The sequence below is a fragment of the Nerophis ophidion genome, linkage group LG10, assembly GCF_033978795.1.
Source record: "Nerophis ophidion isolate RoL-2023_Sa linkage group LG10, RoL_Noph_v1.0, whole genome shotgun sequence".
NCBI classification, from domain to species: domain Eukaryota; kingdom Metazoa; phylum Chordata; class Actinopteri; order Syngnathiformes; family Syngnathidae; genus Nerophis; species Nerophis ophidion.
Genome location: NC_084620.1, coordinates 34943177 through 35015265, shown reverse-complemented (window position 1 = coordinate 35015265; position 72089 = coordinate 34943177).

Below are 72089 nucleotides of genomic sequence, written 5' to 3'. Positions count from 1 at the left end.
AATACTACACGGTCTAGCTCCATCCTATCTTGCCGATTGTATTGCACCATATGTCCCGGCAAGAAATCTGCGTTCAAAGGACTCCGGCTTGTTAGTGATTCCCAAAGCCCAAAAAAAGTCTGCGGGCTATAGAGCGTTTTCCGTTCGGGCTCCAGTACTCTGGAATGCCCTCCCGGTAACAGTTCGAGATGCCACCTCAGTAGAAGCATTTAAGTCTCACCTTAAAACTCATTTGTATACTCTAGCCTTTAAATAGACTCCCTTTTTAGACCAGTTGATCTGCCGTTTCTTTTCTTTTTCTTCTATGTCCCACTCTCCCTTGTGGAGGGGGTCCGGTCCGATCCGGTGGCCATGTACTGCTTGCCTGTGTATCGGCTGGGGACATCTCTGCGATGCTGATCCGCCTCCGCTTGGGATGGTTTCCTGCTGGCTCCGCTGTGAACGGGACTCTCGCTGCTGTGTTGGATCCGCTTTGGACTGGACTCTCGCGACTGTGTTGGATCCATTATGGATTGAACTTTCACAGTATCATGTTAGACCCGCTCGACATCCATTGCTTTCCTCCTCTCTAAGGTTCTCATAGTCATCATTGTCACCGACGTCCCACTGGGTCATTATTGTCACCGATGTCCCACTGGGTGTGAGATTTCCTTGCCCTTATGTGGGCCTACCGAGGATGTCGTGGTGGTTTGTGCAGCCCTTTGAGACACTAGTGATTTAGGGCTATATAAGTAAACATTGATTGATTGATTGATTGATGTAGACCACACGGAAGTTTTTTTACGTTTAGAAAAAAAAAAAAAATGACTCCTTTAATGCACCCTATAATCCGGTGCGTCTAGTATATGAAAAAAAGATCAAATTTAGACCATTGATTAGCAGTGCACCTTTATAATCAGGTATGATCCGGAAAATATGGTATGTCCTCTTTTAAGAGGTTTTAGATCCTCGGTCATTATGGTACATAACAATTTGATATACCGTATTTTTCGGACTATAAGTGGCAGTTTTTTTCATAGTTTGGCCAGGGGTGAGACTTATACTCAGGAGCGACTTATGTGTGGAATTATTAACACATTACCGTAAAATATCAAATAATATTACTTAGCTCATTCACAAAGGAGACTAGATGTATAAGATTTAATGGGATTTAGTGATTAGGAGTGACATATTGTTTGGTAAACGTATAGCATGTTCTATATGTTATAGTTATTTGAATGACTCTTACCATAATATGTTACGTTAACATACCAGGCACCTTCTTTATGCGTCATATAACGTACACTTATTCAGCCTGTTCACTATTCTTTATCTATTTTAAATTGCCTTTCAAATGTCTATTCTTGGTGTTGGGTTTTATCAAATAAATTTCCCCAAAAAATGCGAAAAAAATGAAAATACTCCAGTGCGACTTATATATGTTTTTTTCCTTCTTTATTATGCATTTTCGGCAGGTGCGACTTATACTCCAGAGCGACTTATACTCCGAAAAATACGGTACCTAATTACACCACTCACCTGTTTCTCCCATCACGTGTCCTTCTTTCCAACAAATTACAAACATAATGCTGTGAGCAGATAAAGTTTCCGCGGTCCGGACTTTAGGGACCTGATATCTGGCTGGAAAGAAAAAGTGCTTGTGCTGACATGAGGAGAAGGCACGATAGAAGTTGTCTGCTAAAGAGGCCTCTGGGACGTGAAGGGAGAGAATAATAATTGTGACATGCCGCTGGGTCTAAATAGGGTTTCCCACTGAGACGGTGGGAAAAGAAAGAGCTACTCCCACTTCTTCACACCTCTTGACATCCAGGAGTGGAGTGAGTCTGACTGAGGAGGGCAACAGAAAGAACAGGAGCATTGAGGGCTTGTGAAGGAGGGGAATCATGCGCCCTCTGCGCCCTCATCAACACTTATCCCTTTGCGCTGAGGTCCAATGGCTCTGCTGGTACAATGAATTATTCTCAATGTCCTCTAGCCCTGGTGGTGACCTGGCAGAGAGAGCCTAATTAATGCATGAAGCCAGTCTGCTCCCGTTGCAGATTGGGGCGATTAGATATTATTGTACGACGGGCGCAAAAATATCCTTGTATGCCGCCAGCTGTCTTTGCCCATTGTTTGGCATGCACATCTGTAATTGGCTGCGTTTGCAGGCCACACTGTTTTACAATGGTCAATGTCGTCCAGATATCCAGCAATGTCAAGGTTTGTTCTTCGGCGTGTTTCCAATTTCTTGAGACAGTGATGCGTGACAGCGGAGACAAGAACTCCAAGGTAGTGTCGCGCTTGCCCAGGTAGTCGCACATTCAAAGAACAGTGCTGACAATGCTGCTGAATTTGTCTTATTGTCCCCCAAGTCAGACTCCACCTGTCATCCCGAGTAGCCAGCTTAACACTTTACACAAGGAAGGCCTTTAAGTACGAAGGAGAAAAGTCACTTTTGGGCAAAATACATTGACGACAAAAAGCTAATTCGCCCACTCGCTGTCGTCTCGCAACACTCCGTTCAGCAGGTGAAAACAATCCCCTCTCGCTCCATTTCATTCCTTATGTTAATTATATTCCCCTCACCAAAACCCATCTTGCAGTTGGGAATGTCTGCTTGTGATTAGCTTCATTCTCTGCTGTGAGATGACAAATGAATACAGTGGCGGGCTGCAGACGGCTGATATTAGACACGTGGCAAGTTTTGCACGTTAAATGCGAAAAAAGAATCAACTCCAAGCACAAATCAACCAATAAAAAAGGTATTTTTGTTGAGTGATGCGAGGGCTAAAGCGGAACCTGTTTGGTGCAGGGTTTGTTTTCCACCAGCCTGCTTGCATTAAAGGGGAACATTATCACAATTTCAGAAGGGTTAAAACCAATAAAAATCAGTTCCCAGTGGCTTATTTTATTTTTCAAAGTTCTTTAAAAAAGTTTACCCATCATGGAATATCCCGAAAAAAGGCTTTAAAGTGCCGGATTTTCGCTATCTTTAAATCCATCGTCCTTTAAATCCTGTGACGTCATTTAGTGATGCCACCATGGCGGATAGCACAGCAAGATATAGCGACATTGGCTCGGATTCAGACTCGGATTTCAGCGGTTTAAGCGATTCAACAGATTACGCATGTATTGAAACGGATGGTTGGAGTGTGGAGGCAGATAGCGGAAACAAAATTGAAGATGGAACTGAAGCTATTGAGCGAATAGCTATCAAAGCTATTCGGCGATCGCCTTATAACCAACGATTGAGTCTCGCAGGTTATCGCCAGTAAAATGTGCAGGAGCAATTTAAATCAGTCGATTGGTAAGTGTTTGTTTGGCATTAAATGTGGGTGGAGTGAAAGGCTGGATGCAAATATGGCTACAAATGTACATACAGCTAGCCTAAATAGCATGTTAGCATCGATTAGCTGGCAGTCATGCCGCGACCAAATATGTCTGATTAGCACATAAGTCAATAACATCAACAAAACTCGCCTTTGTGATTTTGTTGACTTTATCGTTGGAAATGCATCTGCTTTGAGTGTCGCAGGGTATCCATACATCTCTGTGCCATGTCTGTCGTAGCATCGCCGGTAAAATGTGCAGATGAGGGAATTTCGGATCTTTTGACACTGGTGCAACTTGAATCCGTTGATTGGTAAGTGTTTGTTTTGCATTAAATGTGGGTGGAGGGAAAGGCTGGATGCAAATATAGCTACAAATTAGGCATAACGATGCAATATGTATATACAGCTAGCCTAAATTGCATGTTAGCATCGATTAGCATGCCGTGCTAATCGATGCACACTCCACGTAAGTCAACTTGAATCCGTCCCTGATCGTGTTGTTACACCCTCCGACAACACACCGACGAGGCATGATGTCTCCAAGGTATGGAAAACAGTCGAAAAAAACGGAAAATAACAGAGCTGATTTGACTCGTGTTTGAGAAAATGGCGGATTGACTACCTAGGTGACGTCACATTATGACCTCATCGCCCCGAGAGCGAATAATAGAAAGGCGTTTAATTCGCCAAAATTCACCCATTTAGAGTTCGGAAATCGGTTAAAAAAATATATGGGTTTTTTTCTGCAACATCAAGGTATATATTGACGCTTACATAGGTCTGGTGATAATGTTCCCCTTTAAAGTAATCTTGTGGACTAGGTAGATAAAGTCAAAGTACCAATGATTGTCACACACACACTAGGTGTGATGAAATGTGTCCTCTGCATTTGACCCATCCCCTTGATCACCCCCTGGGAGGTGAGGGCAGCAGTGGGCAGCAGCGGTGCCGCGCTCGGATTAGGTAGGTTGGTCTTTATTGTCATTGCACAAGTACGACGGTTTACAGAAGAAACTAGGGCTCATAAATTATTATGTAGAAAGCTGGAACGCAAATGGTGGGCGACTAAACTGGAGGTTTTCCATCAAGCATGGAGTGATAGTTTAATAACTTATAAACATATGCTTACCTTAGCTAAAGCTAAATATTACTCAAATCTCATCCGTCCTAATAAAAACGATCCTAAATTTTTTTTTAGTACAGTAGCATCGCTAACCCAACAAGGGACTCCTTCCAGTAGCTCCACCCATTCGGCAGATGACTTTATGAATTTCTGTAATAAGAAAATTGAAATCATTAGAAAGGACATTAAAGAAAATACATCCCAGCTATAACTGGGTTTTATTTACACAGATACAACTGTATATACGGCAAATACTGCCCTCCAAAATAGTTTCTCTCTTTTTGAGGAAATAACATTACAAGAATTGTTACAACGTGTAAATGGAATAAAACAAACAACATGTTTACTTGACCCACTTCCTGGGAAACTTATCGAGGAGCTCTTTGTATTATTAGGTCCATCAGTGCTAAATATTATAAACTTATCACTTTCCTCTGGCACTGTTCCCCTAGCATTCAAAAAAGCGGTTATTCATTCTCTCCTTAAAAGACCTAACCTCGATCCTGACCTCATGGTAAACTACCAACCGGTGTCTCACCTTCCTTTTATTTAGAAAATTCTCGAAAAAATCGTTGCAGAGCAACTAAATGAACACTTAGCGTCTAACAATCTATGTGAAACCTTTCAATCCGGTTTCAGGGCAAATCACTCCACGGAGACAGCCCTCGCAAAAATGACTAATGATCTATTGCTAACGATGGATTCTGATGCGTCATCTATATTGCTGCTCCTCCATTTTAGCGCTGCTTTCGATACCGTCAATCATAAAATTATATTAGAGCGTATCAAAACACGAATTGGTATGTCAGACTTAGCCCTGTCTTGGTTTAACTCTTATCTTACTGACAGGATACAGTGCGTCTCCAATAACAATGTGACCTCGGACTACGTTAAGGTAACGTGTGGAGTTCCCCAGGGTTCCCTGCACTCTTCAGCATCTAGATGCTGCCGCTAGGTGACATCATACGCAAATATGGTGTTAACTTCACCGTTATGCTGATGACACCCAACTCTACATGCCCCTAAAGCTGACCAACATGCCGGATTGTAGTCAGCTGGAAGTGTGTCTTAATGAAATTAAATAATGGATGTCCGCTAACTTTCTGCAACTCAACGCCAATAAAACAGAAATGCTGATTATCGGTCCTGCTAGACACCGACCTCTATTTAATAATACAACCTTAAAATTTGACAACCAAACAATTAAACAGGGCGACTTGGTAAATAATCTGGGTATTATCTTCGACCCAACTCTCTCGTTTGAGTCACACATTAAGAGCGTTACTAAAATAGCCTTCTTTCATCTCCGTAATATCGCTAAAATTCGCTCCATTTTGTCCACTAGCGACGCTGAGATTATTATTCATGCATTTGTTACGTCTCGTCTCGATTACTGTAACGTATTATTTTCGGGTCTTCCCATGTCTAGCATTAAACGATTATAGTTGGTACAAAATGCGGCTGCTAGACTTTTGACAAGAACAAGAAAGTTTGATCATATTACGTCTGTACTGGCTCACCTGCACTGGCCTCCTGTGCACTTAAGATGTGACTTTAAGGTTTTACTACTTACAAAGAAAATACTACACGGTCTAGCTCCAGCTTATATTGCCAATTGTATTGTACCATATGTCCCGGCAAGAAATCTGCGTTCAAAGGACTCCGGCTTATTAGTGATTCCCCGAGCACAAAAAAGTATGCGGGCTATAGAGCGTTTTCTATCGGGCTCTAGTACTCTGGAATGCCCTCCCGGTAACAGTTTGAGATGCTACCTCAGTAGAAGCATTAAAGTCTCATCTTAAAACTCATTTGTATACTCTAGCCATTAAATAGACCTCCTTTTTAGACCAGTTGATCTGCCATTCCTTTTCTTTTTCTCCAGTGTCCCCTTTTCCCTTGCGGAGGGGGGGGGACAGAGGTCCGGTGGCCATGGATGAAGTACTGGCTGTCCAGAGTCGGAACCCAGGATGGACCGCTCGTCCAGAGTCGGGCCCCAGGATGGACCGCTCACCTGTGTATCGGTTGGGAACATCTCTGCACTGCTGATCCACCTCCGCTTGGGATGGTTTCCTGCTGGCTCCACTATGGACGGGACTATTGCTACTATATGGGATCCACTTTGGACTGGACTCTCACCATTATGTTGGATCCACTCTGGATTGGACTTTCTAAATATCATGTTAAACCCGCTCGACATTCATTGCTTTTGGTCTCCTATGGGGAGGGGGGGATGTGGTGGTTGGCGTTGCCCACATATGCGGTCCTTTCCAAGGTTTCTCATAGTCATCATTATCAATATTCCCGACGTCCCATTGGGTGTGAGTTTTTCCTTGCCTTTATGTGGGCTCTACCAAGGATGTTGTTGTGGTTTGTGCAGCCCTTTGAGACACTTGTGATTTAGGGCTATATAAATAAACATTGATTGAACTTTGTTTTCAGCACAAAGCCGATCAAGATTAGACAAACAAACAGTGTACAGGGTTACAGAACAGGAATGCTGATGGGTCGCTACAAAGCGTCTCGTAAAAGATGGGAAAAAGGTAGGGGTGTAACGATACGTGTATTTGTATTGATCCGTTTTGGTACGAGGGTTCCGGTTCAGTACGGGTGTGTAGCAAACGAGTTTCTAAGCTAAAGTCTTAACAAGCTGCTTTGCTTCTTCTGCCTCTCTCAGCACCCAGCATTGTCCCACCTACACAACCATCTGATTGGTTACATACAAAAAGCTATAACAGCCAATCGGCAGTGCGTATTCAGAGCACATGCAGTCATTTCTTCAGCGTCGAGCCGATATGTATTTATCAGGTGAGCATAAGGCACCGTATTCTCCCCCAAATTGTAATAAACACCTCCCAACTACTAGTAACATCACTATGAGCCCGTTGACGTTCTAGAAACTTAAACTCAGCTCGCTCGCAGTCCTGGCTTGAGGTGAAGACTAATTAGTTTTTAGCGTAACGTTAACTCATTTTGCAGTGTGTGTGTGTGCGTGTGCGTGTGCATTCGCATGTGCGTGTGTGTGTGCGTGTGTGTGTGCGTTCGCATGTGCATGTGTGTGTGTTAGGAGCAGCAAAGCCCTGTCTGTCTGTTATTTCACTTGAACTCCATGGTGTTCAGAGATGAATAGTCTCTCCTATTGCTATTGTACTATTTTTTCAGCAATAGTTGCATTAATCATTAGTAATGTAGCAGCCTAGTTTTGAATGGCAAGGTCCCTGCTATCACATGTTGACAAAAATATCACATTTACATACTGTAATAAAAAATCAACTAACTACAGCCTTCCCAAATGCTGTGATAAAATAAGCATGATGAATTGACTTGAAACTGTTTAATGTTGCACTTTTTATATGTAGAAGAAAACTTTTGTAATTTTATATATTCTGAGCAAACAAATTGAGGCAGTTTATTGTGGATTAACGTGGGCAGAATTATTATAGTGTTCCCAATGTTAAAAGGATAAAGCCATTGTTTACAAATTGGGTAAATAAATAACCAAAAAATTTACATTTTGTTGTTTTCTTACTGTATCGAAAATGAACCAAACCGTGACCTCTAAACCGAGGTAGATACCGAACCAAAATTTTTGTGTACCGTTACACCCCTAAAAAAAGGTCAACGCTGGGGGAGGATGAGTAACAAAATACAATCTCGACTGGGCTCCTAAGTGGACCCAGTCTGGAGTGGGAAAAAAAACTCCATAGCAAAGCACATATTACAACATACAACTGGAGACTTGCAACAGAGGGGAGGGAGAGGCAGGCTATATTTTTTTGTGGATGCATCAGTGACCTTGTGGTTAGAGTGTCCACCCTGAGACTGGGAGGTTGTGAGTTAAAACCCCAGATGGGTTATAGCAAAACCTACAAAAATGGAACCCATTGCCTCCCTGCTTGGCACTCAGCATCAAGGGTTGGAATTGGGGGTTGAATCACCAAATGATTCCCAATGTTCCCCTCACCTCCCAGGGGGTGAACATGGGAATGGGTCAAATGCAGAAGACGAATTTCACCACACCGTGTGTGTGTGACAATGGTTGGGACTTTTAAATCGAATGTCTGTGTGTAAGCCTGTCGCGTGTCTCTGTAGTGCGGCCTTGGTGTGATTTCAGCTGCCAGTCAGTCCAAAGTCAACAAGGTGTGTGTCCAAGAGAGACAAGAAGGGACTGTTGAATATTGGCAGATGTTTAAGCTCGAATGAGTGCCTCTGTAGTTTCAAATAGTTTAAATTCACATTTCATGATGAGTCTTGTCACATCTGCACAAATGCTGTGAAGCTGTCAAGTGTCCCAATGCCGATTCAGGGTTAATTAAGGTTGCTGGCACTGCAATGTGTACGGCTTACCAAAGCCAGGACTAAAGAGGACTCACGCTGAAGGTCAACAGGACCTGGTTCGGTGGAGCGTCTGTTTGACATAAAGAAATGGCTTGCCGAGTTCAGAGAAGGGCCACAGCTACATTCTACAAAGTTAAAACTGCTTTAGCAGGACGGCGATGAGCCAGCAGGCACACAGCAGCCGACCCCCACCCACTCCAACACCGGCACTGCCTTCCTTCCAAGCTGAACATTAGTGAGGAAAAGCATGTCGGATGAGCAGCTGTACAGAAGCTTTCCACTTCCTGCCAGCTTGTTCAGCAAGGTGACCTCCAACTAGCTTGGCGGCGGTCCCAAAGCCTGAGCTGTGAAGCTCACAGTAACCCAAACCGCTCTTGCCAACAATTAGGTGTGCGTTTGAACTTGCCTCGCTGTTTGACTTGAAATTGCAACTTGGCTCCAGCTTGGCCGGTGGAGGATATCGCTCTAATATCTACATGATTCTTATCATCACAGCAGGTAGAAATAGGTCCAACAATAGCTGCTAAATTAATAACTGTGGCAGGATTGACATGAAGAGCCGCTCCCAGGTCAGGTAACCTGTTGCCGGACGTGTATCGAAGGAACGTTTTGAGAAAAGTGATCAGAGTTTGTAAAATGTTACTCGACAGGAAAATGCAAAACTGTCAGTTTTACCCCACACAAAAAGCTCTCAACTCAGGGGAACCAGAGCAATGCATATTAAAATGCATGTTTACCATAATGCACCACAGCTCCCCAGTGATGGCAGCACTCATTCATACCAGACAATAAGTCTGGATTTTTTTCTAAGTGTCAAGATGACTTTTTGAAGAAAAAAAAAAAATCCTGATGTTTTGAAACTAAGGAAAAATCCCGACTTTTTAACACTTACAAACAATCTCGACTTTTTGACACTTACAAAAAATCCTGACTTTTTGACACTTACAAAAAATCTCGACTTTCTGACACTTAGAAAAATTATGACTTTTTGACACTTAGAAAAAATCCAGACGTTTTAACACTGAGAAAAAATTTAGAATTTTTGACACATAAAAAAATCCCAACTTTTTGACACGTACAAAAAAATCCCAACTTTTTGACACTTACAAAAAAAAACGGCTTTTTGAGGCTTAGAAAAAATCGAGAATTTTGAAACTTGGAAAAAATTCAGAATTTTTGACACTTGGAAAAAATCCGGACTTTTTGACACTTAGAAAAAAATCCCGATTTTTTTGACACTTACAAAAATCCCGACTTTCTGCCACTTACAAAAAAATCTGAGAATTTTGGATATTTAACAAAAATTCGAGAATTTTTGACACTTGGAAAAAAATCCCGACTTTTTGACACTTGGAAAAAATCCAGACATTTTGACACTTGAAAAAAAAAAACGACATTTCGACACTTAGAAAAAAATCCTGACTTTTTGACACTTAGAAAAAAATCCTGACTCTTGACACTTGGAAAAAATCCAGAATTTTTGACAAAAACAATCCCGACATTTTGACACTTGAAAAAAAAAAGACATTTCAACACGTACAAAAAAATCCTGACTCTCTGACACTTAGAAACAATCCAGACTTTTTGACGCTTGGAAAAAATCCAGACTTTTTGCCACTTAGAAAAAATCCAGAATTTTTGACAAAAACAATCCCGACATTTCAACACTTACAAAAAAATCCTGACTCTCTGACACATAGAAAAAATCCAGACTTTTTGACGTTTGGAATAAATCCAGACTTTTTGACACTTAGAAAAAATCCAGAATTTTTGACACTTGGAAAAATTTCTGACTTTTTGACACTTAGAAAAAAATCCAGACTTTTTGACACTGACTGTATAAAAAATCCAGACTTTTTGACACTTAGAAAAAATCCGGACTTTTTGACGCTTGGAAAAAATCCCGACTTTTTGACACTTACAAAAAATCTAGAATTTTTGACACTTGGAAAAATGTCGGACATTTTGACCCTTGGAAAAAATCCAGACTTGTTGATACTTACTGTATAAAAAATCCCGACTTTTTGACACCTAGAAAAAATCCCGACTTTTTGACACTTAGAAAAAAATCTAGTTATTTTTACACATAAAAAAATCAAGAATATTTGACACTTAGAAAAAATCCCGACTTTTTGACACTTAGAAAAATTCCAGACTTTTTGACGCTTGGAAAAAATCCCGACTTTTTGACACTTACAAAAAATCTAGAATTTTTGACACTTGGAAAAATGTCGGACATTTTGACCCTTAGAAAAAATCCAGACTTGTTGATACTTACTGTATAAAAAATCCCGACTTTTTGACACCTAGAAAAAATCCAGACTTTTTGACACTTAGAAAAAAAATCTAGTTTTTTTTTTAAACATAAAAAATCAAGAATATTTGACACTTAGAAAAAATATCGAATTTTTGACACTTGGAAAAAAATTCAGACGTTTTAACACTGAGAAAAATTTAGAATTTTTGACACATTAAAAATCACAATTTTTTGACACTTGGAAAAAATCCCGACTTTTTGACACACAAAAAAAACTGCTTTTTGACGCTTAGAAAAAATCGAGAATTTTTTAAATTTAGAAAAAATCCAGAATTTTTGACACTTAGAAAAAATCCGGATTTTTTGACTCTTGGAAAAAAATCCAGACGTTTTGACACTTAGAAAAAATCCCAACTTTCTGACACTTGGAAAAAATCCAGACTTTTTGACACTTAGAAAAAATCCAGATTTTTTCACAAAAAAAATCCCGACATTTTGACACTTGAAAAAAAACGACATTTCGACACTTCCCAAAAAATACTGACTTTCTTGACACTTGGAAAAAATCCCGACTTTTTGACACTTATAAAAAATCCAGAATTTTTGACAAAAACAATCCCGACATTTCAATTTACAAAAAAATCCTGACTCTCTGACACATAGAACAAATCCTGACTTTTTGACGTTTGGAATAAATCCAGACTTTTTGACACTTAGAAAAAATCCAGAATTTTTGACACTTGGAAAAATTTCGGACTTTTTGACACTTAGAAAAAAATCCCGACTTTTTGACACTTAGAAAAAATCCAGACTTGTTGACGCTTGGAAAAAATCCCGACTTTTTGACACTTACAAAAAATCTAGAATTTTTGACACTTGGAAAAATGTCGGACATTTTGACCCTTAGAAAAAATCCAGACTTGTTGATACTTACTGTATAAAAAATCCCGACTTTTTGACACCTAGAAAAAATCCCGACTTTTTGACACTTAGAAAAAAATCTAGTTTTTTTTACACATAAAAAATCAAGAATATTTGACACTTTGAAAAAATCCCGACTTTTTGACACTTAGAAAAAATCCAGACTTTTTGACGCTTGGAAAAAATCCCGACTTTTTGACACTTACAAAAAATCTAGAATTTTTGACACTTGGAAAAATGTCGGACATTTTGACCCTTAGAAAAAATCCAGACTTGTTGATACTTACTGTATAAAAAATCCCGACTTTTTGACACTTAGAAAAAATCCAGACTTTTTGACGCTTGGAAAAAATCCCGACTTTTTGACACTTACAAAAAATCTAGAATTTTTGACACTTGGAAAAATGTCGGACATTTTGACCCTTAGAAAAAATCCAGACTTGTTGATACTTACTGTATAAAAAATCCCGACTTTTTGACACCTAGAAAAAATCCAGACTTTTTGACACTTAGAAAAAAATCTAGTTTTTTTTTTACACATAAAAAATCAAGAATATTTGACACTTGGAAAAAATATCGAATTTTTGACACTTGGAAAAAAATCCAGACGTTTTAACACTGAGAAACATTTAGAATTTTTGACACATAAAAAATCACAATTTTTTGACACTTGGAAAAAATCCCGACTTTTTGACACACACAAAAAAAACTGCTTTTTGACGCTTAGAAAAAATCAAGAATTTTTGAAATTTAGAAAAAATCCAGAATTTTTGACACTTAGAAAAAATCCCAACTTTCTGACACTTGGAAAAAATCCAGACTTTTTGACACTTATAAAAAAATCCAGATTTTTTGACAAAAACAATCCCGACATTTTGACACTTGGAAAAAATCCTGACTTTTTGACACTTAGAAAAAATCCCGACTTTTTGACACTTTGAAAAAATCCAGAATTTTTGACAAAAACAATCCCGACATTTTGACACTTGAAAAAAAAAAGACATTTCGAAACTTCCCAAAAAATACTGACTTTCTTGCCACTTGGAAAAAATCCCGACTTTTTGACACTTGGAAAAAATCCTGACATTTTGACACTTGAAAAAAAAAAAACGACATTTTGACACTTAGAAAATAACCAGATTTTTTGACACTTAAAAAGAATCCAGACTTTTTGACACTTCTAAAAAATCCTGACTTTTTGACACTTCCAAAAAATCCAGACTGTTTGACTCTTAGAAACAATCCAGACTTTTTGAAATCTAGAAAAAATCCAGACTTTTTGACACTTAGAAAAAAATCCAGACTTTTTGAAATTTAGAAAAAATCCAGACTTTTTGACATTTGGAAAAAAAATCCTGAATTTTTGACACTTAGAAAAAATCCAGACATTTTGACAAAAACCTGCGGCCTTACTGTTCTCCTCATTTCTGTTGCCAGCTGTTTAGAACATATTGTATTGGATGAGTGTTAACCCATTTTCTGTACATCGACTACTCTAAAGTAAGAGTGTACTTTGTGTAGTATATAGTTATGGGTAGAAAATTGGGTGCTTTTATAACTATGAACCCACTTCCGTCGGTACTACGGGGTGTTGATCTACGTAAAATCAAACTGTAATATATTTCAATATCTTTTTTGCCTGTGACATCATATGTGTATATATATATATATATATATATATATATATATATATATATATGTGTGTGTGTATATATATACATATATGTATATATATATATATATATATATATATATATATATATATATATATATATATATATATACATATACTGTATATATATATGTGTCTGTGTGTGTATATACATATATGTGTGTGTGTGTGTATATATATATATATATTCATCAAGCGGCTTGAATTATCCTTTTGCCAGCTTAATGTGACCTTTTGGAGATTTCCCCATCAGGCGCTTGGAAACACAGATTTTGTGCAAAGGACGTGTATTCTGAGATGAAATAAGGTGGGACATAAATGTCACCAGAAACGACACAAACAACGTTGCTGCTGCAAATAGATGTTTGGAGTTAATTGGCACTCTCCTTCTTTCATTAATAAACACATTTGTTTTGATTGTGTTTACATTTGTTTCTGTATTTGATTAACGTTAAGCAGCCAAAAGTGGCCTCGTGGATTCCGAAAAAGAAATACATTAGCTGTGAGTGTTTGAGAAATACTATTTTTCCATCATAATATTCCATTAATGCTGCATTCTCCATTTCCAACATCCGTAGGAGTTAATTCCATTTCCACAGACTCCTATTTTTTTGGAAATAATGTTAATGCTAATGACGCTTTGTACCCACCTGCTGCCTGGAGCGGTGACTAGAATATATGTGCGAATAGACACTCCGTACCTGTTTGAAACACAATCAAAGGTGTTTGACAAAATAGTGTGAATATCTACTTATACGCTCACTGTTCTGACATTTTGGGCATCTTTGCAGAAGTTCACTCAAAAAGAGTAATTATTTTTTTTCCATTTTGTGTAAATATATTAAAAACTGTATTTTCATAAACTCCCTCTAATCCAGACCTGAACAAATTAAGGCCCGGGGGTCACATGCGGCCCGTTAAGCTTTTCAATCCGGCCCATACTTGCCAACCTTGAGACCTCTGATTTCGGGAGGTGGGGGCAGGGCGTGGTTAAGAGTCAAGTATTTCACTAACACATATATATATATATATATATATATATATATATATATATTTATATATATATATATATATATATATATATATATATATATATATATATACATATATGCATACTTGACTTTTTTACCCTTTGTGTTCATTATTCGCTGTGTTTGTTGCATTTTTGTTGCATTTGGCTTGATTGTAAAATATGTCGATTGAGAGTGGGTGTGACATTCATTGGTTCTCAATATTCAGGGTTTTATCGTTCATAGAAAAAAATGTAATTCCATTCCGATTTTAAGGCGGTCTGTCATAACATTTTTAGCAGTCAATGCAACTTTATTGTGAGTTTTTGTATTAGTTTTCCTAAAAATAGTTATACCGGCCCCAGACACATTTTTTTCTGTAAATTTGGCCCTCGAGTCAAAATAATTGCCCGGGCCTGCTCTAATCCAATGGGATTTAAAAGGATTACTGCAGTTTTTTTCATTGTACCGCTTTGAATAAATATAATGGCACTTCTCCACATGAATGAATTAGAGAGGCTAATATGCCGCACACATACACAACAAACACATGCACAGATTTCAGCTCCACTCTCTTTGCATAGTGTGTCCTGTCAGCACGCTGCCTTTTCTTGATACTTCACATTCATTAACACATTCATGATATCGCAAGAAATTTTCAGTACAATTTAATTGTTGTCACTGCTATTTTGGGAACTTGCCTGCTGGTTTGCAGCAAATGTACAGTATTGATTCCTCCGCTTCAAGTCGTGAATTTGGCGGCGTTCTGCGATTAAAAGCACCCGGACATTTAGATTAAATTAGGAAAGGTTGGGAAAGCTATGCATTTATCCTTGTCGTTAAGGCAGCCTAATGTGGATGTTCAGCCATGAATCAACAGTCCATTTGAACTTTGTGGTGGCACATTTAGTGCTGACACTTGGGAGCGAGAAACGACCACATGTGTGATGGAGAAGTATTTTAGGAGCACTTTTCAAAAAATGCAAGCCTCTACCTTGTTCATCTTTAGGCGTAATTTATATAAGTCCACATTTTAGTGCTGGTTATTTATGAAATAAAAATCCCTTATTTTATTTATTTTACAAAGCATAAAATGTGGAAAAAAATATCCTAGCCGTCACTTATCTGCTCCACTTTTGAGTGAAGAGGCACTCAGTCAAGTTTTTTTTTTTACTAATGACATCATGAAGGAAAGTCCTACCCTGTGTATTTATTTGCTCACCACGTTGTAAAAAAAAAAAAAAAAGAGGTTCCACTACTAAAACGGAGAGGTTCTCTCTCTGGAAATGACAGGCTTTGAGTGGCAAAAAGTAAAGGCGTGTGTCCAATTTAAATGCTAATAAACGTTGTCTTCTGTTGTGTGGGGTTTATTTACAAGCTATGGTCAAGCTGTGTAAAGTTTGCTGTCGTCTGTAACAAAATGGCACATGACAATCTACATTTATAATGAAATTACACACAGTGATCTGAAACAGGCTAATATGGAAACACTACTTCAGAGTAGTGTTGCCTCGGTACCAATATTTTGGTACCAGTACCAAAATGATTTCAATACTTGTCGGTACTTTTCTAAATAAACGGGACCAAAATAAAAGACATTATTGGCTTTATTTTAACAAAAATAACTTAGGGTACATTAAACATGTTTCTTATTGCAAGTTTGTCCATAAATAAAATAGTGAACATACAAGACAACTTGTCTTTTAGTAGTAAGTAAGCAAACAAAGGCTTCCAATTTAGCTGCTGACATATGCAGTAACATCCATCCATCCATCCATCCATTTTCTACCGCGTATTCCCTTTGGGGTCACGGGGGGCGCTGGTGCCTATCTCAGCAACAATTGGGCGGAAGGCAACTTACACCCTGGACAAGTCGCAAGGCCAACACAGACAGACAGACAGACAACATTCACACTCACATTCACACACTAGGGCCAATTTAGGCTTGCCAATCAACCTCTCTACACAAACATACAATCACGCCTCATCAAAAATATATTAATACATAGAAGTGTACACCATCATACAAATTGACACCCCCATCACAAAACGCAGTACACTAAGGCTTGATTAACACTAAAGGGACGGTGTAGCGCGGTTGAGAGAGTTGCCATGCCAGCAACCTGAGGGTTCCTAGTTCACTCCTCACCTACTAGCAACTTTGTCACGTCCGCTGTGTCCTTGAGCAAGACACTTCTCCATTGCTCCTGATGGGTCATGGTTAGGACCTTGCATGGTAGCTCCCACCATCAGAGTGTGAATGTGTGTGTAAATGTGGAAATAGCGTCAAAGCGCTTTGAGTACTTTGAAGGTAGAAAAGCACTATACAAGTATAACCCATTTACCATTTAACCAATTTATTTTACTATGGCAACGTAAAAGGTAACATATTTCGCTCCTTTCTTTGACCCCATTTTTATCTTTTTTTAAATGTTTTTAATTTAAGTATTCATTAGCCAGTGCCACCCACACTGGTTTAAATGTAACTTAGATATTGGGTTTCACTATGTAAAAGCGCTTTGAGTCACTATTGAAAAGTGCTATATAAATATAATTCACTTCACTTCACTGCATATGTTTTGTGATATTTGAAGCGATTGTAATGTTGTTATTAGAGGTCATTACTCTTATTTCATTATCAATAATATTTCTATTGGTATTTTTATTGTTCCATTTGTTGCGCAATATTTGTATAATTTGTCGTATATTTGCTGATGTAGTTCTGTAGCGTCTCTCTGTCTTGTCCCCCTCTTGACCCTGCAATTTGCAGGGAAAAAAGAGAAAAAGAAAACTATTATTTTCTATTGCCTCTTGTGCCAAGCAAGAGATGTATCCGTTTAATAAAGTCGTATACAAATTGGGCAACAAGAGAAATATCCCACGCTTCTCTTTTGTAAAGTAAATCTATACAGCAGATGTTGGCATCGACATCATGATCTCCCTGAGTGCCTGGACAGGACATTTTAGAAAATAAATAAACAACCATAAATAAAACAACAATAATGTGTGTTTAGGGGATTCCTAGTCTTTTAGAAAGAACCAAATTTTAGATTAAAATTATGATTAATGAAATTATGACATACAGTAGGGGTGTAACGGTACACAAACATTTCGGTTCGGTACATACTTCGGTTTAGAGATCACGGTTCGGTTCATTTTCGGTACAGTAAGAAAACAACAAAATATACATTTTTTGGTAATTTATTTACCAAATTTCCACCAGAAATATTTTTCTTAATGGAATATTTCATTGATGTGAAGTAATAAGATCCTTGGATGGGTCAATAATTCATAATAACATTGATTTTGATTCAATATTATGTTTTGAGCAATGACAGTTTGAAAGAAAAAAAAACTGCTTTGTTTTATTAGTCAACATTGCAACTTTTTTTAAATTACATCCAAGCCTTTAAGCTTTTTTTATTTCACTTTCGTTATGTTTTTGTTTATTTTAATAGTATTCTTTAGAATGTGCCGTGGGCCTTTAAAACATTAGCTGTGGGCATCCCTGCTATACATAATAAAAAAAAAAATCTGATAAATCTGGTAAAAAGCAGAGCCTGGCGACGCATGCACGTTTATCACAACTCTCTCGCTCGCTGTGTCCCCCACGAATGCTGCTGCGTGCACAATTTGTTTTGTTTTCAATCCCCTTCTTAACCCTGAACGTACATTGAAAATACACGCAACCCTAACTTAAAATGCCGGACATTTGAGGCATTTAAGAAACTCCACCCGGACAGCCCTGCAAAAGAGGACATATCCGCTGAAAAGAGGAGGTATGGTCAGTCTATCGTAGCCCGGTCGCTGCTATCATGCCGTGTGTTGTGTCTCGGTGTGCATTGTTTACACAACGTGCAGTACGCTACTTCATATGTCCGTGTGGAAACTCGTTCGATACACCTCTGAACCGGACCGAAACCCCCGGACCGAAATGGTTCAATACGAATACATGTACCGTTACACCCCTAACATACAGTCAGAAATTAAACTAATATATGGGGCTACTGTTGCTCGCCAGCTTTCCCGCGGCACACAAATCCATAGGAAAATAAGAGTTAACTGGCAGCAAACACCAATGTTGTTACACAAGCCAAGTGCAATGTTCACTACAAACTCATACAACCTTTCGCTATCACAAAGTCTCTGCCGTTAGACGTACAAGACAGACATAGCCAGATATTCCCGCCTGCTTGTTGATTATTTTAATCGAATCCTGCCCTCTAGGATTTCACTGAGTCTTATCAGGTGGCAGGCCGGCTGCTCGGAAATCCGTCTTGCTCGCTAAGGTGCACGGTCTCTGGGATGCTGCACCCCTCGCAAGTGCTGCACCAAAGCCCCCGAGCTCTGCTGCAAGCGGCAGATAGCCTCGCTGCACTCCTCACAGCCAAATGTACACACTTTACTGGAAAAAAAAACACACAGGGTTTAGTAATCCTGCAGAACATTTGACTAAAAGGAAGTAGGGATAATCATATCAATTTAAGAGCCGTTTTCTTCTCATTAATGACAAGACGCTTTTATGCGAGAAACACAGCTGGACTCAGATGATGTCTGTTTTTTTAATGAGCATACTTTGACGCCTGCAGTCATCATTAAAGACTTGTTTTTTACTGTTTTCTGGTGGCAGACTAATCAAATAAACGTTATCTAAAGAGCCGTGTAATTACTAGCGCTAAATACTGAACAAACATTTTTGATTTTGGAAAATGATCACAGGAAAAACGTAGCAGAAGAAAGACCGCTTCGTGTAACACACGTGGTTTAATCCCTGCTTTCGGTCCGCCCGGGACTCGAACCTGTGTCCTCCAGTATGGTAGTGCGTGTCCAGTACTAGTTCTTAAAGTTGTCTGGGAGTTAGGTTAACCAACGTACACATGGCCCAGCCACACTGGCTGGTCTCTGTCACACTCAATCCCCTATACCAGGGGTCGGCAACCCAAAACGTTAAAAGAGCCATAAAGGACCAAAAATACAAAAAGAAAATCTGTCTGGAGCCGCAAAAAAATTTAAATCTGTATATACTGTAAGTCTTATAATGAAGGCAACGCGTTAGTGTCTATATTAGCTTTAATAACCTACCTACCATGAATTGATTAACGTGGACCCCGACTTAAACAAGTTGAAAAACTTATTCGGGTGTTACCATTTAGCGGTCAATTGTACGGAATATGTACTGTACTGTGCAAACTACTAATAAAAGTATCAATCAATCAAAACTATCAAAATGTTGCAGGCTGAAGCCAATCTTCAATGACAGAAATGTTGAAAGTTAATTTCTATTCTACACATTTTTACAACATTAGATACTATTGGTAAATCAGAGGCTATTCAGAAGGTGAGATAATGCTTTTAATGGACAAAGTTATAGATGTGTGTCCAGGTTAAAGGAAACGGCAGGCTGTCTTCTTCTAATGGATTTAATACAATCTATAGCAAGCTGGGTAACGTCTGCTGTGGTCTGGGACAACATGGCAGACAACTATCTGAACTGCAGCCAATATTACATACAGATCATGTGTCATGAAACATGCAAAACTAAGTTACACTGTATACAGAGAGGTTAAAAGTAAAGGATATAAAATTTGCTCAAAAATACCTACAAACGAAGCATAATGATGCAATACAGCCAGATTAAATAGCAAGTTAGCATTGATTAGCTTGCAGTCACGCACTGACCAAATATGCCTCATTAGCACTCCAGCAAGTCAATAACAGCAACACAGCGCACCTTTGTGCATTCACGCACAGCATAAAACATTTGGTGGACAAAGAAGGAGTGGAAAATTTTACATGCAAACAAACTGTTGCGTGACAGTGAGTTCAAGAACCCCCAAAATTAGTAGAATAAAACAATGTTCACCAAATACTCTCATCAGTAAAGCATAGACACAAACATATTAAACAGTGAGTTTTCTAACAACTGGAAGGTTTATTATAATGTTTGTCCTCAAACAAAAAACATCCTAAAACCCCCAAAAATATTTTTCCCCCATCTTTTTTTGATTTTCAATCCTTATTTAAAAATGCTCCAGAGCCACGGGTTGCGGACCCCACCCTAAACCTCACTGTCATTAGGGTCACAGTACCAATGTAACCCGCCTGGTTCAGTCCCTGCTTCGGTCCGCCCGGGACTCGAACCTGGGTTCGCCGGGATGAGAGACTAGCTTTCAAGGCACCATTACACAAGCCTCATTTGACAACGCACTCTGACCATTGTTGTTTTGAAGAAATTACTCCGTACTTGTGTCTTACCTTTAGAATTGTTGTGAATTTAATGGGCAAAAGTACCGTTTTTTTCAGAGTATAGGGCGCTCCGGAGCATAAGTTGAACCTGCCGAAAATGCATAATAAAGAAAAAAAAAAAAATATATATATATATACGTCCCACTGGAGTATAATTCACAATTTTTGGTGAAATTTATATGATACGACCCAACACCAAGAATAGACAAATGAAAGGCAATTTAAATCAAATAAAGAATAGTGAACAACAGGCTGAATAAGTGTGCGTTACATGAGGCATAAATAACCAACTGAGAAGGTGCCTGGTATGTTAACGTAACATATTATGGTAAGAGTCATTCAAATAATTATAACATATAGAACATGCTATACGTTTACCAAACAATCTTTCACTCCTAATTGCTAAATCCCATGAAATCTTATACATCTAGTCTCTTACGTGAATTAGCTTGAATAATATTATTTGATATTTTACAGTAATGTGTTATTAATTTCACACATAAGTCGCTCCTGAGTATAAGTCACACCCCCGGCCAAACTATGAAAAAAACTGCGACTTATAGTCCGAAAAATATGGTAATTTGCATTGAGGTATTTTTGTACATCCATCCATCCATCCATTTCCTACCACTTATTTCCTTTGGGATCGCGGGGTACGCTGAAGCCTATCTCAGCTACAATCGGGCGGAAGGCGTTGTACACCCTGGACAAGTCGTCACCTCATCGCAGTATTTTTGTAAATGTTTTCCTTTATAAAGTAATTGTTTTTATATATTTTCTATGTTATCTTTATTCGATCCCCCAACCTTTAACTCTTGACACTTGTTGGAATACAAGACTTTCTTTGGGACTTTTTCCCAGATTCTTTTATTTCCATTTCATCGTATTACGTAATAATTTAATAACATTTAATGATGTTTCAGCATGAAAATATCGATCTTTGCTATCTTTTTAAACATGGTCCCCTGCCCTGAAAAACAATAATGGTATCATTATTTGTTGTTGGAGCTGAGAAGTACCGTATTTTTCGGACTATAAGTCACAGTTTTTTTCATAGTTCGGCCGGGGGTCCGACTTATACTCAGGAGCGACTTATGTTTGAAATTATTTACACCTTACCGTAAAATATCAAATAATATTATTTAGCACATTCACGTAAGAGACAAGACGTATAAGATTTCATGGGATTTATCAATTTGGAGTGACAGATTGTTTGGTAAACTTATAGCATGTTCTATATGTTATAGTAATTTGAATGACTCTTACCATAATATGTTACGTTAACATACCAGGCACCTTCTCAGTTGGTTATTTATGCATTTTCGGCAGGTGCGACTTATACTCCGGAGCGACTTATACTCCTAAAAATACGGTAACTAAGTAAAAGCTCGAAGCGGTTTTTATTCAGACAATGCAAAGAAAGCAGTATTGTCACAGCGTTTAGCCAGCGCTGGCAACCGCCTCCATTGAATTCATAAGCAAAAGCCTGTTCTAAAAGAAGCCTTGCACTGTGCAGGCCAAATCAATTCAGTTTTATGGTACCACCGGGATAGATGGGGTATGCGAGCGCGCGGACTGACGACCACGCTGATGAATTGCGGGGGCCAAGTGGATTTTCACAACAGCCGACAAGATCACGACTCCAGATTCATCACTTTCCATCCCACCTCTGAACAGGGAAATTGGTGCACAAAAAAAGGCCAGTTGTGGGAATTAAGAGATAAATCAGAGTGAAACACTTCTAGTAATAATAGAGGCTGGTTAAACTTGTTCAGCCCTTAAACATTTGATACGGCCACATGACGGATGATATAGCATCATGACCTTGCTCGCACGTGCTGTTAACCACAAACAAGCACTTGGAGAGAGGCTGTTGACCCTCCATTAAGTTTTCAAGACATTTTCATCCGGCTTGATGGTTGTTAAAAGAGCACACCTCAAGCCTGCTTGCAAAAGGTCTAGGATAGTTTTGCTATCCAATAATCAGTGTGAGGAAAAAGCATACGATGGAATCAATAGTTTCTTTTACACTGCTGACACTTTTTTTTTTTTGGTGCTTTCATCACCACAGCTGGTAAGGAAGTGGTAAAAAGAAATGGTGGTAAATTAGTCATTAGATCAGACTGAAACAGAATGGCAGAAGCTCGCACTTGGCTACCATTTGTCAATGGAAAAATGAATGGAAGGACAAACTCGCTTCTTAAACAACCTAACAGCTTCTCTAGGTTTGACGCGGTCATGCATCCATCCATCCATTTCCTACCGCTTGTCCGTTTTGGGATTGCGGGACGTGCTGTAGCCTATCTCAGCAACAATCGGGCGGAATGCGGGGTACACTTTGGACAAGTCGCCACCTCATCGCAGGGCCAACACACATAGACAGACAACATTCACACTCACATTCACACACTAGGGCCAATTTAGTGTTGCCAATCAACCTATCCCCAGGTGCATGTCTTTGGAGGAGGGAGGAAGCCGGAGTACCCGGAGGGAACCCACGTAGTCACGGGGAGAACATGAAAACTCCACACAGAAAGATCCCGAGCGCAGAATCGAACCCAGGACTACTCAGAACCTTTGTATTGTGAGGAAGATGCACTAACCCCTGTGCTGCCGGTCATGCATCCTGACTTTAATTGGTTAAAAAAATATTCCAAACGATCATTACATTAAGCCAAAAATGGGTCTCCGGAGACATTTCGATGATTAGTGGCTACCATTTTGTCTTTGGAAAAAAACTATAAGAATTAGCCATGTCAAGAATTCTCCATGGTTATATACGTTTCCAGAGACTTTTTTTTTTTTTTTTGAAGCATTTCTTGACGATGTCACTTAGGGGTGTAACGGTACGTGTATTTGTATTGAACCGTTTCGGTTCGGTAAAGAGGTGCACCGGACGAGTTTCCACACGGACATGTTAGGTAGTGCACCGCAGCTTGTGTAAACAATGCAGAGCGAGGCACAACACACGGCTAGCAGCGACTGGGCTAGGACAACATGCAAAAGCCAGAGCTCTAAGACTCTCGTGCCTCGTTGACATCTCCCGTTTAGGAACACTTTGGCTGCGCGGTGCGATACAACAATGGAGGACGGAGGTTTGCCGACATTGTTCAGCAGCAGTAGGGTACGCTTCTGCCAACACGTCAAACATGCTAACTCCTTTGAAGCGTCACCACCGAATTCAAGCAGCCTCTCCTCGGTGAGTCAGGCAGAGCTGAAGCAATAACAAATGTTTTTATAGCAGCAGATTTAAGACAACCCATCCATCCATTTTCTACCACTTGTCCCGTTCGGGGTCACAGGGGGTTACTGTATTGCATTAAAAACTAGATTTTGACCCACTTCTATGGTGGAAGAACAATATCCTCTTACTGGCAAGTTAGCCAGGCTGGGAGGGGGGAGGGGGGGGGGGGCACCTTATTTAGTTTTTATATTATATATGTTGACCACATTAACCTTGGCAATGAACCCTGTGTGTGTATGTAAGTTATGCCATTCTTTATAAATTTGGGAAATAAATAACCAAAACATGTATATTTTGTTGTTTTCTTACTGTACCGAAAATGAACGGAACCGTGACCTCTAAACCGAGGTACGTAATGAACAGAATTTTTTGTGTACCATTACACCCTTAGTGTCACTTCCGCTTCCTTTTTGACTTGTGTTAATGTGTGGTAACTTGCTCTCTCTGCTACGTTCAATCGGTTCTCTAGTCTTTGACGATGTGAGTGTGCTGACGATTGTATTAGACTCATTTAGACTATTGATAGACATCACTGTGTTTGTGAGACGTTTGGCATCGGTAGGGGACATTTCTGCGCTGCTGACCCGTCTCCGCTTGGGATGGTGTCCTGCTGGCCCCACCATGGACTGGACTCTCACTATTATGTTAGATCCACAATGGACTGGACTTTCACAATATTATGTTAGACCCACTCGACGTCCATTGCATCCGGTCTCCAAGGTTTCTCATAGTCATTCACATTGACGTCCCACTGGGTCGTGAGTTTTTCTTTGCCCTTTTGTGGGCTGTGAAGCGAGGATGTCCTTGTGGCTTGTGCAGCCCTTTGATACACTTGTGGTTTAGTGCTTTATAAATAAAATTTGATTAATTGATTGATTGATAACGTTTAGTGGTGTTTCAAGAGTATTATTGGTGCTGTGTTGTTAAAAAGCTACGAGCTAACATCTCACTGTTAAGGATTGCAGTGCTGCTGCTATGTATCTAGTACTATACTTTAAAAATATCTGTAGGCATGAGACACATATTGTTGTTTAATTACATACAATTAATATTAGTAAGTATTTTACTTGTGTACTACAGATAATAACACAAACCAATGTACTGCTATGTATACACCGATATGCACCATTTAAGTTTGAAGAGTCCAACTGCTGACCGTGTGTTCTCTGACCGGAACCCTAACTTGGTCAATATCCGAATAAACCAATCCCAGAGTTCAATACTCAACAAGCCAGATATATACCATCACATCGACCAGACCTGGGCAAACTAAGGCCCGGGGGCCACATGCGGCCCGTTGAGTATTTCAATCTGGCCCGCTGGACATTCCCAAATAATTGTTTTAGATCTTTAAGATGGAAAGTGTAGCTGCCATTATGATGTGCAGTGATGTTTTCAAATGACCGTAAATCTTCAACTATACAAAGTATTTCAATGGTTGGTTGGAATCTGTGCTTTTGCATGATATACTAGTTACTATGGTAATCTAAGTCACAGCCGCTCAGACCAGGCATCAAGCAGTATGGGTGAGGAGCGTTTCCACAGAGTGTCAGCCTGAAATGTGGGTGTCAGGGACAGACGTAAGATATTTTCACAAAAAAGTTCTAAAGCTTAGTTATATAAACCCTGTTTCCGTATGAGTTGGGAAATTGTGTTAGATGTAAATAAAAACGGAATACAATGATTTCCAACTCCTTCTCAACCCATATTCAATTGAATGCACTACAAATATAAGATATTTGACGTTCAAACTCATAAACTTTATTTTTTTTTTTTGCAAATAATAATTAAATAAGAATTTCATGGCTGCAACACGTGCCAAAGTAGTTGGGAAAGGGCATGTTCACCACTGTGTTACATCACCTTTTCTTTTAACAACACTCAATAAACGTTTGGGAACCGAGGAAACTTGTTGATGAAGCCTTGAAAGTGGGATTCTTTCCCATTCTTGTTTTATGTAGAGCTTAATTTGTTCAACAGTTCAACAGTCCACACATTTTCGATGGGAGACAGGTCTGGACTGCAGGCGGGCCAGGAAATTACCTGCACTCTTTTACTACGAAGCCACGCTGTTGTAACACGTGGCTTGGCATTGTCTTGCTGAAATAAGCAGGGAAGTCAATGATAATGTTGATTGGATGACAACATATTAATGGTGCCTTCACAGATGTGTGAGTTACCCATTACTTGGGCACTAACACACCCCCATACCATCAGAGATGCTGGCTTTTGAACTTTGCGCCTATAACAATCCGGATTATTTTTTTCCTCTTCGTTCTGGAGGACACCACGTCCCCAGTTTCCAAATATAATTTGAAATGTGGACTCGTCAGACCTCAGGACACTTTTCCACTTTGCATCAGTCCATCTTAGATGAGCTCAGGCCCAGCAAAGCGCGCGGCGTTTCTGGGAGCTGTTGATAAATGGGTTTTGGCTTTGCATCGTAGAGTTTTAACTTACAGATGTAGCGACCAACTGTAGTTACTGACAGTGGTTTTATAAAGTGTTCCTGAGCCCATGTGGTGATATCCTTTACACACTGATGTTGGTTTTTGATGCAGTACCGCCTGAGGGATCAAAGGTCTGTAATATTGTTGCTTACGTACAGTAATTTCTCCAGATTCACTGAACCTTTTGATGATTTTACGGACCGTAGATGGTAAAATCTCTAAATCCCTTGCAATAGCTCATTGAGAAATGTTGTTCTAAAACTGTTTGACAATTTGCTTACAAAGTGGTGACCCTCGCCCCATCCTTGTTTGTGAATGACTTAGCATTTCATGGAAGCTGCTTTTGTACCCAATCATGGCACCCACCTGTTCCCAATTAGCCTGCACACCTGTGGGATGTTCCAAATAAGTGTTTGATGAGCATTCCTCAACTTTATTAGTAGTTATTGCCACCTTTCCCAACTTCTTTGTCACATTTTGCTGGCATCAAATTCTATAGTAAATGATTATTTGCACAAAAAAAATGTTTATCCATCAAAAACCGACATTAGTGTGTAAATGATATCACCACATGGGCTCAGGAACACTTCATAAAACCACTGTCAGTAACTACAGTTAGTCGCTACATCTGTAAATGCAAGTTAAAACTACTATGCAAAGCAAAACCCATTCATCAACAACACCCAGAAACTCAGCTGTCTTCAATGAGCCTGAGCTCATCTGAGATGGACTGATGCAAAGTGGAAAAGTGTCCTGTGGTCTGACGAGTCCACATTTTAAATTATAATTGGAAACTGTGGATGTTGTGTCCTCCGGGACAAAGATGAAAATAACCATCCAGATTGTTATAAGCGCAAAGTTCAAAAGCCAGCATCTATGATGGTATGGGGGTGTATTACTGCCCAAGGCATGGGTAACTTACACATCTGTGAAGGCCCCATTAATGCTAAATGGTCCATACAGGTTTTGGAGCATCATAGGTTGTCATTGAAACAACGTTATCATGGACATTTATTTCAGCAAGACGATGCCAAGCCACGTGTTACAACAGCGTTGCTTCGTAGTAAAAGAGTGCGAGTACTTTCCTGGCCCGCCTGCAGTCTAGACCTGTCTCCCATCGAAAATGTGTGGCGCATTATGAAGCGTAAAATACGAACGATTGAAGGTCTACATAAAACAAGAATGGGAAAAAATGTGTTTCCTCAGTTCCCAAACGTTTATTGAGTGTTGTTTAAAGAAAAAGTGATGTAACACAGTGGTGAACATGCCCTTTCCCAACTACTTTGGCACGTGTTGCAGCCATGAAATTCTAAGTTAATTATTATTTGCGAAAAAAAATAAAGTTTATGAGTTTGGACATCAAATATCTTGTCTTTGTAGTGCCTTCAATTGAATATGGGTTGAAAAGGATTTGCAAATCATTCTTTAAATTTACATCTAACACAATTTCCCAACTCATTTGGAAACGGGGTTTGTATTATGCAGCTCATTTTTATTTGACACTTATTGAAATATCTTGTGTGACATGCTCAAAAGTGGACTTTGTTTGTTTTAAACTATTGTAGTGGTGTTCCGTGCAAAAAGTGCACTTTAATTTAGTGTTGATTTGATGTCATCTTAGTGACATCATGCACAAAAGTGCACTAATAGCTTGTTTTAAAATATATCTGACAGTCTTGCATTTTCTGTTTTGAAATGACATGAATGTTTGTGCCACTGCTTAATAACTGTTAAATAAATACAGTTTTGGTGAATTGACTTATTGTGATTTCCCTCTCTGCATGAAAGTTCAAAACGAGCATATATTAATGCATTTTGAACCACTATGTTTTTTTACGCACATAGAATCATCATACTGCTGTGATTATATGCGTCAAGTGTTCATTCAAGCCTAAGGCAATACAAAACATTATGGCCGCTAGCAAAAAACAAATCAATGTATTAGCTGCACCGTTTTATTAGCCGCAGGGATCACAACGTTGGAAAAAAGTAGCATCTTTTTTGTTTGAAAAAATACTGTAATAACTATCTTTAGTAGGACATGGGCATTAGATTTCCAATTAGAGGCATTAAAAAGCATAACATTTGATTTGCTAAAACCTGAAGAAACCCTTAACTAATGTGCATGCATTTCGACTATGGCAAAGCAGAGAGAGAGAGTGTGTGTGTGTGTGTGTGTGTGTGTGTGTGTGTGTGCGTGTGTGTGTGTGTGTGTGTGTGTGTATGTGTGTGCGTGTGTGTGTGTGTGTGTGTGTGTGTGTGTGTGTGTGCCTGCATCGGTGTTTGCCTTCACAGCAGATTAAACTTGAGCAGTGGTGATTTCAAGCTCGGACTCTGAATGCAATCTTCTCAATGCCAAAAGTCGTTATGCTTAGAAATATTGAAACAGCTCGAGGATTGCTCGGGTTGTATTCCTCGGCACGCACACATTTGGGAACATCGCTGTCCAGATAAGATAAAGCAAAGCTATGTGTTTTCCTCCACTATTTAAATCAAGTCGACTGTTGCTTTTTTCCCAAGGGAGTTGCTTTGTAGTCATGATGCATTTTAATGTAATAAGGGAGGTCGTGACCCAATAGTTTTGCCCTGAACTTTTTGCCTGGTTCAAAAATACATACTTACACGTGAGTGAAACGCGAGTATTATGCAGTATTTTACCCCCCACTTTCCTTTCTGCTTTTTGTCTTGTTAGGGAGTAGAAAAAAAAAAAAAGTTAAGTAATTTCCCCTCCTTGCAGCAACTGGCTAATAAGCAGCTGCCAACTCACATTGCAACGCATATAAAAATGTTCATATTTGTTTTTCTCGCTTCTAAAAGGGGAATATCAGTGATGAACAGTGCAGCTGGAGACAATAAACTCATGGAAGAACCAATTACCAGCAGGTGACAAGCTGGTGGTTCAGAGCTTTCAACGTGTCATTATCTGCTCATCGACATTTGCAAGAGCCCTGATAGGCCATTTCTGTGGCGAAAGCGGTTGGGTGGTCAATTCACACCTTTTTATAGCTATAAAGATGAATCACACACACAAAGCGGGCCATGCATTTTTAAATTATAAATATTAATAATAAATAGTACATCATGTCATACTGTAGCTACTATCAGAATGTGCCAACATGTGGTTGTTTGCATTCAAAACCCCATCATTGTATTACATGTATTGTTTTGAATGCATTAAAAATTAAATAAAAAGAGTGAAAAAGTACAAACCTCGTTTCCATATGATTTGGGAAATTGTGTTAGATGTAAATATAAGTGTTAGATGTAAATATAAACAGAATAGAATGATTTGCAAATCATTTCCAGCCCATATTCAGTTGAATATGCTACAAAGACAACATATTTGATGTTCAAACTCATAAAACTTGTTGTTTTTTTTTTTTGCAAATAATCATTAACTTTAGATTTTGATGCCAGCAACACGTGACAAAAAAGTTGGGAAAGGTGGCAATACATACTGATAAAGATGAGGAATGCTCATTAAACACTTATTTGGAACATCCCACAGGTGTGCAGGCTAATTGGGAACAGCTGGGTGCCATGATTGGGTATAAAAACAACTTCCCAAAAGATAGGATGGGGCGAAGTACACCCCTTTGTCCACAACTGCGTGAGCAAATAGTCAAACAGTTTAAAAACAACCTTTCTCAAAGTGGAATTGCAAGACATTTAGGGATTTCAACATCTAAGGTCCATAATTTCATCAAAAGGTTCAGAGAAACTGGAAAAATCACTCCACGTAAGCGGCATGGCCGGATACCAACATTGAATGACCGTGACCTTCGATCCCGCAGACGGCACTGTATCAAAAACCGACATCAATATCTAAAGGATATCAACACATGGGCCCAGAAACACTTCAGAAAACCACTGTCACTAAATATAATTTTTCGCAAGGGTTTGCAAATCATTGTATTCCCAACTCATGTGGAAACGGGGTTTGTAAACAAATGAAAATATTTTTGGTTTTTGATTGTGCTCAGGCAGGCCTTGTCACGCCTTTGGATCATGTTTTGTTTTGGTCATGTTAAGTTTTGTTTTTTGGACACTTGTTTCCTGTTTGGCACTTCCTGGTTTGTTTTGGTTTCCATAGTAAATCATTAGTTTCCACCTTGTCTCCATGTCACTCCCCGGTCCTCAGTTCTCACACCTGCTGGTTAATTATTACTGCTAGTATTTAAGCCACAGTTGCCAATCATTCAGTCTGGCAACATTACTTAATGACATACCTACTGATACCTTACCCACATTTCCATGTACCTACCTTCATGCCTGCTGTTTGTTTTTTTGACCACGCCACATAAGTTTTGTATTCATGTCACAGCGCAAGTTTTTTTGTTTCACATTTTTAGTTTACTGCCTTTGTTCTAGTCATTCGTTTTTGTAGCCAAGTATTTGTTTTCCGCCACTGTGCGCGCCCTTTGTTTGCCTTTTTGTGTTGTTTTGTTAGAATATCAATAAATATGTACTCACGTTCGCGCCTGGCTCATCATAAATATTCTCTGCATCGAAGAAACAATCCAAGTCCAAGTCCTTGTTTGACAAGCCTGGGCAATTATTTTGACTTGGGGGGCCAAATTTAGAGACAACAATGTGTCTGGGGGCCGGTATATCTATTTTTTATGAAAACTAATACAAAACCTCACAATAATGTCTGACTGAATGTTAAAAACGTTATGACAGAGCGCCTCAAAAAACCGAATGGAATTTAAAGGCCTACTGAAATTAGATGTTCTTATTTAAACGGGGAAAGCAGGTCCATTCTATGTGTCATACTTGATCATTTCACGATATTGCCATATTTTTGCTGAAAGGACTTAGTAGAGAACATTGACGATAAAGTTCACAACTTTTGGTCACTAAAAAAAAAGCCTTGTCTATACCGGTAGAAGCAGAGGATGTGCGCGTGACGTCACGGGTTGTAAGACTCCTCACATTGTTTATAATCATAGCCACCAGCAGCAATAGCGATTTCCCTATTAATTTGAGCGAGGATGAAAGATTTGTGGATGAGGAAAGTTAGAGTGAAGCACTAGAAAAAAGGAAAAAAAAGGCGACGGCAGTGGGAGAGATTCATATGTTATTAGACACATTTACTAGGATAATTGTGGAAAATCCCTTATCTGCTTATTGTGTTACTAGTGTTTTAGTGAGATTATAAAGTCATATCTGAAAGTCGGAGGGGTGTGGTGACTGCCAGTGCCTCTGGTGGAAGCCATGGAGGAGCCAAGAAAGTTGCAGCTGCCTCTGTGACAGCTACTGCAGGAAGACGCAAGCTCCGCTCATGTCTCTTGTAAGAGCCGACTTATTACCACAATTTTCTCACGAAACCTGCCGGTTGACATGTGGTAGAGAAACATGTTCGCTTGACCGCTCTGTTCCATATTAAAGCTTCACAACAAACAAAGAAACACCAGTTGTGTTTCGGTTGCTAAAGGCAGCTGCAATCCACCGCTTTCCACCAACAGCATTCTTCTTTATAGTCTCCATTATTAATTGAACAAATTCCAAAAGATTCAGCAACACAGATGTCCAAAATACTGCGTAATTATGCGATTAAAGCAGACTACTTTTGGCCGTGAGTGGTGCTGGGCTGAAATTTCCGCTCCAACCAATAAGGTCACAAGCATGTGTCAACATAAGCGTCATCATTCCGCGACGTTTTCAACAGGATACCTCGCAGGAAATTCAAAATTGCAATTTAGTAAACTAAACCGGCCGTATTGGCATGTGTTGCAATGTTAAGATTTCATCATTGATATTTAAACTATCAGACTGCGTGGTCGGTAGTAGTGGGTTTCAGTAGGCCTTTAAAATGTGTTTACTGAATGAGACACCCAGAATGCACATGAAAATAAAGAATGTGGGATTTACAATACTAACTACAAACGATAAAAGGCTGAATATTGACAACATATGAACGTCACCTACCCTCTCGATCGAAATATTTTACAATCAAGCGAAACGCAACAAAAATGCAACAAACAGCACAAAATATTAACGCAAAGGGTAAAAAAAAAAAAAAAAGTCCTACCTACAATCTGATACATCACTAAGCTTTAGAACTTTTTTGTAAAAATCTCCTTCCGTGTCTGTCTCTGACACCCGCATTTCAGGGTGACACTCTGTGGAAACGCTCCCCACCCACACTGCTTGGTGCCTCGTCTGATCTGCTGTGACTTAGATGACCATTGTAACTAATTAGATTACCATAGTAACTAGTATATCATGCAAAAGCGCAGATTCCAACCATTGATATACTTTGTATAGTCATTTAAAAACATCACTGCACATCATAATGGCAGCGCCACTTTCCATTTTAAAGATCTAAAAAAAAATATTTGGGAATATCCGGCGGGCCAGATTGAAAACCTTAACAGGCCTTAATTTGCCCAGGTCTGTGCTAAGGGGTCATTTTACTGCCACTAGAGGGCACTCATCGGCTTCCGCTGCTTTTGTGTTGTTGTTTTTTTGTGTGCATACTGTATGTGACTCGTCATTGTATTTCCCTAATCTAATCCCATTAGATGGCGTGTTCCTGCTCTGCAAACTGCCCTGCAGCAATTACACGAAATGTCAATGAATTAAGTAATAGCTTTGGTGCACAGCCAGGATTGCTGACGGCACATCTGTCAACACCTCACACACACACTCACGGGAACGCATGATTGTCATGACCGCGCTGCAAAACGCACTGTTGCACTTTTGCCAGCGCCGGACGACTCATTTAACTGGAACACACAAAAGGGACTTCCTCTGTGTTTGTGTTACAGAAAAGACGTTGCAGAGGATAAAAATTTAAAAAAAAAAATACCCTCAGGATTTGTGGAGCAGCTGCAATGCAAGCACCGGTCATCTGTTAGTAGCCACCATCTCCAATAAGGGATGATAGCAATTGAGGTGCAATGGAGCCCTTTTATGCCCATTTTGACTCCAAACTTCATTCCCTGCTTTAATTAATTCCCCCAAAAAAACATCCTCCCCGTCACGGTAATTAAAAGTGTACTTAGCAGAGCTCCTTCAGACGTTCACATACATCTCACTAAAGCCTAAAGAAATGAACAGCAAAAAAAAACATTAAAAAACATTCTTCAGCTTCAACTTTCCGGTGTTTTTTTTTTGGTCTCGAGTACTTAGCAGCGAGTAAGTTTTACGTTTATTTCATGTTGCGCTTGTTAATTCGGCAACAAACACTACAATTGTCTCCTGGCATTTTTCCCCTTTCTTCCAGCGGGTCTGCAGTTGTCAGCCAGAAGCAAAACACGGTCCAGGGCTGTAATATTTCTGCAACATGGAGAGAGGCAAGGGAGGTGATGCTGCATCCATAGAAACTTAAAAGTGCATTCTAGCTTGAGGGGCTTCATCGCTTGTAACTGCGGTGATACAGCCTTTAAAGGAAGGTATTGCTTTTATCACATCTGGACTTTTACAACTGTACTTCTTGGCATTGCAAAGAGGGCGAAGCACAAAGTCCAATAATTTCAGTATTTTGGGTATTTGTGGCTTAAAAGAAAATGGCACCTTGCTCGGTTGCACAGAAATATTACATTATTGTTACATTTTGTAATAGGATGCTTCTTCTTGTAGCAATTAATATATATTTCCGGACTATAAGCCGCTACCTTTTTCCTCGCTTTGAACCCTGCGGCTTATAACGGTGCGGTTAATTTATTGATTTTAACAGCCGTAATGTTTTGTATTCAACAAATAGTTTTTTTTTATTAACAACATGTGCCAAAGTAGTTGGGAAAGGGCATGTTCGCCACTGTGTTACATCACCTTTTCTTTTAACAACACTCAATAAACGTTTGGGAACTGAGGAAACTAATTGTTGAAGCTTTGAAAGTGGAATTCTTTCCCATTCTTGTTTTATGAGCTTCAGTCGTTCAACAATCCGGGGTCTCCGCTGTCGTATTTTACGCTTCATAATGCGCCACACATTTTCCATGGGAGACAGGTCAGGACTGCAGACTGGCCAGGAAAGTACCAGCATTCTTTTTTTACGAAGCCACGCTGTTGTAACACGTGCTGAATGTGGCTTGGGATTGTCTTGCTGAAATAAGCAGGGGCGTCAGTGAAAAAGACGGCGCTTAGATGGCAGCATATGTTGTTCCAAAACCTGTATGCACCTTTCAGCATTAATGGTGCCTTCACAGATATGTATGTTACCCATTGCTTGGGCACTAATGCACCCCCATACCATCACAGATGCTGGCTTTTGAAATGTGCGTTGATAACAGTCTGGATGGTTGGCTTCCCCCTTTGGTCCGGATAACACGATGTCAAATATTGCCCAAAAAAATTTTAAATGTGGACTCGTCAGACCACAGAACACTATTCCACTTTGCATCAGTCCATCTTAGATGATCTCAGGCCCAGAGAAGCCGGCGGCGTTTCTGGATGTTGTTGATAAATGGCTTTCGCTTTGCATACTAGAGCTTTAACTTGCACTTACACATGTAGCGATGAACTGTATTTAGTGACAGTGGTTTTCGGAAGTGTTCCTGAGTTCCTGAGCAGTGGACAACGCTGTGTACCTTGCACCATCCTTTCTTGTGAAAGACTAATCATTTTTTGGTAAGCTGTTTTTATACCCAATCATGGCATCCACCTGTTCCCAATTAGCCTGTACACCTTTCGGATGTTCCAAATTGGTGTTTGATGAGCATTCCTTAACTTTTTAATTGTCACCTTTCCCAACTTCTTTGTCACATGTTGCTGGCATCAAATTCTAAAGTTAATGATTATTTGCAATAGAAAATAAAAAATTATCAGTTGGAACATCAAGTATGTTGTCTGTGTAGCATATCCAACTGAATATGGGTTGAAATAATTTGCAAATCATTGTATTCCGTTTATTTTTACATCCAACACAATTTCCCAACTCATATGGAAACAGGTTTTGTAGTAGTTCATAGCCTTTCTACTATTATTTTTCTTCATTGATCACTCCAAACAACATTTGAAAGTTTTACATCCATCCATCCATTTCCTACCGCTTATTCCGTTTGTGATCGCGGGGGTCGCTGGTGCCTATCTCAGCTACAATCGGGCGGAAGGCGGGAAACACCCTGGACAACTTGCCACCTCATCACAGGACCAACATAGATAGACAGACAACATTCACACTCACATTCACACACTAGGGCCAATTTAGTGTTGCCAATCAACCTATCCCCAGGTGCATGTTTTTGGAAGTGGGAGGAAGCCGGTGTACCCGGAAGGAACCCACGCATTCACGGGGAGAACATGCAAACTCCACAAGGAAAGATCCCGAGCCTGGGATTGAACCCAGGACTACTCAGGACCTTCGTATTGAGAGGCAGATGTACTAACCCCTGGCCCACCGAGCTGCCCTAAGTTTTACAACGTAACTAAAACAATTCATATTTACTAAACCCTCAAATGTTTGATAGTAGTGTTTTCATGCATATTTGTACATGCTATCGTAATGTAATCCAGCTAGTGTTATTACTAGCTAATACACTAACTGGTTTACAAATGTCTATGTTAGTATTATTAATTTACAATGGCAATTCTTTTGTATTGTTTCAGTTTAACAAATTCCTCATTAAATTCACAAACGTTTTGTTGGATCAGCACTTTTACCGCCATGTTACAGACACTGTTTAGAAACAATTAAGGCATTTACAAAATCTTTGTGTGTAAATGACAAATTTCAGAACGTATAAATTTGCGCCTTATAGTCTCGTCCAGACCTGGGCTAATTAAGGCCCGGGGGCCAAATGCGGCTCGTTGAGGTTTTCAATCTGGCCGGCCGGACATTTCCAAATATTTGTTTTTTTAGATGTTTAAGATGGAAAGTGTAGCTGCCATTATGATGTGCAGTGATGTTTTCTAATGACCGTAAGTCTTCCACGATACTAAGTCTTTCAATGTTTGGAATCTGCGCTTTTGCATAAAATTACCAAATCACCAATCACCAAAATGATTCCCGAGCACTGCCACCGCTGCTGCTCACTGCTCCCCTCAATTCCCAGGGGGTTGAGCAAGAGTATGGGTCAAATGCAGAGAATCATTTCACAACCCCTAGTGTGTGTGTGACCATCAATGGTACTTTAACCTTAACATACTAGTTACTATGGTAATACAATTAGTTACAATGGTAATCTAACTAGTTACTATGGTAATGTAAGTCACAGCAGCTCAGACGAGGCACCAAGAATTGTGGGTGGGGAGCGTTTCCACAGAGTGTTTCCAGAGCAGCCAGCATGAAATGTGGGTGTCAGGGACAGACATTTTTTTATAACAAAGTTCTAAAGCTTAGTGATATATCAGATACATCAGATTGTAGGTGGGTTTATTTTTTTACCCTTCACGTTCATATTTCTCTGTGTGTGTGTTGTATTTTTGTTGCATCTCGCTTGATTGTAAAATATGACAATCGGAAGGGTGTGTAACGTTCATATGTTGTCAATATTCAGTGTTTTATCTTTCGTAGTTAATATTGTAAACCCCACATTCGTTATTTTCATGTACACTCTGAGCGTGTCATTTAGTGAAAACAATTGAAATTCCATTCTGATTTTAAAGGCGTTCTTTAGTAACATTTTTAGCATTCAATCAGACATTAATGCGAGGTTTTGTATTACTGTTCCCAAAAATCACATATACTGGCCCCCAGACACATTTTTTTCTCTAAATGTGGCCGCAGAGTCAAAATAATTGCCCAGGCCTGGACTAGTCTAATATATGGATTCACATTTTTGTCTTCTAAAATGTTGTGGGTGTGGCTTATAAACCGCTTCGCTCTGTAATTTGAAAGTACTGGAAGTTTTTTAACTGTACAAAGTCCTTGTGTAGGGCCTATAAAATGATAATTTTAATTATTAGGTCTGTCAAAAAAACGAGTTAACTCATGAGTTTAATGACAAAAACATTTTAGATTAATCATGGATAGACATTGATTAATTATATTTCATTTTGAGTGGATGGTTACCTGAAAGGCAGCATGGATTCCTATATGGCCAGTGATCAGATCAATGCAACTTGCTGAAAATAAACACCAAAGGTAATCTAAAAAAAAATGTTTGCAAGTTTTGGACAAATGAATGACATACATTCAAGTAAAGGCATCTAATCCATCCATCCATTTCAGCCGCCTACTCTGTGGCCTAGTGGTTAGAGTGTCCGCCCTGAGATCGGTAGGTCGTGAGTTCAAATCCTGGCCGATTCATACCAAAGATCAGTGGTCCCCAACCACCGGGCCGATAAGGTACCGGGCTGCAGAAGTATTTTTTATAAAAAAAAAAATATTTTTTTTATTTTTTATTAAATCAACATAAAAAACACAATATACACTTACAAATAGTGCACCAACCACAAAAAACTCCCTTTTTCATGACAAAAACGTCCCTTTTTCATGACGAAGAAGAAAGAAAAAAAAAGGACACCCCCCCCGGGCCGCGGGACAAATTATTAAGCGTTGACCGGTCCGCGGATACAAAGAGGTTGGGGACCACTGCCAAAGACTATAAAAATGGGACCCATTCACTCCCTGTTTGGCACTCGGTTGGAATTGGGGGTTAAATCACCATAAATGATTCCCGGGCGCGGCACCGCTGCTGCCCACTGCTCCTCTCACCTCCCAGGGGTTGGAACAAGGGTGACGGGTCACATCTAGTACGTGTGTGACACTCATTTTTGGTACTTTAACTTTAACTTTTAACTTGTCCCTTTTTGGGTCGAGGGGGGCTGGAGCCTATCTTAGCTGCATTCGGGCGGAAGGCGGCGTACACCCTGGACAAGTCGCCACTCATCACAGGGCCAACACAGATAGACAGACAACATTCACACACTAGAGCCAATTTAGTGTTGCCAATCAACCTATCCCCAGGTGCTTGTCTTTGGAGGTGGTAGGAAGCTGGAGTACCCGGATGGAACCCACGCAGTCACAGGGATAACATGCAAACTCCACACAGAATGATCCAGAGCCCAGGATTGAACTCGGGACCACGCAGGACCTTGGTATTGTGAGGATAAACCATTTTTTTAAATGTTCCTCTTGGCCATTCTGATAACATTACCTATTAGGGTCTTTTTTTAAAGAGAATATAAAATAACCTTGCAAGTAAAAAAACTGATTAATCATGATGAATCCAAAGTCAATAGTGTGATTATTCAATTTTTTGAAAATATATCTTTTGACCAAAATAATATAGACCTTCTGTAATAAAATGAAAATGAAGAAATGTGCTCTACTCACATGATTGGCAGGTTCAGTGCGCCATCTCTCAGTTTGCGTCCTGTTCGCATGTGGTCCAAGTTTGTGCAGGGCTTCTTGTTTGGAAACGAAGTTAGCAGCTCTGCAGTAGTTATGGACTTGGGGGTTGGGGATGCCAGCAGGATGCCTCCACTTGAGCAAAGAAGCTGTCACTCCTCATGCAAGTCGGGCAAAGTGAAACAGCGGGGGGTATAGAAGAAAACAGCAAGCCGTGCAGAATGACGACACTTGTGGACTCATTATTTTCTAGTTAGGCTATGAGGGAGGTACAGACTCCCCCCATGTTGATATTTTTACTGCTGATCTCTAAGGCAATGTCAAGTATGGTTGAGAATTTTTACAATTCCTGTAATCCATTCATTGGAAATAACTCCTGATTATTTCTGGCATCATTTTGCCTCAATTTCCAAGCAGCAACAGAGCCCAGCTAACACTATCTCTTGCCCAGTGATTCCATCTGACCATAAAAGCTTTGTTTTATTCTTTTTTATTCTTATTATTATTTCGTATGGTAGCTGAAAGGGGTAAACATGGAACACCTTTCAAGAACGCCAAACCTGCATTAAGGGGATTCCAGCATTTTTTTAATTTGCAGCCTTCCCCCAATGTGTGTGTTTTATGGTGTTTCGGGTTCGGATTATTTCTGTGTTTGGACCACCACTATTATTTAATGAAGCAGCCATCTCAGATTGTTCAATCGAAGGCAACTGGACTGTTTGGTTTGTCTTGGAAGACGTTTCGCCGCTCATTCAAGTAGGCTTTATTAGTTTGTGCTCAGAGGCTTAGATTGGTCAGATCTAGTCCTCACTAGTGTTGTTCCGGTAGCAATATTTTGGTACCGGTAGAAAAATGTAGTTGGATACTTTTTGATACTTTTTAAAATAAAGGGGACCAAAAAAAATGTTCCCTATTGCAGGTTGCTACTTAAAGTAGTGAACATGCAAGGCAACTTGTATTTTATAAGTAAGTAAACGAACAAAGGCTCCCGATTAGTCTGCTGACATGTGCAGTAACATATTGTGTCATTTATCATTCTATTATTTTGTTAAAATTATCAAGGACAAGTGGTAGAAAATTAAATATTAATCTACTTGTTCATTTACCGTTAATATCTGCTTACGTTAAATTTTAACATGTTCTCTCAACACTTCTGTTAAAATGTAATAATCACTTGTTCTTCTGTTGTTTGGATGCTTTACATTAGGTTTGGATGATACCACAAATTTAGGTATCAATCCGATACCAAGTCAATACTGGATCATACACTGGTCATATTCAAAGTCCTCATGTGTCCAAGGACATATTTCCTAAGTTTATAAACATAATATACATGTTTAAAAAACAAAAGGAGATTTTGTGATGCTGAGAAATAGCCATGTAATCATAGTAGTATCGACTAGATATGCCCCTGTACTTGGTTTTATTATAGTGGATGTTAGGTGTAGATCCACCAATAGCGTTTGTTTACATCCTGACCCCCGTGAGTTACGGTGTGAAATGAAGCATGTTTAGCTATTCCTCGTCCTGCAGGGATGATACTTGCAAGAAACTTAATTTATTTGTCGCCATGGAAGTGAGGATTAGTGATTTAGAAGTAGCTAAAAAACTGCCGACTGCGGCTGTACTTTAGCCACTAGCTAGCTAGCCATGTCCTAAAGCACCTCTTCCTGAGGGAGTTTGAGTGTCATACCTTCACTTTTATCGTTAGTTTTTAAGTCAAAATGTGTCCGTTCTCCCTTTTTATGTCTACACACTGTGTCTGCTTGTAAGTACTCAGTGATTGGGCCTTACCGAACATGCTTCTCTGCTCGTAAAACCAACAATGTCACGAGGACGAGAGGGCGGTGGACCGGTACTTTTTCGAGGTGGTATAGTACCGAATATGATTTAATAGTATCACTGGTATAGTGTACCGTAAAACCCTAGTCGGAAATGATGAAGCCTACTCGGATGAGCGGTGAAACGTCTTCCAAGACAAACCAAGAAGTCCATTTGCGATCAATTGAACGCCCTGAGATGACAATGAACTGGACAAATGAGAACTAGGGCTGGGCGATATGGGCTTTTATTAATATCTCAATATTTTTAGGCCATGTCGTGATACACGATATACATCTCCATATTTTGCCTTAGCCTTGAATTAACACCTCATGTATATAATCACAACAATATGATGATTCTATGTGTCTACATTAAAACATTCTTGTTCATACTGCAATAACATATGTTCATTTTAAACTTTCATGCAGAGAGGGAAATCACAACTAAAACAATTTACCAAAACTGTATTTATTAAACAGTTATTAAGCAGTGGCACAAACATTCATGTCATTTCAAAAAAACAGAAAGTGCAAGATTGTCAGAGACGTTTTAAAACAAGCTTTTAGTGCACTTCTGTGCATGATGTCACCAAGATGACATATCAAAACAACACTAAATACTTTAAATCAAATAAAGTACACTTTTGTGCAGGATGCCACACAAGATATTTCAATAACTGTCAAATAAAATGAGCTGCATTATAGGAAATCTAATGGTGTATGTCCTTCGCTATGTAGTAGGTTATCTCCTTTTGTTGTTGACTATGTTTTTCATACGGTGTTGATCTGGAAATGGTTGCTTGGGCATGTTGTTGGTGTGGCACCGGCTGGGGATATTGACATGCAGAGTTTCAAGCACTCTTCATTCTCTAGCGGGTGTCTTTCCAAATGATTGTACAAATTAGCAGTTATGCTACTTTTTGTAGCGATGCTTTTAACGCATACTTTACATATTACAGTTGTCCGTTCAACATCTTTCCGCTTGATGCCAAACCACCTCCAGGCGATGGACACCTGTGCTGTTTTTCTTGGGAATTAATTCCTCTTTCTTCATTTGTTACACGATTCGCACCTCTCTTTCATATTACCACTCGCACCACTCCGCTAGCATCATAGCTAACTTTACCCATTCCGCTACATGTCTGCTCCGCGAGAGCGTGTGACGTTGCACGCGTGACAGTATGTGACGTATGTGAGAAGGTGTGCTTGTTTTAATTCTCTGTGAGAAGGAGAGACAAGAAAGAGTCAGAAATGCATGTAGTGTAGTGCCAGCAGCTAAAAGCAACTGCATGAGAACGTATACTCAAATATCACAATCTAGTCATTTTCTATATCGCAAAGAGACAAAGAGATTATTATTAAAACCCCTGTCAAACCCGAGCAACTGGCTCCCAGCGTGATTAAGTAGGAAAAGCTTACAAGTATTTTAACATAAAAGTGTTTGATTGGGAGGCATTAAAAGCCACTAATTGCAACGGGTCCATCTGACCCACAAACGCTGGCTGAGTAACAACAATATGAACGTTGCACGGAAAATTTCTCTGCCAGTTTATGCATGCCACAGGGATTCTTCTTTTGTGTTTCTGCGCCTGCAGTCCCCACACAAGGGTGCAACATCGTTTGTCAACACTGTCTGCTCTCATTTTCTCGCACATTTGACCCTCTGATGTTCTGTATACCTACACTCTGTCCTCTTCCTGTCTAGGCCTGCTGTGTGTGTGTGTGTGTGTGTGTGTGTGTGTACTCAGAACATCAATTTCCACACTTCTTTTAGCCCCGGGTCTAGTGGACCCAGACATCTTATATGTAATAGAAATGTGTAGGGGGGGTGTATGGTGTGCGGTCATTAAATATGTATTCTGATATATTTTTTTCACAGAAAATGAGCCAAAGTCAGTGAGTCTCAGTTTGAAAAATTAATTAATTGTATAATTTTTCTTTTAATGAAAATTGAAAATGGGTTCCACAGAACCGAACACCACACAAGGGTTAAACAGTGTTCCTCTTTTTCTTCTTCGTCTCCGACAGCCCTGAGGGAGAGGTAACAAAGATATGGTTCAGTGGTTGTGATCTTGGATGGGAGAATATCTTTTGGTTGTTCTAAGAGTTTAGAATATAACCTCTGATCGGTCAACTATGACAAGACACGAGTGGGGGATCTACAGCCAGCAGCACAACTCTGCATCCGTGACAAGGTGAGATTGTGTTTTCTACCTAAAACACAAACGCGACACTGCGTATTAAACGTTAGGCATCCGAGAAGCTGATGTGACATGTATGATGGTAACTCATGGGACAATGTGTTCCGGTTGGGAGGGTGGCCGTGCCAGCAACTTGATGGTTCCTGGTTCGATCCCCACCTTCAACCAACCTTGTCACGTCCGTCGTGTCCTTGAGCAAGACACTTTGCCCTTGCTCCTAAAGGGTCGTGGTTAGGGCCTTGCATGTCAGCTCCCGCCATCACTGTATGAATGTGTGTGTGAATGGGTGAATGTGGAAACAGTGTCAAAGCGCTTTGAGTACCTTGAAGGTCAAAAAGCGCTATACAAGTATAACACATTAACCATAATTCGGCCACACAATCCAAATGAGCCTTTGATGGTTACTTCAGAAAAGTTGAACTTTAACTGGATAAAAAGTTGCTCATTTCTCCATTTATTGTCAGTTTTGTTTGGGTCATTGACTTTGAAGTCAAACGATACTATGTAAACTCAAGTTTAATTGAGTTTACATTGACTGAAAGTATGTACATGTAGAGGAAGGAGAAACACAAGTTCAATGCAGGAAGTAACTTTTTACTACTTTTTACAGATTTTGAATGACATTCAGGTGCGACTTTTTTAGCTTAATGTGGTACAAAAAATTGAGAAACTACCTGACTCACTTCTTTGCCAGAATTCCATTTGTCACACTGCCATCGCCCCCATTGATCACGTCTCTGCACAGCTTTACATGCCGCATTGGCCCGCCAGATGTAGAAAAAGGTAGTAAAGGTGTGGCACTTCGCTCCTCAAAGTGAGAGCGAGGAAAAGAAGACGGGGTGGGGGTAGAGGCAGCAGGCACACACTCATCATCACTCGCGGTCCTTTTATCTCACAGCCTTTATTTTTGCTTTGAGTTGAATTTTTGGAACACCTCCCGAGAACCCAAGATTCCAGGAGCTCTGTTGGAATTCATTAGGTTACAGAGTCTTGTAGAGAAAACTCATATTTGTCTCATATTTATTCATGTGTGTGTGTGTGTGTATTCACCGGGTGTGTGTGACGCGTCTAGTGCAGTAGAAGTAGAGAGATGTCGGTAGATAGTGCATGTTGCTTTCTGCTTGCTACTCTCTGATTACAGCTACCACCGCCAGCTAGCCCCTCTCGGGGGGTGAAAAGAGGAGCCGAGTGCGCAAGACTCCTCCTGCTGGTACAAAGCCTCTCCACCACCAAGACTCCTTCAGTGCCTCCTCGTGGCTACACACAGATAAGGGTCTTTGCAGACTCCAAACTAAACTGACGGGGATCTCGGAGCAGCACTGGGCCCCAGGGACGTGATGTATAGGCCCACCATTGTGTGGAACACACCCTGACGCCCGTCAACCATGCCCCAACTATGGGTAAATAGCCCCATTGCCTTGTGGGTCAGTTTATTTAGGCAAAGGCTAAGGGAGCACACCCACACTAACAGAAAAGTAATGTGCTGGTGGTGCGCAATAGGCGGGCCGTGAAAGATTAAGGACCCGGCAACCTCCTGCAGTCATGGTGGGGGACTGTTCGTCATGGGCTCACCCATGCCACCAGGTTTACTTCATTGTAATGAAGATAGTGCTACTGGAGAAAGCGCACCTCCTTTGGCACTTAAATATGTCCTTGTGCAGGTACCCACTTCTGACCATGGTGAAAAGTACCTGGACTTACATCTGGTTGAAGTCTGACGGCGATGGGGTTTCTGGTGACGGGAACAGGTTTGAATGGACTGGAATCTCTTAGCTTGAACCCTGCATGGCAGAAGCACAGGGTATAGGTCGCTAACAGCTCTGTTGAGTGGAAGCTGTTTTCGGCAGACCCCTGTGTTTTTGAGCAGCCTTATCTAGGAATGGCACTGCTCATCTCAACTGAGGACGGGCCTACAAAAGGTGGCCTAAAAATTGCCCACTCAATCTCGCCTGCATAGGATACCATACCTATCGGGCCATTCCATATACCCGCGGTCGAAATAAAAATAAAAATAGAAAATCATGCAACTTGAAACTGGCAACATGGAATGTAAGGACTCTCCTGGACTCGTACGGCAGATCTGACAGACCTCACAGGAGAACTGCCCTTGTTGCTGCAGAGTTGAATCGCTACAACATTGACATTGCAGCCATGAGTGAGACCAGGATCCTGGATGAAGGCTCTCTAACTGAGTAAGGTATGGGCTACACATCCTTCTGGAAAGGCTACCCCTCAGGAGGACAACATCTGCATGGTATAGGACTGGCCATCATAAACACCCTACTGCCAAGACTCACTGAAACACCTGTCGGCATTAGTGAGAGAGTAATTACCCTCCATAGCCCCACTTCTCAGTGCCTATGCACCAACCATGCCATCTGAGAGTGAGGTCAAGGATTCCTTCTACCAGTCACTTGATGAGGCTCTCTGCCGGATCCCCAAGAATGACAAGATTTTCTTGCTTGGGGGATTTAATGCCCGAGTGGGACAGAACAGCAGGATATGGAATGGAGTACTTGGCAGACATGGAGTTGGTCAGGTTAACTCAAATGGGATGAGATTGCTTACTCTCTGCTCAGAGCATAACCTAACCATAACCAACACCATCTTCCAGCAGAAGGTTAAATATAAGACTTCATCGATGCACCCCAGTTCTAAACATCGGCACCTCATAGATTATATCATAGTGAGGCGTAGTGACATCAAAGATGTCCTCACCACCCGTGCCATGAAAGGTGCAGAGTGCTAGACAGATCATCATCTAATTATGGCCGATGTCCACATGCAAGTGTGCCCCCCCTTGAGACGGCAAAGACCCAAAAGGAAGAAGCTAGACTGCGCCCGCCTGGAAAACCCTGACCCAAGAAATGACTTTTGCCATTCCCTGGCTGAAAAACTTTGGGAGGTGGAGTCTTCCTTGAACCCTTCTGAGAACTCTATTGACCAGAACTGGAACTCTATAAGACAGCAGCCCAAACAATCGGTTTCAAGAGCAAGAACCACCATGACTGGTTTGATGAAAACTCGGACACCATCCATGTCCTGTTGAAAGATATGCACAGAGCACACAGGGCAACCCTAGAGAATCTTTCATCCAGTAGCGCCAGGCAGAAATGGCAGAGAGCTTGAGGAGAAGTGCAAAGGGCTGTTAGAAGGATGCAGAATAAGTGGTGGAGAAAAAAGGCACATGAGATTCAAACCTTTGCCGATAAAAATGACATGCACAACATCTACAACGCTGTCAAGAAGACCTACGACCCAACAAACCGCTGCATCACTCCCCTGAAAACAGCAGACGGCCTGTGTACCTTGAAGGACCAACCTAGCATCCTGCTGAGATGGGCGGAACACTTTAGCACCCTGTTGAATCAGAAATCTGATGCAGACCTCAATGTTCTGGATGAACTGCCTACATTTCCCGTCATGCACAATCTGGATGAGCCCCTAACCTTCCTGGATGTCCGATCAGCTCCCCGCTCCCTCAAAAACAAAAATCCCCCGGTAATGACAACATCCTGGCTGAACTACTGAAGCAAGGATACTTCTGCACAAGAGCATTGCACCGGTACATCATAAAAGTCTGGGCTGAAGAGAATGTCCCACAACAATGGAGAGACGCCAATGTAGTCACTATCTACAAGAACAAGGGTGACAAAGCTGTCCGTGGCAACAGTAGGGGCATTTCACTCCTTGAGGTTGGCGGTAATGTTCTGGCAAAAGTGATGCTCCAGAGGCTGATTAATAACATCACTGAGTCGATTCTGCCTGAATCACAGTGCGGGTTTAGAAAGAGTAGGAGCACAGTGGACATGATTTTCACAGCTAGACAGCTGCAGGAAAAATGCAGGGAACTACATTAGGACCTATTTATGGCCTTTGTCGACCTCTCCAAAGCCTTCGACACTGTTCAGAGAGAACTTTTGTGGGAAGTCCTCCTCAAGTGTGGCTGCCCCATTGAGTTTGTTAACATCCTCCGTCAGTTTCATGATGGAATGACTGCTCGAGTGACCATAGGAGGTCAAGAGTCTGCTCCCTTCCCTGTACATACAGGAGTAAGGCAGGGGTGTGTACTATCACCAGTGCTTTTCAACGTCTTCTTGCTATCTGTTACCAAACTTCTTCACAAGGAGATAGACGGACAGCAGCGTTGTGACAGTGGACTTTTCTCGAGATGGCAACCTCTTTAATATCAGGAGGCTTCAGGCTACCACCAAACTGCAAAGGGAGAGAATTGTTGAGTTGCAGTGCACAGATGACTGTGTTCTTGTATCTCACAGCCAACAAGACCTCCAGTCTGTTCTTGCTGCTGCAGTGAGAGCGTACAGCAGGATGGGACTGACCGTCAACACCAGCAAGACGGAAGTTGTCTGCCAGTGGAGCTCCAACAAGCCATCTACATCTCCTGTCTTCACTGTTTCTGGAGAACAAATAGCAATCTTTCCATCCTTCATATACCTGGGGAGCATTCTTTCTAGTGACAACATTGCTGATAGTGAGGTCCAGAACAGGATTAAGCAGACAGCGGCAGCTTTTGGGAGAATCAGGCGTCGGGTCTTCCAAAACAAGAACCTCCATCTCCACACAAAGGTGTCTGTCTATAAAGCCATCTGCCTCACTACCCTCCTCTACAGCTGTGAAGCCTGGGTAACCTACATCCGCCACATCAAGGTCCTAGAGCAGTTCCACATACGTTGCCTACAGCGCATCCTGGGGATTACATGGTGTGATCGTGTAACTCATTCTGAAATACTTTCAAAAACCAACTGCAGGAGTATTGAGGCCATGATCACCCTGCACCAACTATGATGGCTGGGCCACGTAGTAAGGATGCCCTTAGACCGCCTGCCTTGCAAAGTGCTGTACGGCCAGCTACACCATGGTCGTCACTCTGCTGGAGGGCAGAAAAAAAACATATAAATACCAGCTCAAGACTGCATTAAGGAAGTGTAAAATCAGACCTGAGGCCCTGGAGGGTGTGGCAGCTACCATGAATTGATTAACGTGGACCCCGACTTAAACAAGTTTGAAAAACTTATTCGGGTGTTACCATTTAGTGGTCAATTGTACGGAATATGTACTGAACTGTGCAATCTACTAATAAAAGTATCAATCAATCAATCAAAGCTGATCGTAACACCTGGCGTCAGCTGTGCCAGGATGGCACCCGCCTGCTGAAGGAGGATAGGACAGCCAGGAGACAGGAGAAAAGACTCAGAAGGAATACACATACAGTTGTCGTTTCCACCACCAAATTTACATGCCCTACCTGCAGTAGGATTTGTGTATCCAGGATAGGGCTATTCAGCCAGCAACGAACTCACCGATAGAAGTGGATGTCGTCATCGGACTCAATGGACAACAACCATAAGCAAGGAAGCGTGTGTGTGTGTGTGCGTGTGTGTATATATATATATATATATATATATATTTTTTTTTTTTATTTTTTTTTTTTTTTTTATTTATAACATTATTTATATAATATGTAGTAATATAAATTAATTATATATGCAATATATATATATATGTATACAATACATATTTATATATATGTATATATGTATATAATACATATTTATAAATATATAATATAAATATGTATATAATACATATTATATATGAACAAAACTATATATGTATATATATACATATTTTATATATATGTGTATATAATGTGTATATTTATAAATATATATATACACATGTATATATATATCCATCCATATATATATATATATATATATATATATATATATATATATATATATATATATATATATATGTGTACATATATTACATATACATACAAACCCCGTTTCCACATGAGTTGGGAAATTGTGTTAGAGATAAATATAAACGGAATACAATGATTTGCAAATCCTTTTCAACCCGTATTCAATTCAATGCACTACAAAGACAAGAAATTTAATGTTCAAACTCATAAACTTTTTTTTTTTTTTTTTGCAAATAATAATTAACTTAGAATTTCATGGTTGCAACACATGCCAAAGTAGTTGGGAAAGGGCATGTTCACCACTGTGTTACATCACCTTTTCTTTTAACAACACTCAACAATATTTTGGGAACTGAGGAAACTAGTTGTTGAAGCTTTGAAAGTGGAATTATTTACCGTTCTTGCTTGATGTACACCCTAAGTTGTTCAACAGTCCGGGGTCTTGTTTTTGTATTTTACGCTTCCTAATGCGCCACACATTTTCGATGGGAGACATGTCTGGACTGCAGGCGGGCCAGGAAAGTACCCACACTCTTTTACTACGAAGCCACGCTGTTGTAACACGTGGCTCGGCATTGTTTTGCTGAAATACGCAAGGGCGTCCATGATAACGTTGCTTGGATGACAACATATGTTGCTCCAAAACCTGTATGGACCATCCAGCATTAATGGTGCCTTCACAGATGTGTAAATTACCCATGCCTTGGGCACTAATACACCCCCATACCATCACAGATGCTGGCTTTTAAGGTTTGCGCCTATAACAATCCGGATAGTTATTTTCCTCTTTGTTCCGGAGGACACCACGTCCACAGTTTCCAAATATAATTTGAAATGTGGACTCGTCAGACCACTTTGCATCAGTCCATCTTAGATGAGCTCGAGCCCAGAGAAGCCGGCGGCGTTCCTGTGTGTTGTTGATAAATGGCTTTCGCTTTGCATAATAGAGTTTTAACTTGCACTTACAGATGTAGCGACCAACTGTAGTTACTGACAGTTGTTTTATGAAGTGTTCCTGAGTCCATGTGGTGATATCCTTTACCCACTGATGTCGGTTTTTGATGCAGTACCGCCTGAGGGATCAAAGGTACATAATATCATCGCTTATGTGAAGTGATTTCTACAGATTCTTGGAACCTTTTGATGATTTTACGGACCGTAGTGTCATGACGTGGAGTCGAACCCGCGTTTCCTCGGTGGCTGGAGCTGCGGCCGCCTCTGCTGACAGCGCGCCAAGATGCGCCTCCTTTGACAGGGCACTCAGACTTGTCCCAGCTCGTGCTGAGCGCAGCACGCCTGCACAGCAACAAGCCTGTAGTCAATCAACAATCGACACACCTGAACTTGATGAAAGGGAGCGGCATAAAGAACAGCAGACCCAAGGAACCTTTGCCAGAACGTCACTAACCTTCCCTGACTCCCCTGCCTTCCGTGATCAAGCCTTGTCCTTCGATATCCAACCGGATTCCTGACTGCCCTCCTCGATCCACGACCTCCCTGCTCGGACCCAGACTACACTGCCTCGCTCCTCCCCACGACCCATTGCCTGTCCACGAACTGCCTCTTCGTCTTGCCCCTCGTGATCCGACGAAAGATTACAACCAACACTCACAGACAACAACCCTTGGTAACATTTACATGATTAATATTACACATAGTCACACTCATTCACTTAGAGTAGCATACACATGTCACATATTTATCAAAGGTTTAAAATAAACCTTGAAAGAACCACAGTTCTGTCCTGGTTGTCGCCTCCTTCCCTTTGAACACAACAGTACGTTCTGGCCACAACATGTCGGAACCAGGTGACAACGGTAAGCCCCAGCCCCGGACATCCAGATCCTCCGACCTGGCAATCCTTAGCTCCATGGTTAGCGAACATCAGGTTCGTTTTTCTGCCCTTGAGGACAAATTAGAGAGAGACTTTACCCGACTACATACCAGACTGGACAACATGTGCCCTTGGGGCCAGTCCAGGACCTGTGGAACCCCCGCATGCTTCTCCAGTCAGAAGACCTGAACACAGTATTCTGGAACGGGAGCCCAAAATTGCCAGCCCTAGACCCTTTGAGGGGGACTTTGAACTATGTCGAGGGTTTTTGGTACAATGTGACCTCATCTTTCGTCACCAGCCCTCCCGCTATTCCTCCGATGGTGCCAAGATTGCATTTATATGTTCTTTGCTTTCCGGCCCGGCTCTCAAGTGGGCTACTGCTGCAGTCGACAGGACCATGGGGCTCAACTCCGACTATTCTGCATTCCGTGCAGAATTTCAGGCTGTTTTTGATCACCCCAAGGATGGGGGAGACGCGGCCAGACGTCTGCACTCTATCTCACAGGACTCACGTTCCGTGGCAGCCTATACCCTGGAATTCCGGACCCTGGCGGCGGACAGCGGTTGAGGGGACAGGGCACTCCAAAGCGCATTCCGTCGCGGCCTCTCTGAAGAGATTAAAGATGGCCTGCTGAGAGACAGACCTCTTTCCTGCAAAGACCTCATTGAACTGGCCCTCCAATTTGACTTAAGACTTTGTGAGTGAGCAGCAGAGCGAGACCAGAGAGCTGCCTGTAGGAGCCAAACTCTGCCTACCTTCAAGGCAGAGGTGGAAACAGACCGTTCCTCTAATACCACTACTATCCAGGTGAACCATACCTTATTCCCCCGTAATGAAGAAAATCCAGACATACTGCTCCCCACTATTCTGGCCTGGGACAAGAGGAGCATTCAAGTACAGGCATTTGTGGACTCTGGAGCTGACGAAAGTCTTTTGGACTACAAGTTCGCCCGGCAGATGGGCATTCCCTTGATCTTCCTGGACAAGACGCTGCCAGCACAGGCCCTGGATGGACGGCCATTGGGCCCCATCAAATACCGCACGGAACCCCTTTCCATGACCATTTCTGGTAACCATAAGGAGACCATAAGCCTATGGGTGCTGGAGGCTCCAGTAGCCCCACTTGTGCTTGGAAGATCTTGGCTTCGTCACCACAATCCCCATACTTCCTGGACTTCCGGCAGAATCCTAGCTTGGGGCACACCATGCATGGCCAACTGTGTTGGGTCGGCATCCCCGCCGGTCCACCAATCCACTACCCCGACTCCCAAGGCTGATCTATCCCTGGTTCCTGCTTGCTATCACGACGTAGCCGAGGTCTTCAGTAAGGTACGTGCTCTGGGACTACCCCCTCATAGGCCCTATGACTGTGCCATTGAATTACTCCCTAACGCTACCCTGCCGTCTAGTCACCTATACAGTTTGTCTCTTCCAGAGAAGGAGGCCATGAGGAAGTACACTTTGGAGGGTCTTGCCACGGGCATCATTACCCCGTCCAAGTCTCCACTTGCGGCGGGATTCTTTTTTGTGGCCAAGAAGGACGGGTCACTTCGGCCCTGCATTGATTACCGTCACCTTAACAACATTACCATCAAAAACAAGCACCCTCTTCTGCTACTCAACTCTTCCTTTGAGTCCTTGGCACCTGCAACCATATTCACCAAACTGGATCTTCGGAACGCCTATCACCTGGTACGTAACAGAAAGGGAGACGAGTGGAAAACTGCCTTCAACATCCATATGGGGCATTATGAGTATCGGGTAATGCCCTTTGGACTTACTAACGCACCTGCAGTTTTTCAAACACTAGTTAACGACATCCTCCGTGACATGCTGGATCAATTCGTGGTTGTGTACCTTGACGATGTTCTGATTTTCTCCCGTAACCTCTCTGATCACCAGCAACATGTCCGACGTGTCCTGCAACGCCTCTTGGAAAATTGTCTATTTGTTAAGGCAGAAAAATGCTGCTTCCACTCCTCTTCGGTTGAATTCCTGGGATTTGTGGTCGAAAGGGGGTCATATAAGACCCGACCCGAAGAAGGTGGAGGCTGGGGTGAAGTGGCCGCAACCAACCACAAGGACGGAACTTTGGAGGTTCCTCGGCTTTGCCAGCTTCTACCGACGATTCATCCAGAACTTCAGTAGGGTTGCGGCACCGCTCCATGCACTCACGTCTACAAACGTGCCTTTTGTGTGGAATCTTTTGGCTAGGAAGGCCTTTGAGGAACTAAAGGAGCATTTTGTTTCCGCCCCCATTCTAGTCCACCCCGACTTGGACACTGCCTTCTTGGTTGAGGTGGACGCCTCAGACTCGGAGATTGGGGCTATTCTCTCTCAAAGATCCAAAAGTGACAATTTGATTCACCCTGTTGACTTCTTCTCTAGACGTCTGACTCAGGCCGAACAGAACTATGATGCTGGGAATAGAGAGTTATTGGCAGTCCACGAGGCCCTGGTGGAATGGAGACACTGGCTGGAAGGAGCTAGACACCAGTTCCAGATTCTGACCGACCACAGCAACCTTCTGCACATCCGAGCTGCAAAAAGAATCAACAATCGCCAGGCAAGGTGGCAGCATTTTTTCTCCCGCTTCAATTACGTGCTCTCTTTCAGACCAGGTTCCAAGAACACTAAGGCTGACGCTCTATCCCGGTTATTTGTAAAAGAGTCCACCTGTCCGTCAGAGGCGGAACCCATCCTTCCTCCCACTCGTATCGTGGGGATGGTAACCTGGAAGGTGGAGGACCTGGTAAAATCTGCGCTGTGTTCCAATCCGGGACCAGGAGGTGGACCACCCAACAAGCTGTTTGTTCATCAGGAGCTACGACCCAGAATCCTGGATTGGGGGCACTCCAGCCTGTTTTCATGCCATCCAAGTTTTCAACTACTGCTGCGAAGACGTTTTTGGTGGCCATCCATGGCCAAAGACACTCGTGAGTTCATCGCTGCTTATTCTACTTGTGCCCGTAGCAAGACGTCACACAGGCCTCCTGCTGGTCTCCTTCACCCTCTCTCCATTCCTGCCCGTCCTAGGTCACACATTGCTCTGGATTTCGTCACGGGATTTCCAGCATCTAGAGGTAACACCACCATCTTAACTATTGTTGACCGTTTTTCAAAGACAGACCACTTCATTCCGCTCCGCAAGTTACCTTCTGCCTCAGAAACGTCTGATCTTCTCACACACCTCGTCAAGCAACATGGTATCCCGGTGGATATCGTCTCTGACCGAGGCCCTCAGTTTACGTGAAAAATGTGGAGAGCCTTCTGCAAGGGAATCGGGGCCTCGGTCAGCCTCACATCGGGATACCATCCCCAGAGCAACGGGCAGGCTGAGAGGGCGAACCAAAGCTTGGAGACCATGCTACATTGTGTCGCCAGTCATCAACCTATGTCCTGGAGCAAATATCTGCCTTGGGTGGGGTTTTCCTATAACTCCTTGAAGAGCTCCGCTACCGGCATGTCTCCATTTGAGTGCTCGTTGGGTTATCAACCCCCCTTGTTTCCCCAACAGGAACTGGAAATCGCTGTGGCCGCGACTAGGGCTCATATTAGGCGGTGTCAGAGGGTGTGGAGAGCCGCTCGTGCGGCCTCAAAAAGGGCCTCCGAGAAGATGTGCCGCAACGCCAACCGTCATCGCATTCCAGCATCGTCCTATCAGCCAGGAAAACAAGTTATGCTACTCACGAAGGACCTCAGCCTCCAGGTAGCATCTAGAAAATTGGCGCCACGTTACGTCGGTCCTTTTGCCATCTTGTCCATCATAAATCCTGTGTCTGTCAAATTGGCTCTTCCACCCACTGTCAAGCGTCACCCAGTGGTCCATGTGTCCCAGATTAAGCCGGTAGCGGAGAGTTCTCTTTTATCCCCTGCTGCCCCTGCCCCTCCACCCTCGAGGTTCTTGCCGAATGGAGATCAGGTTTGGACGGTCAAGGAAATCCTCAGGGTCCGTCCACAAGGTAGGGGGCTCGTTTATCTGGTAGACTGGGATGGATAGGGGCCGGAAGACAGATCTTGGGTGCCTGCCTCCTATCTTGCCGACCCCTCTCTTCTTGAGGATTTCTACCGTGCCAATCCTGATTCTCCCCGGCGCTCGTCGGGGGCCTCGCATAAGGGGGGAGGTACTGTCATGACGCGGAGTCGAACCCGCGTTTCCTCGGCGGCTGGAGCTGCGGCCGCCTCTGCTGACAGCCCGCCAAGATGCGCCTCCTTTGACAGCACACTCAGACTTGTCCCCACTCGTGCTGAGCGCAGCACGCCTGCGCAGCAACAAGCCTGTAGTCAATCAACAATCGACACACCTGAACTTGATGAAAGGGAGCGGCATAAAGACCAGCAGACCCAAGGAACCTTTGCCAGAACGTCGCTAACCTTCCCTGACTCCCCTGCCTTCCGTGATCAAGCCTTGTCCTTCGATATCCAACCGGATTCCTGACTGCCCTCCTCGATCCAGGACCTCCCTGTTCGGACCCAGACTACACTGCCTCGCTCCTCCCCACGACCCATTGCCTGTCCACGAACTGCCTCTTCGTCTTGCCCCTCGTGATCCGACGAAAGATTACAACCAACACTCACAGACAACAACCCTTGGTAACATTTACATTATTAATATTACACATAGTCACACTCATTCACTTAGAGTAGCATACACATGTCACATATTTATCAAAGGTTTAAAATAAACCTTGAAAGAATCACAGTTCTGTCCTGGTTGTCGCCTCCTTCCCTTTGAACACAACACGTATATGGTAAAATCCCTAAATTCCTTGCAATAGCTCGCTGACAAATGTTGTTCTAAAACTGTTCGACAATTTGCTTACAAATTGGTGTCCTTGTTTTCGAATTAATTAGTATTTCATGGAAGCTGTTTTTATACCCAATCATGGCACCCACTTGTTCCCAATTAGCCTGCACACCTGTGGGATGTTCCAAATAAGTGTTTGATGAGCATTCCTCAACTTTATCAGTATTTATTGCCACCTTTCCCAACTTCTTTGTCACGTGTTGCTGGGATCAAATTCTAAAGTTAATGATTATTTGCCCCCCAAAAAATGTTTATCAGTTTTAACATCAAATATGTTGTCTTTGTAGAATATTCAACTGAATATGGGTTGAAAATGATTTGCAAATCATTGTATTCTGTTTATATTTACATCTAACACAATTTCCCAACTCATATGGAAATGGGGTTTGTATGTACAGTATATATATATAAATATATATATTTATATATATTTATATATATATATATAAATATATATATATATATATATATATAAATGTATATATATTATACACATATATATACATATATATATATATATATGTACATATGTTATACACATATATATATATACATATAGATACATACATATATCACATATAATATATATATATATATATAATATATACAGTACAGTATAATACATATATATTATAGTATATATGTATGTATGTATTATATGTACATATAAATATGTATATATATATATATATATATATATATATATATATATATATATATATACATATATATATATATACTGTATATATATATATATATATATATATATATATACACACACATATATATATATTCAGTGAAGAAAATAATTATTTCAACACCCTGCTATTTTGCAAGTTCTCCCACTTAGAAATCATGGAGGGGTCTGAAATGTTCATGGTAGGTGCATGTCCACTGTATGAGCGATAACCCAAAAAGAAACATCCTGAAATCCTAATCTACAATTTTTTTAACAATTTATTTTTGTAATACAGCTGAAAATAAGTATTTGAACACCAACAATAATATTTGCAATTACAGAGGTCAAACGTTTCCTGTAGTTCTTCACCAGGTTTGCACAGACTGCAGGAGGGATTTCGGCCCACTCCTCCACACAGATCTTTTCGAGATCAGTCAGGTTTCTGGGCTGTCGCTAAGTAACACAGACTTTCAGCTCCCTCCAAAGATTTTCAATTGAATTTAGGTCTGGAGACTGGCTAGGCCACTCCAGAACCTTGATTTGGTTCTTACAAAGCCACTTCTTGGTTTTCCTGGCTCTGTGCTTTGCGTCATTGTTATGTTGGAAGAACCAGCCACGACTCATCTTCAATGATCCGACTGAGAGAAGGAGGTTTTCGGCCAAAATCTCACAATACATGGCTGCAGTCAACCTCTCCTTAATACAGTACAGTCGTCCCGTCTCATGAGCAGGAAAAACACCCCCAAAGCATGATGCTACCACCCCCATGCTTCACGTAGGGATGATGTTCTTGGGATGGTACACATCATTCTTCTTCCTCCAAACACACATAGTGGAATTATGACCAAAAAGGTCAATTTTGGTCTCATATGTCCACAAAACTTTCTCCCATGACTCCTCTGGACTTAAGACGGGCCTTAACATGTTCTGGTTTAAGCAGGGGAGCCTTCCGTCCCATGCATGATTTCAAACCATGACGTGTATTACCAACAGTGACCATGGAAACAGTGGTCCCAGCTCTTTTTAGGTCATTGACCAAGTCCTGTCGTGTAGTCGTGGGCTGATTTCTCACCTTTCTTAGCATCATTTAGACCCGACGATGTGATATCTTGCATGGGGCTCCACTTCGATTGAGCTTGACCGTCATGTTTAGCTTCTTCCATTTTCTAATGATTCCTCCAAAAGTAGACCTTTTTTCACCAAGCTGCGTGGGCATTTCTCCGTAGCCCTTTCCATCCTTGTGGAGATGTACAATTTTGTCTCTGGTGTCTTTGGACAGCTCTTTGCTCTTAGCCATGCTGAATGTTTGGGTCTTACTGATTGTATGGGGTGGACAGGTGTCTTTATGCAGCTAACGACCTCACACAGGTGCATCTGATTCAGGATAATACTATAGAGAGGAGGAGGACTTTTAAAGGTGGACTAACAGGTCTTTAATTTTCAGATTTCTAGCTGATTGACAGGTGTTCAAATACTTATTTTCAGCTGTATCACACAAATAAGTTGTTAAAAAATCATGCATTGTGATTTCTGGTTCTCTTTCATACAGTGGACATGCACCTCCCGTGAATATTTCAGACCCCTCCATGATTTCTAAGTAGGAGAACTTGCAAAATAGCAGGGTGTTCAAATACGTATTTTCTTGACTGTTGTTGACCAGCATTGTTTGAGAAAGTTGAATTGCATTTGGCCAACTTTCCCACGGGGTTATCTTTAAAAATACAATAAAGTAGGAAATGCAGTTACCTTTGCCAATCACATAAATATACATTCACATCAGTGCCAGTTTGAGAGGGGGGGATTATATTTACATTTTCCGTATTGATTTCTTTCAAAAATGCCTTGCCGGCAAATCAACTTCCAGCTCCCTTCCTTTTCCACCACTTATAGACAGAAAAAAAGCCAATGTTGTTGTTTTTTTCACTATAGATGCAGCAGCAGCGTTATTCAATTATAGTAAGGACATTGCAGTTGTTTAAAAGAGAAGTCGGTCATCTTCCCTCCTCCAGCTTCAATAATGCAAAAAAAAGTGAACATATTATAATTTCTGGCTTATTGATACACTCCGTCACACTTAAACTCAGCGACATTTGCACTTGGCACTGTAGAGAGAAGCCTGTCTAATCACTCTGAGATGCTCTCTCGCCTCGGGAGGATTTGACTCGGCATCCCGTTGACAATTTTTGACTCAATCTGGCCCCTTTGATGCACGGAAGCTAAATACCAGCAGATGCTATTAATGAAGTCAAATGTCAATGACATGCATCCAAAATGTCCCCAAGGTGTTAATTCCTAGGGCCTGATTTTCTAAAGCAGGGGTCCCTAAACAATAGCCCGCAGGCTGGATGCGGTCCGCCAGCATCCACAATATGACCCGCCGGACGTCACACAATATTTATGTATGTGAGATAGGGCTGGGCGATATATCGATATATCATGGGTTTGTGTCTGTGCGATATAGAAAATGACTATATCGTGATATTCAAGTATACGTACTCACGCAGTTACTTTTAGCTACTGGCATTACGCGACAGGCTTTTATCACTCTTTGTTGTCTCTCCTTCTCACACACCTTCGTACATACGTCACATATGTATATGCCCTCGCGGAGCAGAGGGGTAGCAGCATAGGTAACGTTAGCTGTGATGCTAGCGGAGCCGTGCGAGTGGCAGTACGAGAGAAAGAAGGTGCGAATCTGGTAACAAATGAAGGAACAATTCATTCCCAAGAAAAACAGCGGGGGGTCCATTGCCTGGCAGTGGTTTTGCTTCAAGTGGGAATATGTCGAACAGACAACCGTAATTTGTCAAGTGTGGGACGGCGTGGCGCAGTGGTAGAGTGGCCGTGCGCAACCCGAGGGTCACTGGTTCAAATCCCACCTAGAACCAACCTCGTCACGTCCGTTGTGTCCTGAGCAAGACGCTTCACCCTTGCTCCTGATGGGTGCTGGTTGGCGCCTTGCATGGCAGCTCCCTCCATCAGTGTGTGAATGTGTGTGTGAATGGGTAAATGTGGAAGTAGTGTCAAAGCGCTTTGAGTACCTTGAAGGTAGAAAAGCGCTATACAAGTACAACCCATTTAAATGCGTTCCTACAAAATGTGGCATTGCTGCCAGTACGTAGCATAATTTGAAAAGTCACCTGCTAGAGAGTGAAGAGTGTTTACTCCGCATATCAACATCTCCATTCGGTGCCACACGCCCACACCAGCAAAATGCAGAGGCAAACATTTCCAGATTAACACGGTATGAAAAAAATACTCAACAACAAAAAGAAAAAATGTCCGCAGTAACATACCACATAGCAAAGGACGAACACTATGGGATTTCCTATTATGCAGCTCATTTTAATTTGACAGTTATTGCAATATCTTGTGTGTCATCATGCACAAAAGTGCACTTTCTTTGTTTTAAACTCTTGTAGTAACGCTTATACAAAAAGTGCACTTTAATTTAGTGTTGTTTTGATATGTCGTCTCAGTGACATCATGCACAAAAGTGCACTAATAGCTTGTTTTAAAAATGTCTGACAATCTTGCACTTTCTGTTTTGAAATTATATGAATGTTTGTGCCACTGATTAATAACTGTTTAATAAATACAGTCTTGGTGCATTGACTTAGTTGTGATGTCTTTCTCTGCATGAAAGCTTAAAATGAGCATATATTAATGCAGTATGAACAAGAATGTTTTAATGTACACACATAGAATCATCATACTGCTGCGATTATATGTATCAAGTGTTTATTCAAGGCTAAGAAGAAATATCGAGACGTATATCGCGTATCGCGATATGGCCTAAAAATATAGAGATATTAAAAAAATGTTTTGGTCACGGTCTGCACATACTGTAAATACATATCAACCATTATTAATAAACAATAAACTGCTATTTCAAATGTGTGTATCAAACTGGTAAATTAGTAATACACAGTGCCCATGAAGTAGCCCCTGGATTCTAAAAAGTTGGTGACATCTTAGTATATTTATTCTACAGCAGGTCTGGGCAATTATTTAGACTCGAAGGCCACATTTAGAGAAAAAAACAGTGTCTGGGGGCCGGTATATCTATTTCTATGAACACTAATACAAAACGTCACAATAATGTCTGATTGAATGCTAAAAATGTTATGGCAGACTGCCTTAAAAAACATAATGGAATTTTACATTTTCTATGAAGGATAAAACACTGAATATTGACAAAATGTGAACGTCACATCCCCTTTCGATCGACACATTTTACAAACAGTGAAATATGAATGCAAAGGGTACAAAATAAACCCACCTACAATCTAATATAACAGATACTGTTGAGATCCGCTTTTTGGATCCTCCACATATTATTGTTTATTGTTCCATTTTTATTTTCACTCTCCATCTGATCCTATTATTTCCTGTTTAAGTCGGTCACCATGGTTACTCATCAGTTCACCTGCTGCTCACGCCCCGCACACCTGCTACAGATAATCACCGTCACTTTATAAGCCGTCCTCTTTTGTTTGTTCAGCCTGGGTTCATAATTTGCTTTCAAGCAACAAGTTACGCCTGCACTCTACATCGTATGTATATTCTCGCTAGCTTTTCCCGCTCAGCCATTTGTTTATTCCAGCTCTCATGCTGTATGTTTTGTTTTACTCTTTAATGTGTCTATGTGCCAGTTTAGTTCTCATTTTTGTATATCCTAGCTTTTATGCTAGCGTCTTTGGTTTGCCTTTCATTAGCACCAGTGTTTTGTTTCATAGATCCTTTTCGTTAAATAAATTGTTTATATTCTTACCTTTGCTGTGTTCACTTGTTGACGCATCCACGAGGGAATCGAACCCGGCATCACAATGCCGAACAGACGTAACAGATACATCACAAAGTTTTAGAACTTTTTGTGAAAATCTCCTTTTGCGTTTGTGGAAACGCTTCCCGACCATACTGCTTGGTGCGTCGTTTGAGCTGCTGTGACTTACATTACCATAGTAACTAATTAGATGACCATAGTAACTAATAATATTTGTAACTAATAATATTAGCTTAGTAACTGTTATATCATCCATAAGCGCAGATTCCAACCATTGAAATACTTTGTATAGTTCAAGACTTACGGTCGTTAGAAAACATCACTGCAGATCAAAATGGCAGCTACACTTTCCAACTTAAAGATCTGAAAAAATTATTTGAGAATGTCCGGCGGTCCAGATTGAAAAGTTCAACGGGACGCATGTGGCCCCTGGGCCTTAATTTGCCCAAATTTGCTCTACAGAATGTTGTAGTTCTTGTATTCGGTAATAAAAAGGTGTTGCTGGAATGTAAAGTATGGATTCACTTGTGTGATACCTTAGGTCAGTGGTTCTCAAATGGTAGTACATGTACCCCTGGGGGTACTTGAAGGTATGCCAAGGGGTACTTGAGATTTTATAAATAATATTCTAAAAATAACAACAATTCAAATATCCTTTATAAATATATTTATTGAATAATACTTCAACAAAATATGAATGTAAGTTCATTAACTGTGAAAAAAATACAACAATGCAATATTCAGTGTTGACAGCTAAACTTTTTTGTGGACATGTTCCATAAATATTGATGTTAAAGATTTATTTTTGTGAAGAAATGTTTAGAATTAAGTTGATGAATCCAGATGGATTTCTAATACAATTACCAAAGAGGGCACTTTAAGTTGATGATTATTTCTATGTGTAGAAATATTTATTTATAATTGAATCACTTGTTTGTTTTTTTATTTTTTTTGTTATTTTTATATACTTTTTCCAAATACAAACACCGTTTCCATATGAGTTGGGGAATCGTGTTAGATGTAAATATAAACGGAATTTACAAGTCATTTTCAACCCATATTCAGTTGAATATATACAAAGACAACATGTTCAAACTGATGAACACTTTTTTTTTTTTTGCAAATAATTATTTACTTTAGAATTTGATGCCAGCAACACGTGACAAAGAAGTTTGGAAAGGTGGCAATAAATACTGATAAAATTGAGGAATTCTCATCAAACACTTATTTAGAACATCCCACAGGTGTGCAGGCTAATTGGGAACAGGTGGGTGCCCAGATTGGGTATAAAAGCAGCTTCCGTGAAATGCTCGGTCATTCACAAACAAGGATAGGGAAACTGTCACCACTTGGTGGACAAATGCGTGAGCAAATTGTCAAACAGTTTAAAAACAACATTTCTCAACAAGCTTTTTAAAAGAATTTAGGAATTTCACCATCTATGGTCCGTAATAACATCAAAAAGTTCAGAGAATCTGGAGAAATCACTGCACGTAAGCGATGATATAACGGACCTTTGTTCCCTCAGGCAGTATTGCATCAAAAAGCGACATCGGTGTGTAAAGGATATCACCAAATGGGCTTAGGAACACCTCAGAAAACTACTGTCATTAACTACAGTTTGTCGCTACATCTGTAAGTGCAAGTTAAAACTCTACTATGCAAAGCCAAAGCCATTTATCAACGATACCCAGAAACGCCGCCGGCTTTGCTGGGCCCGAGCTCAGCTAAGATGGACTGATGCAAAGTGTAAAAGTGTTCTGTGGTCTGACGAGTTCACATTTCAAATTGATTTTTGGAAACGGTGAACGTCGTGTCCTCCGGACCAAAGAGGAAAAGAAGCATCAGGACTGTTCTACGTGCATAGTTGAAAAGCCAGCATCTGTGATGGTATGGGGGTGTATTAGTGGCCAAGGCATGGGTAACTTACACATCTGTGAAGGCACCATTAATGCTGAAAGGTACATACAGCTTTTGGAGCAACATATGTTGCCATCCAAGCAACGTTATCGTGGACCCCCCTGCTTATTTCAGCAAGACAATGCCAAGTCACTTGTTATAGTAAAAGAGTGTGGGTACTAGACTGGCTTGCCTGTAGTCCATACCTGTCTCCCATTGAGAATGTGTGGCGCATTATGAAACCTAAAATACCACAACGGAGACCCCGGACTGTTGAACAACTTCAGCTGTACATAAAACAAGAATGAGAAAGAATTCCACCTGAAAAGCTTCAAAAATGTCTCTCCTCAGTTCCCAAATGTTTATTGAGTCTTGTTAAAAGAAAAGGTGATGAAACACAGAGGTGAACATGTCCTTTCCCAACTACTTTTGCACGTGTTACAGCCATGAAATTCTAAGTTAATTATTATTTGCAAAAAAAAAAAAGTTTATGAGTTTGAAGATGAAATATTTTGTCTTTGTAGTGCATTCAGTTGAATATGGGTTGAAAAGGATTTGCAAATCATTGTATTCCGTTCATATTTACATATAAGACAATTTCCCAACTCATATGAAAACGGGCTTTGTAGTTCAAGAAAGACCACTACAAATGAGCAATACTTTGCACTGTTATACAATTTAATAAATCAGAAACTGATGACATAGTGCTGTATTTTTAGTGCATCCCCATTCAAATCATTTTAAATAACAGATCAAAATATTACCAAAAAGTATAAGAAGTTTCACTCCAGGACAGAGCCGTCTTGAAGGGATTGATCTAATGCTGCAATAGCTGCTGGCACTGCAATTGTGTGACAGCTTATATCCGCACTTCATCATTCTCCATGGTCAATGAAATTGCATTGGACGAGCAGCATCCTCTTAAGGACACACAGCAGTGTAATTGGCTGATTGGTTGGCACCATTGAATACCATTGCAGATGTTTCCATTGCTTCATATCAGCTGGTGCAATAGCGCTGACACAGCCACAAGATAATAACACGCCTTGTTGGATAAACGCTTCACTACGCATCGGCACAGAAGGCTGCGTTGATAAATACCACAGAAAAGACCGCGGAAATCTCCCATTTCCATGCAACTTCTCTGCCACCTTCTACGGTGTAGTCATAGTGAAAGTAGCCAAAGATGCAATCTGTCATCAAACCAGCACGGGCTTGTTCACATGTCACCCAACATGGCGCGCGACACGCACCGGAGTGGAGATAAGCGATGGAACAAATGCTGCAAACTGATGAACAAATGCTGCAAACTGATGAACACACGCCACCACTCTTTGCTTTGGGGCCTGGCTCACGTTCACGCCAATTTGTCATTTCCACTGTGTTTGAGGCAAGAATGTCGTGTTCAAAAGCTGGCCTGTTTTTTTTTTATTATTCAAGCAAATACGGCTGAAATGATCATCTTTGTTGTTCATTCTTTATTTGCAATCACAGCAACCGACAATCGGAACATGAAGCTCAGCTGTCTGTGATCGACAGCTATAAACGGAAATCGATGCATTACGCCAAATGGGGGTACGCGTACCCCTGGGGGTACTTGAAGGTATGCCAGTGGGTACGTGAGATTGTTTTTAAATATTATAAAAAAATAGCAACGATTCAAAAATCCTTTATAAATATATTTATTGAATAATACTTCAACAAAATATGAACGTAAGTTCATAAACTAAAAAGTGCGGGCTATAGAGCGTTTTTAATTCGGACTCCACTACTCTGGAATGCCCTCCCTGTAACAGTTCGAGATGCCACCTCAGTAGAAGCATTTAAGTCTCACCTTAAAACTCATTTGTATACTATAGCCTTTAAATAGACTCCCTTTTTAGACCAGTTGATCTGCCGTTTCTTTTCTTCTTCTCCTATGTCCCACTCTCCCTTTTGGAAGGGGTCCGGTCCGATGGCCATGGATGACGTACTGCCTGTCCAGAGTAGGGACCCAGGATGGACCGCTCGCCTGTGTATCGGCTTGGGACATATCTGCGCTGCTGATCCGCCTCCGCTTGGGATGGTTTTCTGCTGGCTCCGCTGTGGACGGGACTCTCGCTGCTGTGTTTGATCAGCTTTGGACTGAACTCTCGCGGCTGTGTTGGATCCACTATGGATTGAAGTTTCACAGTATCATGTTAGACCCGCTCGACATCCATTGCTTTTCGTCCTCTCCAAGGTTCTCATAGTCATCATTGTCACCGACGTCCCACTGGGTGTGAGTTTTCCTTGCCCTTATGTGGGCCTACCGAGGATTTCGTAGTGGTTTGTGTTGTGGTTTGTGCAGCCCTTTGAGACACTAGTGATTTAGGGCTATATAAGTAAACATTGATTGATGATTTATTGAAATTGTGTAAAGAAATACAGCAATGCAATATTCAGTGTTGACAGCTAGATTTTTTTGTGGACATGTTCCATAAATATTGATGTTAAAGATTTCATTTTTTTGTGAAGAAATGTTTAGAATTAAGTTCATGAATCCAGATTGATCTCTATTACTATCCCCAAAGAGGGCACTTTAAGTTGATGATTACTTCTATGTGTAGAAATATTTATTTATAACTGAATCACATGTTTATATTTCACAAGTTTTTACTTATTTTTATATCTTTTTTTCCAAATAGTACGAGAAAGACCACTACAAATGAGCAATATTTTGCACTGTTATACAATTTAAAAAATCAGAAACTGATGACATAGTGCTGTATTTTACTTTATAATCTCTTTTTTTCCACAAAAAAAAGCTTTGCTCTCATTAGGGGGTATTTGAATTAAAGAAATGTTCACAGGGGGTATATCACTGAAAAAGGATTGAGAACCACTGCATTACGCCGTCAAAATCTGGGCTTTAGCCAAGGTACAGTAGGCCCTGTTTGTAATGTGGACATTTTGAGCGCAGAATTGTTTTTGTGGCGCGGTAGTTAGTTTGTGAAATGACTGCTGTGTTCTTACAAGGTGTCATGTGAGCGATTTGCAAATAATAGGTGTTGCTGGCAGTGCTCTTCAAAAACTGCTCCTGAAAATAACAATGACTGAGAAACAAAACACTTGTTAGGGGAGAAAATGTTAATACGATGATTTAACCTGCAATTTTAAATAACTCCTAGGCATGTTTTCCTCTTGTGGTAAACAGTGACTTGAGGTAAGGAAAGAAGGAGATTACACCCTAGGAACTCAGTTTATTAATGACGTGATTTGACATTAAACAATTATCTTGTTAATGTCTCTGTGGACACGTCCATTTTCAGGTCACTTCCTTAGAATGTGTATTGGGGGCTATTACAGTAGGGAGAGGTTTCATATGGACTTATTCCTGGATGAATCTCGCATGAGAGGAAAGTAAGGGGTTGGAGTGTTTCCTCCAGAAAATGTGTTAATTAAGGTAGTGACTCTCAAACTTTTTTCAGTGATGTACCCCCTGTGAACATTTTTTTAATTCAAGTACCCCCTAATCATGTCCAGAAGTCTCTTCTTTATATGGACATACTCTTCTACTGCATTCAGCAACTTTGTCTCGATTGGAAGTTTTCGTTTTAGTCTGTCGTGCTTGTAGTGGTTTAGTTTTGCCTATTGAAAAAAAAAAATCATTTATATAAGGATTTTTTCAAAATTACATTCAATAATCATGAATAAATTATCTGGGATGAACCCACTTTAGCACAGGTGTCAAATGGCCCTCAACAACCTCGGGAAACAGTGTGTCCATGGAGCCCTTTGAGGTATTTTAATTTTGACCAAAAAAAAAAGAACATTTAATGCAACTGCAGTTTTACTTAACTCAATATCATTTATTACGAGAAACTACTCAAAGCATTTTTAATACAACCCTATTTAAGTACAGCTAAAACAGCTGAACTTTAATATATGCTTGTCATCTTGACCTCTGATTCCAAAGCAAGTGTTTTCGTCACACTGTTGTCAAACAATGATCATATTAAAACAAATGTGCAAAATATGATTCCACATTGTTGAAAGTGGTCATCTGAGAGCATTTGTAATTGCAGTGCAGTTCATAAATACTAGCTTTGATGCCCCAGATCAACATTACTTCCTACCAATGAGGTTAGCGCCCACATATCTGAAGTAGAGCTCTTCTCTCTTTCACCACACCAGATTGTGGATTGCTATTGGAAACGTGCTGCTCTTGTACATCATTTGGCATATCTTTGTCTGTGACCAGGCTGTCAAGGGTGAATCCCAACTCCTGTGAGAGCTCGTGTCAATATCTGATATTTCTAATCCAAATTGAATGGATGTAGTTTATGAAAAAACGCCCCAGAACTCCTCACATGGTTGGAAGTACAGCAAAACAACTCTACCGTAACCACTTCTTCCACCTGCGTCGACTGTTTGTCTGTACTTTCCACGAATCGCTTTCAATTTAGTGACGATAGTTAGTTTTTGTGATGTCCTGTTTCCGATGAGGAAATTCCTTAGTTGTCCCAAGTCCGTACCGTTCCAAAATAGGGTAAGAATTTCACCTGATTTGGACTGGCAAGTTTCCCAGTCAACACTTTGAGATTTGTTAACTTTAAACTCCAAAATGATGCTTAAAAGTAGCTCTACTTGTATGTCTGTCCATGTATATAATTCTTTCTTGCTGTGACCTGTCATTTTTGCTATTTTCCGCCTATGGAAATGACGTTTTGGATGTGTCTGATTGGTCTTAAGTCCTAGGCTACAGCGCCCCCAGTATATTGGCATGCGTATGACACTCAGTGTATGCGTTTGCTTGGGGACAGTAATAGTTTTTTTTAAATGCGCACGTGTGGCTGGAGATCTTGTTAATATGTTAGTTTAGGTCAGTCCTGGGAAAATTAAAGGGGAACATTATCACCAGACCTATGTAAGCGTCAATATATACCTTGATGTTGCAGGAAAAAAAACATATGTTTTTTTAACCAATTTCCGGTGAATTTAAACGCCTTTCAATTGATAGCCTGTCAGAGCAATGACCTTTCACCCGTGATGTCACAATGTGAAACGATCCGCCGTTTTCTCAATCTTATTACACGCACCAAGTCAAATCCGCTCTGTTATTTTCCGTTTTTTCGACTGTTTTCCCGTACCTTAGAGACATCATGCCTCGTCGGTGTGTTGTCGGAGGGTGTAACAACACTAACAGAGACGGATTCAAGTTGCACTACTGGCCAAAAGATGTGAAAGTCCCTCGTTTGTTCTGCACACTTTACCGACGACAGCTATGCTACGACAGACATGGAAAGAATGTGTGGATATCCTGCGACACTCAAAGCAGATGACCCGAACTTTTAACATTGTGCATGAATGCACAAAGGTGAGTTTTGTTGATATTATTGACTTTTGTGGAGTGTGCTAATCAGACCTATTTGGTCACGGCATGACTGCAAGCTAATCGATGCTAACATGCTATTTAGGCTAGCTGTATGTACATATTGCATCATTATGCCTCATTTGTAGCTATATTTGAGGTCATTTAGTTTCCTTTAAGTCTTCTTAATTCAATTTATATATCATGACACACTATCTGTACGTAATGTGGCTTTTATTTTTTTGCGGCTCCAGGCTGATTTGTTTTTGTATTTTTGCTCTCTCTCTCTCTCCCTCACACGCTGCATCCAGCCTTTCCCTCCACCCACATTTAATGCCAAACAAACACATACCAATCGTTGGTTAGAGCGATCGCCGAATTCGTCCTCGCTTCCTCCCGTGTCGCTGTCTGTCGTATCGTTTTCGTCGGTTTCACTTGTATACGGTTCAAAGCGATACGGCTCAATAGCTTCAGTTTCTTCTTCAATGTTGTTTTCGCTACCTGCCTCCACACTCCAACCATCCGTTTCAATACATGCGTAATCTGTCGAATCGCTTATACCGCTGAAATCCGAGTCTGAATCCGAGCTACTATCGCTATACCTTTCTGTGCTATCCGCCATGTTTGTTTCTGGTGGCTTCACACAGTGACGTCACAGGATAACTGACGGCTGGATATACCGATGGTGAAAATCAGGCACTTTGAAGCCGTTTTTCGGGATATTGCGTGATGGGTAAAATTTTGAGAAAAACTTCGAAAAATAAAATAAGCCACTGGGAACTGATTTTTATTGCTTTTAACCCTTCAGAAATTGTGATAATGTTCCCCTTTAAGGCCTGGGGGCCACATGCGGCCCGTTGAGCTTTTCAATCAGGCCCGCCGGACATTCCCAAATCATTTTTTTAGATCTTTAAGGTGGAAAGTGTAGCTGCCATTTTGATGTGCAGTGATGTTTTCTAACGACCGTAAGTCTTGAACTATACAAAGTATTTCAAAGGTTGGAATCTGGGCTTATGGACGATATACCTGTTATTCCATCCATCCATCCATCCATCCATCCATCCATCTTCTTCCGGTTATCCGAGGTCGGGTCGCGGGGGCAGCAGCCTAAGCAGGGAAGCCCAGACTTCCCTCTCCCCAGCCACTTTGTCCAGCTCCTCCCAGGGGATCCCGAGGCGTTCCCAGGTCAGCCGGGAGAAATAGTCTTCCCAACGTAACCTGGGTCTTTACCGTGGCCTTCTACCGGTAAGACCTGCCCTAAACACCTCCCTAGTGAGGCATTCAGGTGGCATCCCTAACCACCTCATCTGGCTCCTCTCGATGTGGAGGAGCAGTGGCTTTACTTTGAGCTCGTCCCGGATGGCAGAACTCCTCACCCTATCTCTAAGGGAGAGCCCCGCCACCCGGCGGAGGAAACTAATTTCGGCCGCTTGTACCCGTGATCTTGTCCTTTCGGTCATGACCCAAAGCTCTTGACCATAGGTGAGGGTGGGAACGTAGATCGACCGGTAAATTGAGAGCTTTGCCTTCCGGCTCAGCTCCTTCTTCACCACAACGGATCGGTACAACGTCCGCATTACTGAAGACGCTGCACTGATCCGCCTGTCGATCTCACGATCCACTCTTCCCTCACTCGTGAACAAGACTCCTAGCTACTTAAACTCGTCTACTTGGGGCGGGTCTCCTCCCAACCTGGAGATGGCACTCCACCCTTTTCTGGGCGAGAACCATGGACTCGGACTTGGAGGTGCTGATTCTCATTCCGGTCGCTTCACACTCGACTGCGAACCGATCCAGTGAGAGCTGAAGATCCCGGCCAGATGAAGCCATCAGGACCACATCGTCTGCAAAAAGCAGTGACCTAATCCCGCGGCCACCAAACCCTAACCCCTCAACGCCTTGACTGCGCTTAGAAATTCTGTCCATAAAAGTTATGAACAGAATCAGTGACAAAGGACAGCCTTGGCGGAGTCCAACCCTCACTGGAAATGTGTCCGACTTACTGCTGGCAATGCGCACCAAGCTCTGACACTGATCGTACAGGGAGCGAACTGCCACAATCAGACAGTCCGATACCCCATACTCTCTGAGCACTCCTCACAGGACTTCCCGAGGGACACGGTCAAATGCCTTCTCCAAGTCCACAAAGCACATGTAGACTGGTTGGGCAAACTCCCATGCACCCTCAAGAACCCTGCCGAGAGCATAGAGCTGGTCCACAGTTCAGCGACCAGGACGAAAACCACATTGTTCCTCCTGACTCCGAAGTTCGACTATCCGGCATAGCCTCCTCTCCAGTACACCTGAATAAACCTTACCGGGAAGGCTGAGGGGTGTGATCCCACGATAGTTGGAACACAACCTCCGGTCCCCCTTCTTAAATAGAGGGACCACCACCCTGGTCTGCCAATTCAGAGGTACCGCTCTCGATTTCCACGTGATGCTGCAGAGTCTTGTCAACCAAGACAACCCGACAGCATCCAGAGCCTTAAGAAACCCTTTGCAATCATATTTCGCTGTTTGTTGCATTTTTGTTGGGTTTCACTTGATTGTAAAATGTGTCGATCGAAAGGGGGTGTGACGTTCATTTTTTGTCAATATTCAGTGTTTTATCCTTCATAGAAAAATTTAAAATGCCATTATGTTTTTTTTAAGGCGGTCTGTCATAATGTTTTTAGCATTTAATCAGACATTATTGGGAGGTTGTGTATTAGTGTTCATAGAAATAGATATACCAGCCCCCAGACACATTTTTTTTCTCTAAATATGGCCCCCGAGTCAAAATAATTGCCCAGGCCTGGTTTAGGTGATGGCTCTTTGTTGTTAAGGCGGCAAAAACTGGGGGAAACCCTGGAGTTGAGTGTTTTGCATTGCAGTCTGCTGAAAATGATGGAAATTGTCACTCTGTGTCACAACTGATGCTGTGGTCAATGTTGGTATTTCTACAAAACACAGTATGAGACATTCAGTACTCTGGAATGCCCTCCCGGTAACGGTTCGAGATGCTACCTCAGTAGAAGCATTTAAGTCTGACCTTCAAACTCATCTATATACTCTAGCTTTTAAATAGACCTCCTTTTTGGACCAGTTGATCTGCCGCTTCTTTTCTTTTTTCTCCTATGCCCCCCCCTCCCTTGTGGAGGGGGTCCGGTCCGATGACCATGGATGAAGTACTGGCTGTCCAGAGTCGAGACCCAGGATGGACCGCTCGCCTGTGTATCGGTTGGGGACATCTCTACGTTGCTGATCCGCCTCCGCTTGGGATGGTTTCCTGTGGACGGGACTCTCGCTGCTGTCTTGGATCCGCTTTGAACTGAACTCTCGCGGCTGTGTTGGAACCACTATGGATTGAACTTTCACAGTATTATGTTAGACCCACTCGACATCCAATGCTTTCGGTCCCTTAGAGGGGGGGGGTTGCCCACATCTGAGGTCCTCTCCAAGGTTTCTCATAGTCAGCATTGTCACTGGCGTCCCACTGGATGTGAATTCTCCCTGCCCACTGGGTGTGAGTTTTCCTTGCCCTTTTGTGGGTTTTTCCGAGGATGTCGTAGTCGTAATGGTTTGTACAGTCCTTTGAGACATTTGTGATTTAGGGCTATATAAATAAACATTGATTGATTGATTCAGCACTCAATAGTGCACCCGTCCCTCAATTCGTCATGGTTCCTGTCCGTGACAAATGCAGCTTGATTACATATAACACTACAGTTTTATATGTAATCTGTAATTTTTTCCTGTGAATTTGACATATTGTGTGAGTTTGAAAAAACACAGGTTCTGTTTCAAAACATGTCTTCATTCCAAGACTGCCAACAAAGTCTGAAACTGAAATGAGAACTAGAACCCTATGACGGAGGTAGAGTGCCAATCATGTCAATGGTCCATTAGTCTGGCCGGAATTGGAAATGGTTCAAAGGTTGTCCCAGTGTGCTGATGGATCTTGGCATGCTATCATAGCATGCAGGCAGTCTACCCACTTCTTGACATCCTTCCGAAGGTCAGGTCAGACATTTTAGGGCCTAATCAGTGTTGTCAATCAACCTATCCCCAGGTGCCTGTCTTTTAGAGATGGGAGGAAGCCGGAGTACCTGGAGGGAATCCACGTAGTCATGGGCAGAACATGCAAACTCCACACAGAAAGACCACGAGGCCTTTCTCGCTGTGAGGCACAAGAGCT